Source organism: Miscanthus floridulus, chromosome 19, assembly GCF_019320115.1.
Source record: "Miscanthus floridulus cultivar M001 chromosome 19, ASM1932011v1, whole genome shotgun sequence".
NCBI classification, from domain to species: Eukaryota; Viridiplantae; Streptophyta; class Magnoliopsida; order Poales; family Poaceae; genus Miscanthus; species Miscanthus floridulus.
In genome coordinates, this window is record NC_089598.1 from 27,366,931 (window position 1) to 27,438,213 (window position 71,283).

Below are 71,283 nucleotides of genomic sequence, written 5' to 3' on the forward strand. Positions count from 1 at the left end.
TTCTTTTTTTTTTTTTTTTTTGAGGTCAACACCGGGGAGGATCGGAAGACCCTCACCTGAATTTTCATTCCACAAATGCCGGGAGACCCATCTGGTGGGGAGCTAAAGCGCCGCCAAGTTACATAGTATGTGCAGGGGGGAGGATAGATTACAGTGTGAAGATCCTATTCCAACTCCGTTCTAAAAAGCCGCCTCTGAATCTTGTGCAACAACCATACAAAGGAAGCAGCTAGCCATTGAACTGGTATCTTCGTTTAACCATATTATCATAGTGCAATTGAGTTCAGCACAAGGTGGAACGCAAGAATTTCATAGAAATCGTACTACAACTTCACAAAAATTGGTCCAAATCAAAATTTAGGAATAGATAAATTTCCCATGTTCCAAACTAAACCAATTTTTGAGTTTTCCCTTCAGTCTGGTCCAATAAACGAGGTCATCCAGACACCCAGACTGATTCATGGAAGGCTGGTCCGCTATCTCACTCTAGACATACTAGAGAAATATGTGCTACGGCCCCAAGATGAATCAGCCGTGTGTTTCCCGATGCCTCCTATTCCTACCCTGGCAATATGCACTAGACACTGCATCAAATCCTTCCTTTTTTTAATTTGAGAGAGTGACATTCTACAACACATTGGAATATGTGATATTTTTGTATCAGGTAGCTAGCTCCTCTTGGAGGGGGATCTCCCATATATACTCCTCCAACATTTAAGGGGACTAATAGCTGATATTTGAGTCGATGCTGAATTGCTGAAATAGAGCAAAGGCTGCAACTACGCCAGTGTTGACATGTTTCAATTACGCCCCCTGCTCGAAAAATCAATGGTATGCCTCCTAATATACACAACTACTGCAGTTGAGCCTCCCACGCAAATATCTGTTGTGATATACTGATATGTGGGATGGGAATAGGTTCATGTGCAAACTTTCGTCTTACAGAAGATTTAAGTTTCACCTTTAGTGAAACAGAACTTATTTCATTGCTATGCCAAACTTGAGTCCACTGCCTACCTATCACTACTACTAGAGATTATATAGCCGACCTTGTTATATATGCTTACAATTGCTCTTCATATTGAGGATCTGTTATAGGCATATACAACAATATCAGCTACACAAACTCTTAAATATTAACTCGTAGCGCGTACCACCTCTTACATGTTGAGAACGATAAATCGATTATTATTCAATAGCTTTGTCAGGATTCGATGTGAAATTTCTACTATATGTTAATGTCTTCGGATTACCAAGTAATTTCTAGGCACCACTTAGGACCAATTATGTCTGCTTGACTGTCTTGCTTATCGACCCGTTTAGGCGCTTACTGTTAAGATAATAGGCAATTTCCATGTCATTTTAATTCCATAAATTAACAGCATGATGATGACATATAAAGAATTATTAATCATTGAAATCATGATATCGATTATATTCATGGTAAAACTACATGCTGGATCATATATCATGTGAAACTTATGAAGATCATGAAACATAACAAAGAGAAACACATGGAATGATATATATTTCATATCTGCAACAAGCATAAAGCTACATACGAAACAACAGGACTGTAAACAGGAAACACATATGTAGAGCATATATCTAGCAGGAACAGACATAAGATATCTTATGAAATGACATGACTGAACATATGAAACAAACTGATGAACTACTGAAACATGTAGAACGTAAAACAGAGAGAAGATGAAACGATCATACCCTCCCATCCGCAATTCCGAAGTTCCAGCTTCCCTTGACATGCCGTAGGAGAAGAAGATGTTCCTTCCGTCAGCGAACGGGAAGAAGACGACGTATGGTGATGGCGGAGATGAGGAAAGCCATCAAGCAACTGAATCTTTTTTCCGGAATGCGAGTGTTCTCTCTTTAACTAGAGTTGGAAGACTTGCAGGAAAACGGAGAGGCATGTGCAGGGAAGACCGAGAGACCCCGGGAGATCAGGAGTCAGGCCGGCTTTTCAGTTGAAAAACTCCCGTGGTTAGTGGGTGCTAAAAGTTAACACGCCACGCCACGCCCCGAGCCCGAGCCTGAGCCCGAGCCCGGCCCGGCCGGCGGCGGCAGCGGCAGCGCGCGCGCATGTGGCACGCCTTTGTCCGTTTCTCAACTTCTCAAATTAAATGGATTAATTCAAATCATTTAAGTTGAGTCAACGTCCTTTTAACTTCCAATCCGGTACAAATAATAATACCCACAGTTACAAGCCATAGAGTTATTGATTTATTAAATATATAAATGGGCCTAGCCCATAATAAATCCAACAATCCCCACCAAACTCTAGGGTTTGTAACTGTATAGTTCCAGAATCACAATTCTTTGATATACCAATGTTTCGATGGAGACTATTAAGTTGAACATCCACCTAGAATAAGAGTTTCACTCAGTCACAACTGAACAATGGACTATGCCTTGAATTGACAGTTTTGTGTGAGGTGAGATTCACTCAAATCATTCGCTGGTACTAGGTTGCAACAAGCATCCCCGCTGTTTGAAGCATATAAGTCACACTTCTATGCCTTTCATGAGTGTTTAGGGATAACCCAGATCCCATAGACTGTGACCAGTAGTCTGACTCATATAGGTGTACTTCTCAAAAGATGTTCTGTAGGACAACATCTCATCTTTATAAGACTCTTGAAATACATTAAGGTAAATACCATCCTGCCTTACAGAAAGAAAGATATGCATCAGAGATAGGTTCGTAGGGAACTTTCCTCTCAATCTACTTATAGCTTGTTTCACCACTCTACTTCACGGGATCTCCGATCACATAGAGCAGGTTACCCCTACAGTAGACTTTCACGTGGGTCTCATACACATCTCTCTCGATGCACTTTCTATCACATTTCGTGACAGTCCCTTAGTAAATTGATCTACCAGATTATTCGACGTGTGAACATAGTCCAACGTTATAACTCCGGAGGTTTTCAACTTTCTGACAGTCTTTAATCTTCTTTTAACATGCCTTATGGACTTCATGTTATTCCTAGAACTATTGACCTTTGTGATCACAGTCTGGTTGTCACAGTTCATTGAGATAGCCGGTATCGGTTTTTCAACTACCGGTAAATCCAACAGAAATCACGAAGCCACTCGGCCTCAGCTCCAGCAGTGTCCAATGTAGTGAGTTCTGCTTCCATTATAGACTTCGTTAAGATAGTCTGCTTGCAAGACTTCCAGGAAACAGCGCCACCTCCAAGCAGAAACACATATCCGCTCGTGGCATAAAGCTCATCAGCATCAAAAATCCAGTTGGCATCACAATAGCCTTCCAGCACTTTTGGATGTCCAGTATAATGAATACCATAAGTCATAGTACCTTTTAGATAACACAACACTCTCTCAAGAGCACGCCAGTGATCATCTCCCGGGTTTGACACAAACTGGCTCAACTTGCTCACAGCATATGAGATATCAGGCCTTGTCGCACTCGCAAGGTACATGAGTGATCCAATGATCTGGGAGTATGTCAGTTGATCCCTTGCTATTCTTCGATTTTTCCTCAATAGCACGCTAGGATCATAAGGCGTGGGAGCAGGATCACAGTCACTAAAACCAAAGCGACTTAATACCTTTTCCACATAGTGGGATTGTAACAGAGTTACCCCACCATCACCTTCTCTAATAAGCTTGATGTTCAAAATAACATTAGTTTCTCCCAAATCTTTCATTTCAAAATTGCTCGACAGAAGTTTCTTTACTTCCTTAATCACATTGAGATTTGATCCAAAGATCAGGATGTCATCAACATATAGGCATAGCATAACAGCTTCACCCCCACCATATCGATAATACACACACATGTCAGCTTCATTCACAGAGAAACCATTAGATGTTAAAGTATTATCAAACCTTTCATGCCATTGCTTAGGTGCTTGTTTTAGGCCATATAATGATTTTAACAACCTACACACCTTGTTCTCTTGACCATCCGCAATGAACCCTTCTGGCTGATCCATATAGATCTCCTCTTCTAACTCTCCATTCAGGAAAGCTGTCTTAACATCCATCTGATGAATGATAAGACCATAAGAGGCAGCCATGGCAATTAAGGTGCGAATTGTAGTCAATCAAGCAACTGGTGAATAGGTGTCAAAGAAATCTTCACCCTCTTTTTGGGTATATCCTTTGGCCACAATCTTTGCCTTGTACCTCTCAATTGTACCATCAGGCCTAAGCTTTTTCTTGAAAATCCATTTGCAACCTATAGGTTGACACCTATAAGGACGGTCAACGACCTCCCAAGTTCCATTAGACATAATAGAATCCATCTCACTCCTTACTACTTCCTTCCACAAGTCAGTATTAGGAGAAGAATATGCCTCTCTAATGGTGGTTGGTATGTCTTCCACAAGGTACACTAAATAGTCATCACCAAAGAATTTTGCAACTCTCTGTCTCTTGCTCTTTCGAGTGACTATAGTGTCATCCTCCTCAGGGATGTGTACATGAGATTCTTCAGCATGATCTATTGGAATAGACAGTTCGTGTTCATGGGGAATTATAGTCTCATGACTTGTTTCACTAGGTGTATTCTTCATTGGGAATTCATTCTTAAAGAATATAGCGTCTCTAGATTCCATGATTGTATCAACATACATATCAGGAACTTCAGATTTTATAATTAAGAACCTATACCCAATGCTGTAAAAGGCATAGCCAAGGAAAATACAATCAACAGTTTTAGGCCCAAGTTTACACTTTTTGTTGATTGGCACATTTACTTTAGCCAAGCAACCCCAAGTGCGCAAATATGAGAGATTTAATCTTCTCTTTTCCCATTTCTCAAATGGTGTGATCTCTTTGTTCTTTGTTGGAACTTTGTTCAGGACATGACATGCTGTCAAAATCGCCTCACCCCACCATTCCTTGGATAATCCCGTTGTACTCAACATGGCATTCACTAACTCTTTTAGAGTGCGGTTTTTCCTTTCAGCAATCCCATTGGATTGTGGTGAGAATGGCGGTGTTCTGTCATGAACAATACCATGTTCCACACAGAAGTCATCGAACACATTAGAGATATTCTCCACCTCGATCGGACCTTAACCGCTTTATTTTCCTCTCAAGTTGGTTCTCAACTTCAGCTTTATAGGTCTTAAAATAATTAAACGCTTCATCTTTTGTTTTTAAGAGATACACATAGCAAAACCTGGTGGAGTCATCTATAAACGTGAGGAAGTATCTTTTACTGCCTTTAGTCAAAATTCCATTCATTTCGCACAAATCAGAATGGACAAGTTCTAGAGGTGCTAAATTCCTCGCCTCAGCAGCCTTGTGAGGCTTGCGGGGTTGTTTTGATTCAACACATACATGGCACTTAGACTTTTTGACCAAATTGAATTTAGGAATTAAATTTAGATTTGCTAACCGCATAAGACAGCCAAAACTTGCATGATAGAAACGTGAATGCCATAAATCCGACTCATCAGAAATATTAACATAATTCACCATTTTATTACACACATCATGCAGTGATAAGCGGAACAAGCCTCCGCAATCATATCCTTTACCAACAAAAGAACCATGTTTCGACACAACACATTTATTCAACTCTAGAACAATTTTGTAGCCATCTCGACATAGCATAGACGCACTAACAAGATTCTTCTTGATGGAGGGCACATGTTGCACGCTCTTCAATGGCACCGTTTTTCCCGAAGTAAACTTCAGAATGACTGTACCAACGCCAAGAACATGAGCACGCGACCCATTTCCCATCAACAAGGCGCCAGACCTCTCGACCTGGTAGGAAGAAAATAGAGAAACGTCAGCACACACATGAATATTTGCACCACTATCCATCCACCACTCAGGTGAATTATATACTGAAAGAATAAATGGTAAAGAATTACCATACCCAGTTGCTCCTTCTCCAGTATCAGTAGTGACAACATTTGCTGATTTCTTTTCCTGCTTGAACTTGCGCTCAGGACACTCACTTGCCCAGTGTTGTTCACTGCCACAAACAAAGCAGCCTCCATCTCTCTTGTTGTTGTTCTTCTTTTTAAACTGTGCTGTTTGAACAGGCTTAGTTGTGTTCTCTTGCTTGTTCTGGTTTTTCTTCTTTTTATACTTGCGGAATCCAGAGTTTCTCTTTTGTACCACATTAGCAGTAGAGGTCTCAACACTCTTTCCATTGTCTTTTGCTCTCGCTCTCTCCTCAACATCAAAAGTACCAATGAGCTCTTCAATATTGAACTCCTGTCCCTTATGTTTGAGTGAGGTAGCAAAGTCCTTCCAAGAAGGTGGTAACTTGGCGATTATACCGCCAGCCACAAACTTGTCAAGTAAAACACATGGAAAGAGCTCAAGTTCCTTAGCTAGTGCCTGAATCTTATGAGCCTGTTCCACTACAGATCGGTTCTCAACCATCTTGTAGTCATACAGCTGCTCCATGAGGTACAGCTCGCTACCAGCATCGGTAACTCCAAACTTTCCCACAAGTGCATCCCACAGCTCTTTCCATGTAGGAAGGATGATATAGCTTTTCTGGAATTTTGGATCAAGTGCACTAATCACTGCACCTCGAAAGAGGTTGTCATCAGCCTTAAACTTAGCCTCATCCTCAGGGGGCAAGTTAGCAGGTTTGCCCTCAGAGACATGATAACATGACATTGCAGTGAGCCACAATTCCATCTTAGCTTTCCAGATCAAGAAGTTTTTACCATCAAAAGGATCAGGCTTTAACACAGCAGCAAAACCTCTAACAGAAAAATGCCTAAATTTAGGTTTTTGGATTGTTAGGATAATAGGCAATTTCCATGTCATTTTAATTCCATAAATTAACAGCATGATGATGACATATAAAGAATTATTAATCATTGAAATCATGATATCGATTATATCCATGGTAAAACTACATGCTGGATCATATATCATGTGAAACTTATGAAGATCATGAAACATAACAAAGAGAAACACATGGAATGATATATATTTCATATCTGCAACAAGCATAAAGCTACATACGAAACAACAGGACTGTAAACAGGAAACACATATGTAGAGCATATATCTAGTAGGAACAGACATAAGATATCTTATGAAATGACATGACTGAACATATGAAACAAACTGATGAACTACTGAAACATGTAGAACGTAAAACAGAGAGAAGATGAAACGATCATACCCTCCCATCCGCAATTCCGAAGTTCCAGCTTCCCTTGACATGCCGTAGGAGAAGAAGATGTTCCTTCCGTCAGTGAACGGGAAGAAGACGACGTATGGTGATGGCGGAGATGAGGAAAGCCATCAAGCAACTGAATCTTTTTTCCGGAATGCGAGTGTTCTCTCTTTAACTGGAGTTGGAAGACTTGCAGGGAAAACGGAGAGGCACGCGCAGGGAAGACCGAGAGACCCCGGGAGATCACAAGTCAGGCCGGCTTTTCAGTTGAAAAACTCCCGTGGTTAGTGGGTGCTAAAAGTTAACACGCCACGCCCCCCCCCCCCCCCCCCCCCCCCGCCTGCCACGCCCCGAGCCCGGCCCGGCCTGCGGCGGCGGCGGCGCGCTCGCGCGTGTGGCACGCCTTTGTCCGTTTCTCAACTTCTCAAATTAAACGGATTAATTCCAATCATTTAAGTTGAGTCAACGTCCTTTTAACTTCCAATCCAGTACAAATAGTAATACCCACAGTTACAAGCCATAGAGTTATTGATTTATTAAATATATAAATGGGCCTAGCCCATAATAAATCCAACACTTACTCAATACTCCCTCCGTGTTGAAATATAAGAGATTCTGAATTTGTATCAAGTCAAACTATCCCAAGTTTGACTAAATTAATAGAAATAACAATAAAATTTATGATATCAAATTAGCATAATTAGATACATTATTAAATATATTTTCATGTTTTACCTCTTTGATGTGGTAGATATTAGTATCTTAACATTAACTTCAGATAACTTGATTTATGACAAACTCAGCATCTCTTTATTTTAGGTTGAAGGTAATAGTAAATAGTAAGGCAAGATTGCACAGTAGTAGTTTTGCCACATTTAGAGCTAGTAACCAATAAATAGTGCATCCTTAAATAGTAAAGAACATGAAAAGTAGTACCTCTACGTCCTAGCAGACCATCTTCTTTCTACAAAAATTCCTGAGTCGTCGTCCAAGTGAGTGTCATCAAAATGCCAAAAAGCCATAAGTGAATTATGAAGATGACACCAAGAAGTGACATGTCTATTGGTCTAAGGGAGGTACGGTACTAATATTCATTTGAGTCCAACTCTTCTAGAGGCTTCTGCGCCAGGTTTGAAGAGTAAAGGCTTGTTTGGAGAGGGGTGTTTTGGAATTTTTAGATTTAGTTCACATGTACACTAAATCATAAGGATTTAGAACCCACTTCAAACAGGACTGAGCACACTTGATCTGCACACAAGGAGGACAGCCTCTCCAAATGTCAAGGGCGTCGGGCCCTAGGGTAGCGGGACCTCGGCTACGGAGTTCGTAGCCGTCGGCCGTCTTCTCCGGCGAGGGTGAGTCCCCTGCCGCAGGCTTGAGAGATTTTCGGGAGAGAGATATATTCGGGAAATCTGATATTGCTCCCTCTTTCCTGAGTTCACGTACATGCATAAATAGCCTTGGAGGCTAACCGACTAGAAGCTAAATTCCCTAACCGACTTGGACTCTTCCTATTTTTAGCCAGAACCGGCTCAATCTTTCTATTCTTAGCCACGCGTCGTCCTTGCGGACTCCCCTACTCAGCCAGAGGCCGCAGCCTGGGCACCAGTGTCACCCGGCCGGACTCCCGCGCGCGCAGCGCGCTCTGCCGCGCGACGGACATCGCGGGCCCTATGGCGCCTCACGTACTGGCGCCCGTACATGACATCTCTCCCCCCTCAAGAGGCAGCTCGTCCTCGAGCTGGAATGTTGGAAACTTGGTGAGGAACGCATCAACATCTTCCCATGTCGCGGAGGCAGCCGTCTCACCTTTCCACTAGATCAAGACTTGGCGTACACCACGGGCCAAGCGGGTCCGGACAGCACGCGCAGGCTCTGGAGTCACGGCACCATGGTGGAGGAGCCATTGGTGGAGGCCCGTGAAACTTCTTGAGGACACCGACATGGAACACATCGTGAATGCGAGCTCCGGCCGGCAAGTCGAGGCGAACGGCGATGTTGTTGATGAGCTCGGTGATGCGATACGGCCCATAGTATCTGGGCTTCAGCTTGCCGGTGCTAGAGTCGGGCAGGGAGGCGACTGGGCGGTGTCGGAGGCGAAGAAGGACCCAATCGCCCACCGCGTAGGAGACATCGCGGTGCGTCCGGTCGTAGTGGTGCTTCTGGACCTGCTGCGCCTGTTCGAGGCGATTACGCACATCCGCCAAGAACTCCTCACGATCGGTGATGGTGTGGGCAACAGCCGCCACCCTGGTGTCCCCCGGCTCATAGGACCGGATCGACGGAGGGTCACGCCCGTAGACAACCTAGAACGGGGTGTCCTGGAGAGAGCTTTGGTAGGCGGTGTTGAAGACGTACTCCGCCCACGGAAGCCACTGAAGCCATTGGCGCGGCCAGTCGCTAGTGAGGCGGCGCAGGTACATGGTGATGACGCGGTTGGCCGCCTCGGACTGCCCGTCGGACTGTGGGTGGAACGCCGATGTCATGTGCAGCTTGGTGCCCATCAACCACATCAGCTCGAGCCAGAACTTGGAGGTGAAGACTGGGTCACGGTCGGACACAATGGACTGCGGCACCCCATGGAGATGGACGATGTCGACAAAGAAGGCCTGTGCCATGGACTCAGCCGAGTAGGGGTGGGATAGCGCGATGAAGTGGCCGTACTTGCTGAATCGATCCACCACGGTCAGGATGACCGACTTACCGCGAACTCGAGGAAGTGCTTCAATGAAATCAAGCACCACATCCGTCCAGACCCCCAGCAGCATAGGCAGAGGAAGCAGCAACCCCGCTGGGTGCAAATGCTCGGACTTATAGCGCTGACAAGTGGCGCACCCCCTGACAAAATCCTGCACAACTTGTTTCATATTAGGAAAATGGAAGTCCCGGCGTAGTCGATGCAGCGTGCGCTGTACTCCCTCATGGCCGTCAGCATGGATGGCCTCCAAGATCTCATGTAGCAATGGGGAGGCCGACGGAATGTACAAGCGGCCCGCGTACTGTAGCATGCCATCGACGATAGCCCAAGGGGCTGTGCGTATGCCCGCTAGCACGTCATCCCGGATGGCGATGATGGCCGGTTCCGCAAGCTGGGCATGGCAAAGATGGTCGACGAAGTCGAACCAGGGCGCTGAGAGAGCCAGAATGGCGCCCTCCTCCGGAGTGTCGTAGCGGGAGAGAGCGTCCGCCACCATGTTCGTCGTCCCGGGCTTATATTCGACGGTAAAGTCGAAGCCCAAGAGCTTGCCCACCCAATGGTGCTGCGGAATCGTCGCCAACCGCTGATCAAGCAGATACTTGAGGCTGTAGTGGTCCATCTTGACGAGGAAGGAGCGCCCATATAGGTACGGTCGCCAGTGCTGGACTGCATGGACAAGGCCGATGAGCTCACGCTCATAGGCGGCCAATGCACGGTGGCGAGGAGCGATGGCCCGGCTGAAGAATGCGATTGGGTGGCCGGCCTAGACCAGCACCGCCCCAAAGCCATGGGACAAGGCGTCGCACTCGACGACGAACAGCTTGGAGAAGTCTGGCATGGCGAGGACGGGAGCCGAGGTGACCGTGGCTTTGAGAGCTTCGAATGCCACGGTAGCTGCCTCGGTCCAGGCGAAACCGTCCTTTTTGAGGAGGGCGGTGAGTGGGGCGGCCACCGTGTCGTAGTTGTGGATGAACTTGTGGTAATAACCCACCAAGCCGAGGAACCCACGCACTGCATGCACCGAGCGTGGAGTGGGCCAGTCGCGGATGGCCTGCACCTTGGCCGGATCCATGGCGACCCCATCCTTGGAGATGGTGTGGCCGAGGTAGGAGACCGACGCCACGCCGAACGCACACTTTGTGCGGTTGAGGAAGAGCTGGTGGCGACGAAGCTCAGAGAGAACGGCGCGGAGGTGCCGAAGGTGGTCTGCCCATGTTGCACTATAGATCAAAATATCGTCAAAAAACACAAGGACGAAAAGGCGAAGCAACGGCCGCAGGACGTCATTCATCAATGCCTGAAATGTCGCCGGGGCGTTGCAAAGCCCAAATGGCATCACCAGGAATTCGTACAGCCCATCATGGGTGCGGAATGCCGTCATGTGCACGTCTTCGGGGCGCATCCGCACTTGATGGTACCCCGACCGCAAGTCGAGCTTGGAGAAGAAGTGGGCGTCGTGTAGCTCGTCGACGACAGGGATCGGGAACGCGTCCTTGATGGTGAGCGCGTTCAAGGCACGGTAGTCAACACAAAAGCGCCATGATCCATCTGGCTTCTTGACGAGGAGGACCGGTGAGGAGAACGCCAAATCGCTACGGCGGACGATGCCCTGCTCCAGCATCGACGCACATTGATGCTCCAACTCGTCTTTGTGCGCCGTAGGGTACCGATACGGCCGGACCACCACCGGTGTCGTGCCCGGCTTGAGGGTGATGCGGTGGTCGTGGGCGCGCCTCGGAGGGAGGCCCTGGGGCTTAGCGAAGACGGCCCCAAAAGCCCCTAGGAGCGCATCCAGCAGGGGCTCCCCAGCGGGCGTGGCGTCGTTGGCAATCGTGGGACTCGCCGTCATGGCGCCTAAGGACGGAGGCACGGGCGCCGGGACGCCAGACCAGCAGATGAAATGCCCCTGGTGCTAGAACTGCAGGGTGCGTGCCACGACGTCCCAAACGGCGGGGCCCAAGGTGGCGAGCCACTGTGTCTCGAGGATGAGGTCGAAGCCCGCCAATGGCATGACGTAAAGGTCGACATGGAATGTCACGCCGTCGATGGTGATGGAGGCGTCGCAGATGACCCCTGGGCAGGCGATCCGCTCGCCGTTAGCCACCCGAGCCGTGAGCCAGGGCTATGACCGAACGGATAGCCCGGAGCGGCGTGCTGCATCTTCGCCGATGAAGTTGTGGGTGGAGCCTATGTCGAGCAGCGCGACGAGAGTAGTGGCACCTACCACGGCATGGACTTGCATCGTGTCGTAGCCCGGTAAGCCTGCCACCGCATGTAGGGAGAAAACCAGGGCCTCCAGTGCCGGATCGGCGTCCTCCTTGTCGGCGTCGGAGAGCTCGACTCCCCCGATGAAGAAGAGGCACCGGCAGACGCGGTTGTGACCCCGAAAATACTTCTCGTCGCAGTTGAAACACAGCCCAAGGCGGCGTCGTTCATCCTGTTCTGCCACCGTGAGGCGTTTCACTGGGGCCCCTTCTGCGTGGCCCTGTGGTTGCGCAGTCTTGTCAGCAGGGGCGGGCAGGGCCGGCCGTGGGGCTGGTGCTGGCAGCAGGCCGCGCGAAGCAGCCCGGGCAGGGGCCGGTGCTAGCCTGTCGAGCTCCATCAACTCCACTTGACGTGCCAGGCTCATGGCGGCCGCGAGCGACTGTGGGTTATGAATCCGCACCGCGTGGCTCAGCGGCGGTAGGAGTCCTCCAGTGAAGAGTTGTACACGCTGGGCTTCATCCAGTGGACCGGCGCGTGGAAGAAGGTCCTAGAAGCGATTTTGGTACTCTTCAACGGAGCCCGTGCACTGCACTCAGAGAGCTCGAACAGCGGCGCTGAGCGCAGGGGCGGCCCAAAGCGCAGGTGGAGGAGGTCCTTGAAGCGGCTCCACTGGGGAGTGCCCTCGTCCGCCTGGACTTGGATGTACCACAATTGGGCGACGTCCTCCAGATTATACGAAGCCATCCAGACTTTCTCCTCCTCCATGATGCGTTGCTGATGGAAGTACGACTCGCATCGATTGACGAAGATCAGCGGATCGGTCTTGCCATCGTAGCGTGGAAAATCCAGCTTTTGAAATCGCGGCGGCCGGTCGTTGTGGTGCTGTCCATCACCGCCCGGTCCTGGACCCGACGACGAGGAGGACTTCTCCTTGTCCTTCTTCAGCGTCGCGACGTCAGCTTGCAGGGAGGTGATCGTGCTGGAGAGGCCCGCGATCAGCTTGGCGAGGTCGGCGTTGGATGGTTCCGCCATGAGGGTTGGCGGCGCAGCGGCTGGAGATGAGGTTGGCGCGGTGGCTGGTGGTGGTGTAGCGGGTGCAGATGGCGCAAGCGCAGCGGCTAGGGCTGGTGCGGCTGTAGGTGGATCAGCGGAGCGGGAAGAGGAGGATCGTGACCGTGATACCAGGTTGTCAAGGGCGTCGGGCCCTAGGGTAGCGGGACCTCGGCTACAGAGTTCGTAGCCGTCGACCGTCTTCTCCGGCGAGGGTGAGTCCCCTGCCGCAGGCTTGAGAGATTTTTGGGAGAGAGATATATTCGGGAAATCTGATATTGCTCCCTCTTTCCTGAGTTCACGTACATGCATAAATAGCCTTGGAGGCTAACCGACTAGAAGCTAAATTCCCTAACCGACTTGGACTCTTCCTATTTTTAGCCAGAACTGGCTCAATCTTTCTATTCTTAGCCACGCGTCGTCCTTGCGGACTCCCCTGCTCAGCCAGAGGCCGCAGCCTGGGCACCAGTGTCGCCCGGCCGGACTCCCGTGCGCGCAGCGCGCTCTGCCGCGCGACGGACGTCGCGGGCCCTATGGCGCCTCACGTACTGGCGCCCGTACATGACACCAAACCATGCAATGCTGCTTCAATGGGAACAAATGGCTAAACCCTTGTGAAACAGCTATATCCGGTGACAGCTATAGCAGGAAATTTAAAGCCCTAATTTTCCCTGAAGTGGGTTGGGTTCTCTGAAACTTTGAAGTGCTCTGCTGAGAAGCTCTCTTCCCTCTTATAAAGGATGAGTAGCATCTCTAGTTCAGTTTTGGTGCTCATATGGTGCAAAGGCTTATGGGTGTAGAACTGCAGTAAACATCAGGCCAACTTTGTCCTAAGAGAAAATTATCTATTTGGCACTGAAACAAATCAGTGTTTCGTATGTGGCACTCAAAAATTTAAACTTTCTTATCTGGCACCTAGTTGAAATTTGCTTTCGTAAATGACACTACCGTCCATTTAGGACAGTAACGGTGTCAAATGGCTGGCAAAATGACATGAATACCCTTGTTTGCAGCAGAAACTCATGGTGCCAAATAAGAAAAGAATAAATAAACAGGTTATCAAATAAAGAAATTATAAAAAGTTATTTGAATTGGTGACCTTACAATTTTTACGAATTGAAAATAAACCATTACTATTTAGGCCAATATAATTCCATTGATTTTTGAAATTTGTCTTTTTAAACTCTTTACAGACGTTATATAGAGTCCATCGGCAGGTCACTGTATTCTTGTATTGCGTAAACTGCCCTTCTACTTATTATCTGACATGTGGGCCCACATGACATCTTCCTTTCTTCCCCCACGGAGTCCCCTACGAAGTCGAAGCCCCGCGCACTGATGCCCGCCGCCACGAGTCCGCGGCCATGGAGCATAAACAAAGCTTGACAGCAATAGAAAAGAACATGAAGAACAGCAGCAGGGAGGTGCGGGTGTGCGTGACCGGAGGCGCCGGGTTCATCGGCTCAGGCGCCGGGTTCATCGGCTCCTGGCTCGTCAAGAAGCTCCTCAAGAAAGGCTACACCGTTCACGCCACGCTGCGGAACACCGGTGCGCGAGCTCCTTCTTTCCTTTCCTAGTTTTGGTCGGCGTCCCTCACTCTGATCCGATTGATTTGGTGACCGCACGCAGAGGACGAAGAGAAGACCGGGCTGCTGCGGCGGTTGGTCCCCGGCGCGGCGGATCGGCTGCGGATGTTCGAAGCCGACCTCTTCGACGCCGCCACCTTCGCGCCGGCCATCGCTGGGTGCCAGTTCGTCTTCCTCGTCGCCACGCCATACGGGCTCGAAGCCGCCGCCGGCTCCAAGGTGAAGTATACCACATCGCACTTCCGTTAGATCCCCTTCGTTCCAAACAAAATTTTCGACTTGGATCTGCAAAGGAATCAAAGGATCTTGATTTATCGTGGGTGCTGTGCGGCGGCTGGTAGTACAAGAGCACGGCGGAAGCTGCAATGGCCGCGGTGCGCGTGATCCTCCGGCAGTGCGAGGAATCCAAGACGGTGAAGCGCCGCACACACCCCCCCCCCCCCCCCCCCCCCCCACCCACCCCCACGGCTTGTCGAGCAGAGGCCGAGGGCGGCTTCCCGCGGGGTGGCCTGCTCGCGCTCCGGCCGTGGAGCTAGGGCAGCCTCACACAGTGGCACAACAGAGCCGAGGAAGAAGGTCGTGGGATCTAGGATTTTAGGGGCTCGGTCAAATTTCAGTCTCCTGTTGTATCTAATAGAGGGGTATGTTGGACATAGAGAGAAAAAACTGACACGGTCAAACCAGTCAACTAACAGATGACCAATGAAAATGGACGGCAGTGCTAAAGGAAATTTTAACTTGATGCTAAATAGAAAAGTTTAAATTTTCGAGTGCCAAATATAAAACACTGATATGTTTCAGTGCCAAATAGATAATTGTCTCTTGTCCTAAAGCTTGCCTGCCATGTTGCTAAGCTGACCTGAGTGCCTAATATGTAGGGATGAAGTTACGGCCTTACAGTATAGTGTTTCCGTAAGAAGAACCACATGAACCACTGAACAATCCAATGCTTGTGCAACTTTTATGTCTTGAAATTCATTTCTTAGAAAGTTATGTTTAATTTGGAAAACTTTCATAATGAAAACAGCATCTGGCTACGAGCCTGAAATATGTAGGTCATTTTAGGATCCGAATCAGTCAAACTTCTTTAACTTGTTATCAAAATATGGAAACTTAGGTAGACCAGCAACACATGGTTGATATTACCAGTAGCGGTGTAAACGGATTGGATACAAACAGATACCTATGAATATTACTGGTTGCTTGCTCAAGATAGGCTAAGGGGGTGTTTGGTTCGAGCTACTAAACGGTTTAGTCACTTTTAGTAACTCCAGAGTTACTAGAGAGAACTAAAGCTCTTTTAGTAGCTTTTAGTCATAGCGTTCGGTTAAAAAGTTACTAAAGTGACTAAAAGCTACAAAATTTATTAGCTACTAGACGAACCATAAGGCCAGTCTGCAACGTTTCATGCCCCTATTTTCAATACTAGTAGTCTTGGAAACTAGGACATGAAACAACCTCTCTCAATGCGATAGTTTCGTTTCACTGTTTCATAGACTTGTTGTAGCATGTACGGCTGCATGCTAGGGATCAACAAAAAAACGCACTCGCATAGTCCATCTCAGGCCAAATAAACTTGATCAACTATATGTAATATATTAATTAATTATAATACTCATGAACGCACTCCCATATATAAAAACGTTACACATATATAAATGCGATTACATATATTCTATCTCAAACTCCAGATATATTTCGACTGCGACCAAACTTATTCCAAATACTCCTATGTTCCACCAAATCCTTCTTAAGCCGAAAATGAGTACTCGTAATATCCTGCGAAGAAACAACTTTCAGTTGCCTTCTTGTACCTAGCGCCCGCGGACTAAATGTTGAGGTGGAGGAGAGAGGGAAGAAGAGAGAGGAGAAGCGGGTTGTAAGCTTACAGCCGGCTTGGGCAAAAGAACCAAGAAAATCTGTGAGAGAGACAAGTGGGCCATGTATTAACCGTAAAGAGCTAACTACTATATGAGTGGGCTAAGAGAAGGCTGCAAAGAACCTTACAGCCAGCAAGCCGGCTGTATTATTAGCCTTCTCTTACGAGTATGTGCTGCTGCCCCAGGAAGCATTGGGAGTGTGTTTTCCCATGCCTCCTATTCCTACTACCCGCCGGCAATATGCACTAGACACTCTACAACACATTGGTATATGTAATATTTTTGTATCAGAGGCAGCTCGCGCCTCTTGGGGTGTCTCCCATATATACTCCTCCAACATTTAAGTAAGAAGAAGTAATGGCTGATATCTGAAACGATGCTGAAATAGAGTAAAGGCTGCAACTACACTAGTGTTGATATGTTTCAACTTTATTACGCCGCCTGCTCGAAAAATCAATGGTTGCTTCCTTTCATCTGAACAGTTCTTTCTCCAATGCAATGCCTCCCACACAAATATTTGATGTGATACGTGGGAATCGGCACATGTACATACTTTTGTCTTACAGAAGATTTAAGTAATAACTTGGATTATCACTTTTCAGTTTCATCTTTGGTGAAAAAGGAACTTAGTTGATTGTGTTGTGTCGAACTTGAGGCCGGCCTACTTATTACTACTATTAGAGACCGTATAGCTGATCATGATATATATGCCTACAATTGCTCTTCATATTGAGGATCTGTTGTTGGCATATACAACAAGATCGGCTATACCGTTCGCGAAGAAAAAAAAAGGATAAGACATATACAAACAATCTCCTAACTACTACCTCGTAGCATACCACCTCTACATGTTTAGAGCACGATAAAGTGATTATTATTTAGTAGTTTTGTCAAGATTCGACGTGAAAATTTTTGCTATAGGTGTTGATGTCTTTTGATTACAAAGTAATTTCTAGGCACCGCTAGGAGCAATTCCACCAGATTCTCTTTTTCCTTTCCCTTAAAATCTGAGAAAACTAAATTCTCTTTTTTTTTCATACCTTTGTACGTGGGACCCACATGGCAGTGGCAGAAACCTCTCCTCTTTATCTTGTTTCTCTCCCTCTTCTCTCGAAGCGGCAGCGGGCTCAGGTGCTGCAGCGGGAGCGCCTGCTCGCCTGCCCGCACGGCACAGCGGGGTGGCTACTCACACATGGATGGCATGGCAGAGCGGCTGCTCGCTCGCTCGTATCGTATGATGCCTGTATGATGCGACAAAGCAGCGGGTCGTGCTCGCCTGACCCAGGGACGAGGACGATAGCCCAACGCGGCAACGGCCATCTCCCATGCGCATTTGGTGGACTGGCATGGAGGGGGAAAGGGAAATGGGGTTGAGTTGGTCTCTCCTTTCTTAGGTCCGGTTCGCTTTTCCAGGAATGACGCCAGGAAGAGTTCCTGACCGGAATTGCTATTCAATTTATATAAGCTTTCAGTTCCCGGAATGATTCCTGTCCTGATTTTGCCTTAACCAAATGGGGCCTTAAGGGATCGAGGGAGGGGTTTTCTCAGTCACGGTGATCACCAGAGGAGCGCTAAGACAAGGTTCCTTGCCTAATGTGGTCTACGACTGTTTTATTAAAATTTATCATAGACATCTTCGCATTCCGTTGCACAACTACCTTTAGGCAATGACCAAACTAATTAAGGCCTCGTTCGTTTGGAGTCATCCATGCCAGGAACAATTCCTGCTGAAGTCTGCTGCAGACAAATTAATTAACCATTCCTGGCCGGAACTAAGCTCCCTGAAAGTTAGCTACACCGGACAGTTCCGTCGAGCACACCCTACGGGAGAACTCGAATCAATCCGCATTTTACCTCCATAATCCGATAATGAGTACGTATTTACAATACTTAGTCCATTTCATACAACAAGAGCTCTTAGAAATTATTTATTACAATATCAGAGTTCAGAGTGCGATAATGAAACAGCAGAATAAAAATAAACATCTAGCAGAAATGATACAAGAATCTGTCTGTGTCCACCAGAAGAATTCTCCACACAAGAGCTACTCCTCAAGCTGCACCTGCAACAGGGGTAAAATAAACCCTGAGTACACAATGTACTCGTAAGACTTACCCAACTAGTGGGAATTGTAAGGAAAATAGACCCTATGCCCATTTACTTTAGATTTTGGTGTTTTATGACCAACACAACAAAATTGGACTAATGAATTTTAAAGTAATTATTTTGTAGTTCAATAGGGTGCAAGACGTGACTTTGACAAAAGCGACATGATGATCCCATGATCAACACCATAAGCAAAACCCTAAAAGCACAAGAGAAGACCCAAGATATCAAGCATAGTCCAAGCACAAAGATGGAAACCAAGCCGGACACAAGATTACGAAGAAACGAGCTCGGCAGAGGTGACCGGACGCGGCCCTTATAGGAACCGGATGCGTCCGATCAGTTGCTCGACAACAGCAGGCGTCAGCAGCTGTGATCGGACGCTGAGCGAAGCAGTGACAGGACGCACCGATGACACTGTTCTTCATCACGGCAATGTTTTCAGCGTGACTGGACACAGCGGCACTGGACGACCGAACGCACAAAGTACAGCGTCCGATCGAGTCTAGAGAGGTTCCAGAGCGGCGCCAGCGCGACCAAACATGTTTGATCGAGTGAGACCGGACTCGGCCTAGAGTTGGATCAACGAGCGCGCTCTAACGGTCGGGACGACCGGACGCGTCCGGTCAAGACAACAGCAGCGTCCGGTCAGTAGCAGAAAGCTAGGTTTCGCCCCCAATGGCTACTTTCTCGGTGGGGCTTATAAATAGACCCCCGACCGACCATTTGAGAAGTGGAGAGCTGAGGAAACATACCAAGGGTGTTGATATACCATTTTAGTGATCCTCCACTTACATAGTGCTTAGTGATTCATTAGGTGATTAGCGTAGGTGCTTTGTAAAGTGCTTAGGTTGATTAGACCACCGCTTATGTGCTTGCTCTAGGTTTAGGCCTAGTGTTTAGTGAGGTTTGCACATCTCTTACCACTCGGTGCGGGCGCACACCATTGTTGTACATCGGAGGGGTTTGTAGTCTTGCGAGATCACACCAACCGCGTTTGTGGTGTGGCCGCCACCGTGTACCGAAGGGAACAAGGCCCACAGCGGTTCGGCCGGAAGCTTGATAGTGAAGACAGCGGGAAGCGGTCCGGGAGAGGCTTACCGGAAGGCACACCGCAGACCCACTTGTGCGTGGGGAAGGCCCGGGGCTATCCATGGAGTTACCCGACCGAGAGCTTGGCCCTTGAGAGTGATTTCTTGCGTGGGGCTCCAACGAGGACTAGGGGGAAGCTTACGTGCTTCTCGATACCTCGGTAAAAATACCAGAGTCGTCGATGGTAGTTTTAAAAGCTCTAGTTTGGTTTTAGTGAATTGATGAAACCCCAAGTGCTAACCTAGTTTATCAAAGTAATCATGAGATAGGTAGCACATTCCAAGTGGTGAAGCAAATGATGATCATGACATGATGATGGTGATGCCATGGTGATGATCTAGTGTTTGGACTTGAAAAGAAGAAAGAGAAAAACAAAAGGCTCAAGGCAAAGGTATAAGTGGTAGGAGCCATTTTGTTTCGGTGATCAAGATACTTAGCGAGTGTGATCACATTTAGGTTCGATAGCCATACTATTAAGAGGGGTGAAACTCGTATCGAAATACGGTTATCAAAGTGCCACTAGATGCTCTAACTCATTGCATATGCATTTAGGATCTAGTGGAATGCTAACACCCTTGAAAATATTTGTGAAAATATTCTAACACACATGTGCACAAGGGGGTACACTTGGTGGTTGGCATATTTGAGCAAGGGTTAGAAACTTCACCGATCGAGTGTCCGCCCGTAGAGTGCAGATAGTCTGACGGTGCCACCAGCGCCCTATATAGAAAAGACAGGGTTTCACGGAGTGAACCGGACACTGGTCTCAATTGGACTGGAGCGTCCGGTCAGTGGAAGCAGTCAAGACGCTGGCGTCGGTCTTCGACCGGATGCTGGGTCACTTCGTGACTAGACGCTGGCTGGGTGCGTCTGGTCCCGCTGACGTGGCTGCGCACAGAGAGACATTGTGTGACCAGACGCTTGGTGAGTCCAATCGGGCATGATCGGACGCGTCCGGTCGCCTCTGGAACCTTTCTGGAAACGACCAGACGCTGGTGTTGGTGCATCCGGTCACATCGAGCAGCGCGTCCGGTCATCACTTGACCGTTGGGATTGGGCGCTCAGTATTTGAAGAGAGGGATAACATGGCAGCCATCCGTTGACCGAACACTGGTAGGGTGCGTCCGGTCGATCTAACTAGAGCATCCGGTCGCCCTGAGCAGTGCCCAGTGAAGGGGTACAATGGCTCTATTTCATGGGGGCTTCTATTTAAGCCCCATGGCTAGCTCTAGCTCACTCTCTTGGCCATTTACATTGACATAGCAACCTTGTGAACTTAGCCAAAGCCATCCTACTCATCTTCATCATTGATTCATTATCTTTGTGAGATTGGGAGTGAATCCAGGTGTATTGCTTGAGTGTTTGCATCTAGAGGCACTTGGTGTTCGTATTTCGCTACGAGATTCACTTGTTACTCTTGGTGGTTGCTGCCACCTAGATGGCTTGGAGCAGCGAGGATCATCGAGCGGAGGTTGGTGATTGTCTCTGGCTCTGATCGTGGTGATTGTGAGGGTTCTTGACCTTTCCTCGACGGAGAGCCAAAAGGTACTCTAGTGAATTACTCGTGGCTTGTGTGATCCTCATCTTGTGTTGGTTGTGCAGCACCCTATTGAGGGTTTGGCGTGTGATGCCAATTAGTGCGTGAACCTCCAAATGAGTGAATCGCCACAACGAGGACTAGCTTGCCGACAAGCACGTGAACCTCGGTGAAAAATCATTATGTCATCATTTGATTCCGAGGTTATTGGTCTTCATTGGTTTTCATTCTTGCGATTGATTGGTTCACTCCTCAACTCGGCGGTATGACCATCTTGCTCACTATCTTTACATTACCATAAACTAGTTATCAAGCTCTTTAGTGTAGCTAGTTGTGAGAGCTTGTTAGTTTGGTTAGTGTGGCTCTTTAGTTAGCCTTTAAGAGCACACTAACTTAGTGTAGTGACATAGCCATTGTGTGGTTAGAAACTATAGAAACTAAAATTGTGGTAGGTGGCTTGCATTTTTAGTAGGCTAGCGCAACACTTGCTTCGCCTCATAATTGTCTAACCGGTTTGTTAAGTGTTGTTGTAGAAATTTTTAATAGGCTATTCACCCCCCTCTAGCCATTAGGACCTTTTAAGTTTGCATATCTCTACCTTACTCTTTAGCTTCTGTATTTACATTGTAATCTTAGTTTGTGCTTTACTTTCCTAGCTTAGTGATAAGCTAGTTGATAGATTTGGAACCTAGGTTGCATAACTCCTTTTTCGATAGAGATAGCAACACACTAGCAAAACCATAGTTGCACATTTAGATTACTTTCTTGCATAGGTTTTGACTAGGTAGAAAAAGAGGCCATAGTTTAGAGTTAAAGTTTTAAGTTGCCTAATTCACACCCCCCTCTTAGGCGTCACGGTCCCCTTTCAATTGGTATCAGAGCCGATTGGCTCAATTTGGACCTTTGGCTTCACCACCGTTGAGCCGACTCTATTTAGAGTGGTTGGGATGGATACCTCTAGGCCTTCGCACTTTGACGGCACTAACTTCCCCTACTATAAAGCTAGAATGGCTTGTCACCTTGAGGCGGTAGATTTAGGTGTTTGGAGAGTCACTCGTGACGGGATGAAACTCATTAAGAATCCCGATAAACCCATAAAGAGTAAAGAAAAGAAATTCATTTCAATGCTAGAGCTAAAAATTGCTTGTTTGAATCTTTTAGCATGGATGTGTTTAACCAAGTATTCACTTTAAATACGGCACATAAAATTTGGTTAAAACTCCAAGAGATCCATGATGGCACAACTAATGTCCGTGAGCAAAAATATTGTCTAACGAAACAAAATTATGATTCCTTTAAAATGAATGATGATGAGCTTGTTTGTGACATGTATTCTCATTTGAATATAATTATCAGTGAGCTCTATTCAATAGGATTAACGAAGCTAGATGATGCGGACATCATGAGGAAGATCGTCTACGTGCTACCACAAAAGAAATATGCAAGCATCATCACCATCCTTCACAACATGGAGGACTTGAGCACCATGACCCCGGCCATAGCCATTGGCAAGATAGTGGCATTTGAAATGTCATGGAAGATGGGTCAAGAAGAAGCCTCATCATCAAGCAAAGGCAAAGCTCTCGCATATAGTGAGAAAAAGAAGATAAAGGGCAAACAAGTGGAGACAAGCTCAAGCTCAAGCTCCTCAAGTGAAGATGAAGAAGAAGATGAGGATGATGATGATGATGATGATGACGATGATGATGATGGTGAATCAAGTGATGATGATCAATCTTCCTCCTCCACCTCTGACCTTGATGAAGAATCAATCAAACTTATCAGCAAGGTGGAAAAGATGATCCAAAAACTCAATGTCAAGGGTTATCCAAATTCAAGATTTCATCTTCACCAATCAAAGAAATGAGCAAAGAAAGAAAAAATGATATGGATGTGACGAGTTGGGGCACTTTATGGAAGTCTATCCAAACAAGACTACACCTAGGACAAAAAAAAGGAGTACAAGGACAAAGCCCTCACATAATAAGGTCATGGAACAATTCTTCAAGTGAAGAAGAAGACCACCACAAGAGGCGCGGGCATAAGCACTCATCATCAAGCACCTCACGTGTGTGCCTTGTGTCACGAGGTAACAAAAAGCATATCCCTAGTGATAGTAACAACGATAGTGATAGTGATGATGAGCTACCTTCTTATGATGAAATTGTGCAACAAAATCTTAACTTTACTAAAGTTTGCACTAGTCAACAAAGGAAGCTTGAAAAAATAAAAGAAAAACTAGATAGCTCACAACAAGCTTATGCTACTTTGCTTGAACAATATGAAACTTTTGTCAATCTTAATATGGAGCTATCTACTAAAATTGAGCAACTTGAGACTAGTGCAAACACAAATAATTGCACAATCAATGATGAGCAACTTGTAAAGAAAAATGAAAAATTAAAGGAAAAGTTAGCTAGCTCACAAGATGATTATAAAAGTTTGCTCGCTAAAATGGAAACCATGTGCAAACATTGTGATGAGCTAACTAATAAAGTTGCTAATCTTGAAGCCATCGGTACAACCCCCACCGAGGCACCTAAAAGGAAAGGTTTAATTTTTGACATGCCTAAAAAGGATGCCTCTTCTTCTTGTAATGATTTATGTTTAGACTCACTCTTGTGCAACCCAGTTTGTGTTGAGAAAGTTGTTGTAGAAACATGCACACAAAAGGTCACAATGGAGAATGAGCAACTCAAGCAAGAAGTGGCTCACCTCACCAAGGACTTGACTCAAGTGAAAGGCAAGACGGAGCAAGCCCAACTTCATCAAGATAACACTGTCAAGGGAGTGAAGAAGCTTGATGAAGGACAAACTATGGTTTGCCACGTATGCCACAAGGAAGGTCACAAGTCCTATGAGTGCAAGGTGAAGAATGGGGGAGGAGCTAAGAAGAAAGAGAAAAACAAAAAGGAAACAAGCAATCTCTCCAACACCTACACCAACAAGGTGGACAAAAAGGCCTCCACACCTTATCTCTTGAAGAAGAAGAAAAATGACAAGGTGGTGGCCATCAAGGTGAACAAGCAAGCCAATAATGGAGCCAAACGCATTTGGGTGCCAAAGGAAATCATTTCCAATATGAAGAGCACCAAGAAGGTTTGGATCCCAAAAGGGAAGTGAAAAGTCCGTTGGACTTCGGAGAATTTGGAGACTTGGCAAAGTATGGGTGCATTTCATGGGGTGCATCATTATGGACAAGGTAATTGTCAAATGGGTTAGTGAATACTATGGACCCAAATTCTCCTTCCCATGTTAGAAAACTAGATTTAATTTCTTGCAATTTCAATTAGCATCTAGTTCCTTTTCATGCCTAGGTTTGTATTTGCATGTTTAATCTTTTGTCTTGCATACACTAGGTATATCTTATGGTAGGCTTGCTCGGTTTCACTCTTAACTCTTGGAGAAAACCTACATGGTTTAAATTGTTTAGGAACACGGCACATAGCTTGTTTTACAATTGTTCATCTAATATGTGCCAAAGTCCAAATTGTAGATAATTTCTCCCGAATATCACTTTCGAAAATAATTCTCATATTCATGTGATGTCATCTTTCAAGTGGTATTTTTTATTCTAAAATCAATGAGCATGTCTCCTACAAGTATTCCATACTTATGTGTACAAATTTAGTAGGAGGTTACTCTACAAGTTGGATGCTTTAAGACTAACACCTTTTCAAGCTTATCAAGTGTCTAGTAGTCTTATTGCAAGGAAAATAGAGTTCCCAGAGTTAAGCATCATACTTCAAATATCCACCACCTATTGCAAGTGGTATAAATCAAATTGATTTCCACATGTGGTATTTCTAAACTGATATCATCTTGTTGATTTCACTTTGGTATTCATATGCTTTCTCCAAGCATTACATAGATTAAACTCCCTTGAGAATTAATTTGTCAATTATGCATAAACTACATTCTCCATCATATGTATGCATATATTTAGGGGGAGCTTAGTCTATGTAATGTGAGAGCTAAATTTTGTGACCTATTCCACTCCACATACAAAGGGTCACATAGTTTGACCCTCCCTTATGCTACTAATATCTTCCTTTTCGGTGTTTCATTTCAAAGGGGGAGAATTTGTAGGACCAAAAGCAAGCCCGATCATAATAATTTACAAGTGGTAATGGTTCGAGAAAGGGAGGATAGTGGATTATGGAGTTAGAGGGAGGCTTAAATCCATAATGCCACATGGGGACATTTACAAGGGTAAGATAAGTTTCTAAAGATGTTTACATGTGGTATCTTTTAGCTTTACATGTGGTATCTTTTAGCATCATATAACCTTGCCCTTTACATTGCATCCTATCAAGTAAATAGTTTTTTTATTCCAATTTTTTATTATTTGCTTGCTTTGGTCGTGTTGTCATCAATCACCCAAAAGGGGGAGATTGTAAGGAAAATGGACCCTAGACCCATTTATTTTGGATTTTGGTGTTTGATGACCAACACAACCAAATTAGACTAATGAATTTGCAAGTAATTGTTTTGTAGTTCAATAGGGTGCAAGATGTGACTTGGACGAAGGCGACATGATGATCCCACGATCAACACCATAAGCAAGACCCTAGAAGCACAAGAGAAGACCCAAGATATCAAGCATAGTCCAAGCACGAAGATCGGAACTAAGCCGGACGCAAGATCGTGAAGAAATGAGCTTGGCAGAGGTGATCGGACGCGGCCCTTATAGGGACCGGACATGTCCGATTAGTTGCTCAGCAACAGAAGGCGTCAGTAGCTGTGACCGGACGCTGAGCGAAGCAGTGACCGGACGCACCAATGACATTGTTCTTCGTCACGACAATGTTTTCAGCGTGACCGGACGCAGCGGCACTGGACGACCGGACGCATAAAGTACAGCGTCCGATCGAGTCCAGAGAGGTTCCAGAGTGGCGCCAGCGTGACCGGACGCGTCCGATCGGGTGAGATCGGACTCAGCTCATAGTCCAATCAATGTGCGCGCTCTAACGGTCGGGACGACCGGACGCGTCTAGTCAGGACGACAGCAGCGTCCGGTCGGTAGCAGAAAGCTGGGTTTCACCCCCAACGGCTACTTTCTCGGTGGGGCTTATAAATAGACCCCCCCAACCGGCCATTTGAGAAGTGGAGAGCTAAGGAAACATACCAAGGGTGTTGATACACTATTTTAGTGATCTCCACTTGCATAGTGCTTAGTGATTCATTAGGTGATTATCATAGGTACTTTGTGAAGTGCTTAGGTTAATTAGATCACCGCTTATGCGCTTGCTCTAGGTTTAGGCCTAGTGTTTAGTGAGGTTTGCACACCTCTTACCACTCGGAGCTTGCACACACCATTGTTGTATATCGGAGGGGCTTGTAGTCTTGTGAGATCACACCAACCGCGTTTATGGTGTGGTAGCCATCGTGTACCGAAAGGAACAAGGCCCACGGCGGTTCGGCCGAAAGCTTGATAGTGAAGACGGCGGAGAGCGGACCGGGAGAGGCTTGCCAGAAGGCACACCGGAGACCCACTTGCATGTGAGGAAGGCCCGGGGCTATCCATAGAGTTATCTGACCGGGAGCTTGGCCCTTGCGAGGGATTCCTTACGAGGGGCTCCAACAAGAACTAGGGGAAAGCTTATGCGCTTCTCGATACCTCGGTAAAAATATCAGAGTCATCGACGGGAGTTTGCATATCTCTACCTTACTCTTTAGCTTCCGCATTTACATTGCAATCTTGGTTTGTGCTTTACTTTCCTAGCTTAGTGATAGGCTAGTTGATAGGTTTGGAACCTAGGTTGCATAACTCCTTTTTGCGGTAGAGATAGCAACACACTAGCAAAACCGTAGTTGCACATTTAGATTACTTTCTTGCATAGGTTTTGACTAGGTAGAAAAAGAGGCCATAGTTTATAGTTAGAGTTTTAAGTTGCCTAATTCACCCCCCTCCTCTTAGGCGTCACGGTCTCCTTTCAGGAATAGTTTCCCGACTCCAAGGAGTATGATAGGCAATATGGGTTTGATGTTTTCTTTTTATTTGTGAAAAGCATTACTAGGAGTACTTCCTTAAGATCAAGTTTTATTAGTAGTCATGATTACTTCATTAGCTAACCATTCTAAGTAAGCACATATTCTACTTTCAAGTAAGGGTTGAGCGATCAGAACTATTTTACCATCTTTCATCTTCTAGTTCTTACTACAGTGCTTGACCATAGCCAAGTTGTACCGTCTCACAAAAACGATGATTCATGAACCAATGTATTCTAGCTGGGTACCCCCAAAACACATGCCCCGTTTGTACCCTAGGCACAAACAAGACCAACCCATTCCACTCCTATCAAGGGGTCTAGATCCCCGTCCAAACTTGGACTCTAAGTCCCCACACTTGAGACCCGGTCTCAGTATGGTGCTTAGACCTCCACCTTTCCCTGTCTCCAATCAGTCGGTCCAGAAAGAGCCAGAACCCACGACAAGAGCGTAATGAAGCTTTCCGCTCCCATAAGCAAGTATGTGCTCAGGATAATAAGTCTGGGACCTGACTACTATCCACAGCAATGGATGGTCCTTAATCGACACGGACAAGGAAAATAGTGTAACCAAGCTAAGCCCCATGGCCGCGGGACACAACTCGTCACACCCACCAATACCCATACCATATCCCTGCCTGGTCTCCATTTTTTTCCTTTCATCATTTTATCGTGAGAGTAAATATAATAATCACTTATTATGAGTAACGGTAGGTTACTCACGCTACCAAAAACCTAAGCATAGCATCTACTCGAACCTGCACTAGTAAGACTCATAGGACAAATATATCTATGCATGTGGTTTTCATAAAAATTCTTGTAACATAAATGCACATCACATATATATATTCAGTTATTATTAAAAATAAGGGTTATGCACCGAGGCTTATCTTAGGTAGGCGCGGTGTCACCTGACTCAGTCGTCGATGGCTCTGGGACTTCCTCCCTCATGAGGATCTCCTCCTCGTACTCCTCGATGATCTCCTCGAACTCGCGATCGTCGGTGGTCACTATCTCCACCAACTCGTTCTCTATATGCATGCGATGATAATGCAACACTTAGCATTTAGGCAACAGCAACTCTTAAAATAAGAATACGCATATTAAACTACTAAGCTAGCTCTAATGACTAAGATACTAAGCTAACTATCATCTTCATCAAGCAAGGTGTTGGATTCAACTAACAAACCTTAGCTTGGCAAATTAAGGATATATCTTTATTTCTTCTAATGATTTAATGTATATTGAAAGTGAAACAAAGAGCATTTAACTACCCTAATGCTTAGTCTATCCTAAGGCTACAAAAATTACAGTGAGCACGTAATAATACCATGAAACTACTATAAAAATTTTAGGACCAAAGCTAGCATCAATTTACCATAAAAATTCCTACAATGATTAATTTAGTAATATGAAGCATTCTCAAATGATTTAATAGCTCCTGGTATCAAAATGTATATATATGAACTAAATACACCAACAGATAGAGCATAATTTTATGAATCTAACAAAATTTGTTTCAAAATTTTTGGACACCTACATGATTTTATATTAATTGTCAAAGATTAGCTCAGAAATTAAATTATAAAACTATTTCGAATTCCTTATGAAAAAATAAAAATGAATTCTCCCGTGCGGCCCACATGCGCGGCCCACGCAACGTAGCGCATGTGAGGCCAGCCTGCAGTGCGAGACGGCCCGCGGCAGAGGAATCCCGCGCGCGCTGGTGATTTTGCAAAAGCGACCTCGAACTTCTCCCAAATTACAACTAAGTACTAACACTATTTTCCCCTCTCAAACCTTTTTACTTAACCCCCTGGCTTTCCTGGAATTCCCCGCGCACACCCCCAACGACTAAACACACGGCGGCGCGGTGGCCGGTGACACAGCGTGGCTGCGCTGGCCACCTAGGACCTACATAGACCATCTAACGGGTCGGTCACCATATCTCACCCGAGCGGCTACGCTAAGCGGCGGTGTGGGGTGACATGACTTGCTAGGGAAGGCTGCAGTGGCGCGCGGCCATCCGCGACAGCGACGCCACTGTTTCGGTGAGCTGGGGTATCTACAGACCTAATTGGTTAGCGCGTGAGCATCAGGAGTCTACCCTGGATTAGGTCGAGGTGATGGTTGGGGCAGAGGATGATGGAGGAGGGCTAGCCATGTGCGGCCGAGCCATGCGACGGCGCACCGTGGCGGCACGGTCGTGTCAGCGACGACGGGGAGGCGGTAGCAGTTCCACTGGTGTGCGCAAGGTGGAGAGGGAGGCAAGGAAAAGCTAGTGGTGCGGACGAATTGGATCAGAAAGGATGGTAGGAGGGCTGCCCTCGACCTTGGCTGAGCGGGACCTTAATGGCACGGCGGCAGGGAAAAACTCCAAATTGGAGCTTGGTCGTGCTTGCTTCAAGGCTAGGTGGGGTCGGGGGGTCAGGTGGCTTAATGGAGAAGTCAGGGGCATGATGAATCGGGCAATGGTGACTCAACCATGCCGAATTAAGCGAGCGGGGTTGGTCGGTCGCGGTGGCAGAGAGAGAGGAGCAGGTCTAGCTCGGCTCGTCCTCGCCTTAGCGGCAAGCGGTCGGCCGGACCTGAGGCAGCGTCCGCGTACCCGCTACGCGACAACGCAGCCAGACCATGTGCGCGCGCGGAGGCAGGTGGGGGCACGGCATGCGCGGCCGCAGCGCCATTAAGGCGAGGCGACGGCGCGAGCCAGCCAGGACAGCCCACGTGCGCGCGAGGACAAGGCGAGCGGCAGCGCAGCACAACATCGTAGTGGCGTCGGTAGCGGCAACGCGAGGCAGGGCAGCAGTGCGGACGCGACGACGAGGTGATGGCACCGGCAGCAGCTCCTTCGCGGCGCGGGGCAGGGCAGGCGGCAGCAGCGGTGGCTCCGCGCGGCGTGGCCAGCGGCGGCCGGGCCACAGCCAGGCCAGAGGCAGCCACGGCCGACCACACGCGGCAACGCGCGCACGCTCGACCAGCGCGATGACGCCGAGCGCCCGAGCCTGGTGACCGCGTCCATTATGGTTGTGTATATCCTTCATGGATATAGAGGCCGGATTAATGAAAATCCATTATCTAAAAAAAAGACTAAGCTTTGCCCTTACAGTGTCGAGTGGTTGCACGATAAAATGAGTTGGGTAAGTTAAAACATCAACTCAGTCTTTAATTGAGACAAGGCAAATATCTTCCACTTTAAACCCAAATTCCAGCCACACCTCCCAAAACCTATATGTTCATTTAGCTTTCACCTAAAATCCACCGCTCACATTGAAAACCATTGCATTTGTAACACAAGTACTAGAAAAATAGTGAGTAGCATGCCCTAACAGTACTAATAATACGATAATTGCTTGATCAGAGCACATGTCTACTAAGTAATCCTTAGGTCATTAAGGCCATCAAGGTGGGTATCCAATCAGGTTTTAGCTAGTAAATAAAATACTTTCAACCTATAAAGCCTAAACGCAATATATTAAAAACAAACTCTAATGTTTGTATTTGAAAAATAGGATTTACAAGATCAAGCTGATTCAAGTGGACTTGTCTTCGTTGTCGTTCTCATGGAACTTTCGCCCAATGTTCGGGTTCTCCAGCTCCATCTGGCTTCCGTCGTCTAGTCCACAATAATTGTACTTAGTCTTAGATCATGTGGCACTTAGTGGAAGATGATGTGTGGAGATGATGTGGTATTTAGTGAGAATGATACGTGGATAACTTGTATGCAAAGATTGAAAATTAGTAGGGTTTATTTTTATAAGAGATGTATAGATATAGATCGGGGATATTTCCGTTGATGTTCCAAGGGGACGCATATTGAAATGGAATCCATGAAATAGCAACAAGATGCCTCCTATCAGATGATCTCCTGCTATCGATCAAAAACCAGAACGGCACGACTAGCGTCCGGATGTCCTGGACGGACGGGGCGTCCGGACGCCCGCTCCTGCAAGTCGTTTTCACGCCGTTTCACGTGCCCACGCGGGGCCGTGTCGACTCGAGCGTCAACACCATCAAGAAAGAGGGGGGAGCGGGCGGCGGATGCCTAGTCGGCGCCGGAGGAGAAAGAGACACCGATGCGAGGCAGAAAAAGCGAGGAGGGAGATGCAAACATCCGATCTACTTTTGAAACATCCAAATGCAACAATTGCAACATACATCGGAAGGTAGATGAAACACTTGAAATATGCATATGAAACGCTTGCTGCAACACCAGATCTATTTTTGAAATATCTAGATAAAACACTTACAACATACGTACGAAAACAACTTAAACACTTGGAACATATGCCTGAAACACTTGCAAAAATATATGCAACATCCAGATGAAACACTTGCAAACATATGTCTGAAATAAAACAGATGAAACATTCGGAACATACACCTGAAACAGACATGTATAGCCATTGCAACATGTGCAACATCCCAATCTACTTTTGCAACATCAAGATGAAACACTTACAACATCTAGATGAAACATCTGAAACACTTGAAACATACCTCTGCAACATGGGCTCTCAACGCAATGTCATCTTGTTGCTTGGACGAATGGAGGTTTGTCGTTGTTGAGCTCGACGGCGGCACATGGAGCTCGTCGTGCGCCAGCGGAGAGGTGAAAGGTCCTTGTTTGGTTTTGGTAATTGAGTGACAACTTAGGTGGACTAATTGTGTCTATGTGAGATACACAGATGATTAGTCCACAGGTACATGTGTGTGAGCAACATATGCCATGGAGGTGAAAATGGCTTGGAGATGTTGCAAAGCTCACACATGTGATGATGAAGGAGCTTAAATGCACATGAGACATGACATTGAGTCATGTGATCAAGGTGGAGAAGATCAAGACAAGACTTGGCTTGATGGACCGGTTGCAAGCGTGAAGGGCAAGTCGAAGGCTTTGGAGTGATGGACCGTGTGGCGGTGAAGCTTGAGCAAGACTTGGCGCCGATGGACGATGGCAACGGTGAAGAGCAAGTAGAGTCAAGATCGATGAACCAATATGATCATGTGATGATATGAAGTGGATCATATCATTGTTGATCGTGTTGGTGCATGTGTTGCATCAACATTGGAGGAGATGGAATGGAATGCGCAAGGCAAAGGTATAACCTAGGGCATTTCATTTCACCGGTCATAGGTGTGTAGAGAAGTTTATGACCGGGTTTAGGATAGATGGCCGTACTATCAAGAGGGGCAAACTTGTTTGCATATCGGTCATCTAGTGCCACTCGAGTGATCTAACTTTGCATTGTCGCTAGGATCGAGTGGCGTGACAAGTTGAGTGGCTAACATCCTTTGGGAAATGATTGTGAAAATGCTAACACACATACACATGGTGGTGTACACTTGGTGGTGTTGGCACATTTACAAAGGAGGTGGTGTTTGCAGGGTTGAGATGGGTTTGGGTCCCTCTCTCCCTCCCGCTGAGCTTGCTCGGCGGGATTCGGCGCTTTTGGGAAAATGGAATGCCTATTTTCTATTGCGCCGGATGCAAATTCTTGGTGGTTAGCTCATTGGAGCAAGGGTGAAGAAGTTAGAAGTGAAAACGAGTTGGTCGCGAAGATGCCAGCGTCGGTCAACTGACCGGACGCTGGATCTGAATGCACCGGACGCTGGAAGGCTACGTCCGGTCAGGCTGACGTACGGTGACGCAGTAGCTGGAGAGTGACCGGACGCTGGCTGCGTCCGATCGCGTTCGACCGGACGCGTTCGGTCATGCTCGGGAGCTTACTGGAAATGACCGAACGCTGGGGGTTCAGCGTCCGGTCAGTTGAGTGCTGCTGCGTCCGGTCAGGTCAAGTGACCGTTGGAACCGGGACACGTGGTCGTCTATGGGCGACCGGACGCTGAGGTCCAGCGTCCGGTCAACACGACCGGAGCGTCCGGTCGGCCCGACCGTTGCCCAGTGAAGGGGTAACGGCTAGTTTAGCCCTTGGGGCTATAAATAGAAGTGGCCCTCGGCCATGGCTGGTGTGGAGCACCTCAAGGGACTTAGTGTCCATGCTTGTGAGTGCTTGGGAGCCCTCCATCACACATATACTTGATAGTGATCATTCGATTGTGTGAGTGAGCAATTCTAGTGCGATTGCATCGTGAGGTTGCATCGAGTGGCACTAGGTGATCGAGTTGCAAGCCGGTGGTGCTTGTTACTCTTGGAGGTTGCCACCTTCTAGACGGCTTGGTGGTGGTCTCCGTCGAAGCGCGCAAGAAGCTTGTGCGGCGCTCCGGAGAAGTGCTTGTGAGGGGCATTGTGCTCGCCCCGCGGGAGCCACGAAGAGCAACTCTAGTAAAGCGTGTCATTGAGCTACCCTCACTCAAGGGGTAGGTTCTTGCGGCGCCCGACGTGCGGGCTTAGCGGGTGATGCTAATTAGCCGCCGAACCACCAAGTGAGCGGTCGACACAACGGGGACTAGCGTGTTGGCAAACACGTGAACCTCGGGAGAAAAATCATCGTGTCAACCTTATTCTTCCCGTTGGTTTGCATCCCCGTTACACAAGCTTGGAATTACTTTTATACATATTAAGCTTGTGTAGTTGCTCTTGTAATTAGATAGCTTGCGTAGCTTGCTAATTACCTTCTTGCTTGTGTAGCATAGAAGTAGCTCCCTTGCGTGGCTAATTTGGTTTTAGTAACCTTGTTAGTCACATTGCTTAGTTTGTGTAACTAAGTATTTGCGCTCTCTAATTAGGCATTGGTTGCCTTGTTATTGAGCATTGCTAGTGAGCTTAGTTAGCTTTGTGCTTTTGCTTACTAGCATATGTAGGAGCTCCCTTGTTGTTTAAAGTACTAGTGGCATAGGTTTGTGTAACCTTGCTCCTAGAATTGTTTAGGAGAGCTCTAGCTAGCCCGGCACCTTTGTTGCATAATTGTTATCTTTGCAAGGTGCTAGTGAACATATATAGTGGGGTATAGTCTTGGCTAGACCGATAGTTTTAATTCCGCATTTGTATCGGTTAGCCGACGCGATTAAGTTTTAGAAAAGACTATTCACCCCCCCTCTAGTCGCCATCTCGACCCTTCAAGAGGGCAACTCGCCAACGGGACGGCTTCACACGAAGCTCACCCCCCTTCGCTTGCTTGCTGGAGCAGCCGCGGCTCGCCAGATCGGTGGAGGCGACCACGGCGAGCAGGCAGCGCGGTGGAGCGTGGCCGCGGCGAGCATGGGCGCAGCGAGCACGGCCACGCGGTGGAGGCGGGCACGCACGACAGGGCAGCGCAGTGGACTGCGGCCGTGCGGTGGACTGCGGGCGCGCGCGACGGGGGCACCGCGGAGGAGTGTTGTCGCAGCGAGCATGGGTGTAGCGAGCACGGCGGCGCGGTGGAGGCGGGCGCGCGCAACGGGGCAGCGCGGTGGGAGCGGGCTTCGCGGTGGATGCGGACGATGGGGATTTTATTTATTTTTTGGCTAGGTGAGGACAAGATGGAGCAAAGGCGCGTTAGCAAGTGAGAAGAATCGGTCCTGACGACGGGTGGAATCATTATTGAAACCTGAATCATCCAAATGAGTGCATCGAATGAAAGCACAGCACACATCCTATGGCCCCGTTCGGCTTACCCAGAAGTCGGCTTGTTCTCTTTCTTTTTTCAACCGAAACCGTGTTTTTCTCTCACAACAATTCAGTCAGAACAGTGTTTTTCAGCCAGTTTCAACCAAAATTCAGCCAGCCATACGGGGCCTAGTACATGGAATCACAGCGGTAGTAGGGCACCAAGATCTAGTCGGATCCCTTGGCTACAGGCAACACAACCTACAGGTTTGCCTTGCTAACTGGCTTAGTGTTTGGTGGCTGGTGGGTAGGGATGAAAACGGATCGGATACAGACGGATATCACCGATATTACATTTGTTTTCATATTTCTGTCCGGATTCGGATTCGAATACGGATAGTGTCAACTATGTCGGATAGGATACGATTGGATATCGACATCATAAATATGCGATTTGAGTATTCGGATACGGATACGATATCGGATGTTGGATATCCGGACTCGGATACGGACAGATCTCAACCCCTCTAAACAGATTTGGTTTCGAATACGGTCGGAAAATATCTGTGCCGTTTTCATCGGAATGGGAAGAGAGAACCGTGCGTTCTGCAACCTGAGGAACGGACTGTCCTGAATCTGAAGGAACAGGCTCCCCCACGGTGTGCCTCATTAGTCACTACACAGTGCCCAACTGCTGTCAGTTACGTAGTCGGCTGCTCTGTTAATATAGTGTCCCCTCTTGGCCTCTTTATGCAGAGGAACGAGGAGCACCTCAGCTTCAATTCAAGACTGTAGACTGATGTCTAAAAACCATGTGAAGCTGTCATTGGTGTCTGACAACTGACATACTATAGGGATGTAACACAGCCCTGCAACTGCAATAACGAAGGACATAGTCCAGTCCACAGGGCAGTTGAAATTTTGTGCAGCTTTACTTAGAATGATTTTTTTTCACTTCTATTTAATCATATAAGTAGTCATGACTGGCACAGCAACCTTCGATAATAAGAATAGGCATCAGCCTACCACGTTAAACAGGTCATTAACATAACTGTCAGAACAGAACATCACCATCAGTCAGAAATGACGACTTGGTAAACAAAACATTGCATTGAACTTTGGAAGACAGGTGAACGAGCAGGCGTTTATTTGAAGCAAAAGGTGCAGCTAATTCCTATAATAGGAACCAGCCATTGCTGCCCAAAAACTCGCAAAAAGGAACCAAAGTGCTTGGAAACCAAGTACACATAACTCAAATACACGACTAACAATGCGAATTGCGGTGAACAATCAAAACGCAGCCGATGGTTCTACGGCTTGGGGTTCTTCTTTCCCACACTAGTCGTAGGACAATGGAACAGCACTTGCCTGGGTTCAAGAAAGAGATGCATTAGTAAATCCGCTTGTTTAAGACTTCTGAGAAATGAACACCGGATGTTACACATATTCTCTCTAGCAGACATCAAATAACTTACCAGGCTACGGTATTTCAGAGCATAGAACATCTCAAGGTAGCGGCGAGTCTCGCGCCTCTCCAGATTGCTCACATACTTCCAGAATCCGTATACACCAGTCAGGGTCATCAGCCTCTCAGAGTAGAGCTTCCAGGTGTACCTGAGCAATCCAAAGTTTATAGTATCAGGATTTACTCCTAACAAGAGAAGGTAACACTAATTTCTGAGTGTTCGTAACCAGAGAAGGCTACAAGGGTAACACTAATATCTAAGTGCTCAACTCTATAATATCTGATTACGAGAATTAATCAGATGCGGCATTTGGTCAACAAGAATTCTTCAGTGTATATCTATTTATATCATATATGGCAGAAGAGAGAATTTCATACTTCTCATAAATTCTCTGCAGTCCACCCTGTGAGATCTTGTCCCAGTAGCTTGGATCTGCCTTGCACTTCTCAAAGAAGTTGACCAAGATATCTGCAGCCTTGTCACTGTGGTAAGGATCAATGTGCAAACCAGACACCCCGTCCACAATGATTTCAGCAGGACCACCATGGCAGGTTGCAATTGTTGGCAAACCGCACGTCATGGACTCAATGACAGTCAGGCCGAATGCTTCATAGAATGCAGGCTACAAAAACAAAGCGAAAAAATAATTTAGTCCTGCATAGGCTCTATGACTGTCGTTATCTGAAAGTAGATTGCACTGTTGTTGGAACTTGGAAGTGATTTATTAGATTAAGTGCGTATACGTACCTGCACAAATGCTCCCTTCGTGTCACAAATGTAGCGGTACAACTCCGCATTGCGGATACGGTTCATCTGAGCTGAGATCCACCGGATATGGCCCTTCAAGTTGTACTCATCAATGAGACTGTACATCTTCTTGAACTCCGCCTGCTCCTCCCTGTCCTTCGATTCCTTGCCATGGTCACCAGCAACAATCACAAGGTTTGCCAATTCTCTCAGGCGTGCATTCTTACCATACATCTCAACCAAGCCTGTCATGTTCTTCACACGGTCAAGACGAGCCATTGAGAAGATGATAGGCTTGTTCTTGTCCTTCAACACAAACCTGGAAGCAATTAAATACCAGGTGTTTAGGTGGAAAACTTATTTATTGTAAATGGCACATATGTCACAAATGGACAGACATGCAGATGAGTGTTGGAATATTTACAAGCTGATTGACTACAAGAAGACATTCAATCAGTTCAGTACTCACTTGTGCTCATCATTCTCAACATCACTGTAGATGAGCTCCTCAATTTCAGGATGGAAGGCAGTGAGTCTCTTGTCAGTTTCAGTGTATGGGTAGTAAACACTCATGTCTGCTCCAGGAGAGACAATGTTGAATTTGGGATCAAAAACATCAATGCCATGGACAACACGGTAAAGTCCAGGAAGAGTGAACGCAATGTGGGACTCATACTGCCCCACAGTGTCCTTGCTGCAGAAACTAACAGAGAAAACATCAGATACTAGTTTAGTTACTACTACAATACAGGCGAGATTCTAAAGATAATATACAAAACTTACCTTCCCGCGATTTCTTGGAATGTACTGGTGATGATGAAATCAGTGTGATTCATGGCAATAAGGTCAGCTGTGAACTGGCATGAGAAGTGGTATTGGCTGTCAAATTTGTCCAAGTATATGTCTGAGTTGGGATATTTGGTTTTCTCCAAGGCATGGGCAATGGTACACTGCAAGTATGTACAGAACTATTAAGCATTTGGAGAACTTAATAATTTTATAAAGAACTCAATTACTCATGTACAGCCAAAGAGACCTGAGTAACTCCCAACTTGTGCGCGAGCAGAGTGGCGACTAGGTTGCCATCACTGTAGTTGCCAACAATAAGGTCAGGCTTGGCCTGCATTTCTAACATTATTTCACTGGCAACATCCTGTAGCACAGAATGCATAACTTCAGTATTACTCAAACAAGCTATGCTGTGTAGGACATTCAGTCAGATAATCTATATACCTCAGTGTATGTCTCCAGGTATGGCCAGACATCAAAACGAGAGATCCACTTGCGGAGAATACCATTCTCATTTCTGAATGGAATACGAATAATGTCTGTGTGCTCAGTTCCAATGACCTTCTCCAGCCGCTGACCGCACGTAGTCCCAACAGCATCAGGCAACAGCCTGGTAACCTGCACAAATAAGATTATGTAGGAACATTTAGTGAGTAAATCAAGACACGACAAAAAGGGTTCAGAAGGCGAAACATGGTCTCAAACATGAAACATACAATGAGGATCTTCGGGGTGATGTCAAGGCCTTGCTGCTTAATCCTAAGAAGCATCTCATTCTCCAAAGCACGGACTTGATCCAAAATGTACACAACCTGAAAAACGATTGCAAATGAGAAACCTAAAAGCTACAGTAGCTAAAAGAAAAATAATCACTAAGCTTCTGTACCTGACCACCAGTGTCAGGGTATCCAAGCACATTGGATTGGGCAAAGTAGCCATGAGGAGACAGGATAACAACATTGAACATCATTGGTATAGTTCCAAGGAACTTCTCCAAGTTGGCAGGATCAGGGGCCTCAAGAAGGTCAAGAAGCAAGTGGAGTGTGTCAAGTACGCGCTTTGCAGTGTCACCCCAACCCTTCTCCAAGCCAAGCTCTTGGAACCTAATGCACATCATGGTGGCATTACAAGCAGTTAATCCATTTGCTAGTTCAACCAAAGTTAAATGGAAAGGACAATTTATTGATCAATCACCTATGGTTGAACTCTGAGTAGGGAGTGTCTTGAGGGATACTCAGTAGATACTCTTCTGCCTTTCTAAGGGAGGACTGGAGCCCACGAAGGCTCTGAATTCTGTCATTCAACATCATCGTCTGTGACAGAAAAAAAAAAGGACTTACAAATGAGGGAGTTGGGTGGCATCATTAAATCCATTTTCAGGTTATGTAAAGTTCCTAAATAAAATTAAATAAATATCGTCATCATCCATTGTGAAGCATGCGCTGGGAAGATTCTGGACTGTAAGCTCACCGTGCCCTTGTAGTTATGGGCTTTGAGGAAATTCAGCAACGGGTACAGGCTCTCCTTGTCCTGGAACAACTTGGAAGACAGGTGTCGGTTAAGGAATTGCACTCCATTTCCAATGGACTTTGACATGGAAGGACGAGGGAACGAGGCATTGAAGGGCTCAAAATCAAGCTCAAGCACAAAGTTGCTGTTGGAACTGGTATAAGGAAAAGGAGGTATGAAATTAGTACATATACAAGTTTCTATAACTAGAATCTAGAGATTAGCCTATAAAACTACAAAGAATTCATCGAAGAACTTACTTTCCATCCACCAGCTGTTCCTTGAATGCCAAGTACTCAGAAACACTCAGCTCCTCCACAGCCAACTCACTTACATTCACTCGAATGTAATCCCAGACACCAGGCCTTGGCCTGATAGCAAGTGCAACCCATGGGGGCAGCACAATTGCTTCCTATATGCAGACAAGGGAAATTAGAATGAGTCCCTGATTTCAATTGGCAAGCACTAAGCAGGCATCTCAGCAGTGTTACCTGAGCAGCACGAAGAAAGTCTTCAAAGGGTGCATACTTCTCCTTGTCACTATCAAACAGGGCATCAAACTCAGTAAGCAGTTGATGGCGCTGAAGCATTCCCTTGCCCTGGTTAACATACCTGTAGAAGTGATATTTCACAAATAAAATGGATGTTACATCTCACATCATGTACCTTTTTCCCTGTTGTGATGGACATCTCATATCCTACTTAGATCTGAAGGATGTAAGTATTAAATGGCACTGTGCCAACTAAAGAAAAACAATCTGCCAAATGATGTACCACAAACTATACTGTCTTATCAACTAAATTGTATGTACTAATCAAACCAAAAGGCTACAAAAACTGAAGAACAGCAACACTATGCTTTACAATCAATAATCTCCTGATCATAAAATCATTATATATGACCAATACGAGTCGAGGATGAATATGTAACATCCTTGGCAATTAGCATGAATGATGGGGTGAACAAAAGAAACCAAGAAAGAAGTTGCATATGCTCGTGTTTACATTTGGATGTGATATTAAGATAGGGATGAAGAGAATACCAAATTAACAAATTTCAGTACAGGAAATGAAATGCAGGTTACATATTTTGGTATGCCCACCTGGAAAAGAGTGCAATCAGCTCATTGGGATGAGAGGAGAAGGTGGCACCAAGGCGTTCGCGGAGACTGTGGAGGCGAGTCAGCTTGGCAGCCATGGCTCAATGATACTCAATACTGCAATTCGAGCTATACAGTTAAGATTCAGCAGCACCACTTGTACAAGAACAAGAAATCAAGAGCTACCACTTAGAACTTAGAAGGCTGACTGAAAAAGTAGGTCATGCTAAAGCAACCTAAATTTGAAAAAAAAAAATGTAGTATGCAGCTATAATATTTGATTTATCTCAACAGAAACACTTAACAAGATAGAATAAAAAAAGGACAGACCCAGTGCCAAGCCTCTCACAGTCCTATAGCAAAATAGTCATGATAAAGCAGGCACTTATCCCCACCCAAACAAAAGCAAGTATTCAGTATTGATCCTCCACCAAACAAAAGCAAGTACTGATTCCGCACGAGCACTTAGTTATCTGATAATATTTTCAAAGCAGAAAGGAACCAACTTGATTGAGTTAATTTTCTGTCTTAAGAGTATTGATGCCATTCAGACCCTAAAACCGACTAAGCAGCAGCCAAAAACCGGTGAAAATAAGAGGATTTGGCTTCACAAATTCCTACAGTAAGGACATCAATCAAAAGGTGAAATATAGAAAAATCCAACAAGATGACTTTTCGTAGTAAATAAAAGAAACAAAAACAAAAAAAAAACTTTTTTCGCGCTAATAATCCACCAAAACGACAAATACATTCCTCGGAAAGAAAAAGAGGTGAGCACGGCACGCAATCACAGCAAGATCTCAAGCAAACTACAGAGCCTAGAACTTCTACAGTATCCATGTGTGAATCCAAGTTTACCACCACCACCAAGTACAATCCTAAGCTCAAAACCCCCAGAAAAGGACGGCGGAAAGCTCTGCGCCCAGTATCGGAACGGTTTAGATCAGAGAAATCTAAAAACCCAAGAACATGTCAGCAAAGCCCAGACAAGATTCAGCCATTCAGGCGGTGACGCACCCAACGAGTCACGGAAACGCACGAAAACCGGAAGAAATGGCGGGGCAAGGAGACAATTAAGGCGAGTGATTGCGCTCATCAAGACACGAATCTTTTCTACCGCCGCCCAGCAAAACCCCACCCAGGATTACCAGAGGACGAAGGTTTAGTACGGAGATAAACAGAAGAGCGAGCATACCCAAATGGTCAACAGGGAGCAGTCCAATGGAGGAGGGTTTGTCGGGGACGGAAGAGGAACCAATAAATAGAGGGGGCAGCTGCTGTAAGCCGAGGAAGGCTCCCAGCGCTGTGCGTGAGGTGCCGAGGCGGTGGTAGCTAGCAGTGGTGCAGATGGTAGGGCCCACCTTCAAGCTGACGAAGCTGGGAATTAAGCAATGGATAATGCCAAATTACTATACTTGAAAACCAGAATTTCCAAATACTGGTGGTGGTATCACCGATAAGCCCCGGCTGCTGTTAACTGATTTGTTGTGAGAGAGATAATATTTGTTGACTGAAAAAATATGGCTTATACATCCTGTTCGCTTGATTGTTTCTGTGTTTTATAAATCAGCTGATACTGTTTTATCATGAGAGAAAGATATTATATCATGACCGATAAATATAGCTGATACGATCAAGCAACAGGTATATGGGCGAGTGTCATGGACTCAATGGTGCAGCAAAACCGCAAAAGCATCCGATTAGCATATGCTGGCCTACCAGACCAAGGCCTTGTTTAGATCACCTTCAAATTTTAAGTTTTTTCACTTTCTTTACGTCACATCAATTTTTGAATGCATGCATAGAGTATTAAATGTAGGTAAAAAAAATAACTAATTGCACAGTTTGGTTGTAAATTACGAGACGAATCTTTTGAGCCTAGTTAGTCCATAATCAAACAAAGTTTATCAAATACAAACGAAACATGCTATAGTGTCCAGATTACATAAATTTGCAATCTAAACTAGGCCCAATGGCCGGTTTCGAAAAAGCTTGGACCTTTTTTATGCAGACTCGTACAGTGCTGGTCGGGGTGACCCGTGCAGGTGCAGTGAACGCAAGGAAAGACTGGCTGGGAGAGAGAGAAGAGCAAGAAACGAAAGGAACCCCTCAAGGGGGAAAAAAAGCTTCTTTCTACTGTGTTATTCTTTTGAGTTCCTAATTTCACCACCGAAATCTCGCGGCTGATTTGGTGAGCAGCAAAAAGCCGGTGATCCGGCACCCAAGATACGATTAGCATTGCAGTCATCATCAGACGCAAACGCAAATGAGATTGTCTGGATTAAAAAAAAAAAAGCAGCGAGATATTTTCCCCTCCCTAATGCCATTGGATGAGTAGGTTTGCCCTCCTTCTAGAAACGGCCTGTAAAACATGGATCTCTCAGAAAAGCCAGAGAAAGCCCGTGTGCAGAAACAACGGGGGGAAACACCAAGAACGTGCCGCAAACAAGTGGGCGAATTCTCTACGAAAAAAATCAGGCACAACCATCCATAAAAATGCATCCAAAAACCCTCCTCCAGAGCTGCGCCCAGTCAGCAGCGCAAGCGACAAGCGGCAACAAGAAAGTTGCCCAGCGCAGATTTCGTTTCAAGAACAGGAAGGCATCGGTTCTTGCGAAGATACATCGATGCAGCTGGTCCGGCGCCTGATGAGCTGATGAGATGAGCCGCCAGACGGCACTCGCATCGGGTGTGCCGTCCGCCGCGAGGTTTGGGGCTACGTTCCAAACAAGAACAGAGCTGCCTATACAAGAAGTGCCTATGCGGTGCGCCGGTGCTGACATGGAAAAGAAAAAATCAAGCGAGGTGGTGACGAGAAGCGGACTGAACAGAAAAAGGAGGCGCTTCTTCTTGCACGAAAAGAAAGAGGCAAACAAGACACAGGAGGACTACAGGAGCGCTCTTGTCATGTCACGGCTAGTCTCAACAGCATATGAGATCCAAACGCTTTACGGGGACGATAATGCTTGATTTGTGTGTACCATTAGAGATCGATCCCGTCACGTTGACAATTGCTTCTCTCAAAAACGTTTTCAACTTTTCGGCGACTATCTTCAGAATGCAAGAAGAATTAAAATGTGCACTGGGTATTAAATAAATTGAATGACGCAGCCACCTCTGCCACACCAGCAAAAAAAAACAGTAGTTTCCGCTAACAGACGTACCACCCCAACCAACGCATGAACAATTCTGGAACACAGTGACCGGCGTTGCATCGTAGAGGCAACACGGACGAGACGAGACGAGTCGATGCGTTACCTTCGCAAACGCTGGGACGGCAGAGCACAGGAATGGCGTCGACAGAACAGAACAGAGAACTGGAACAGATGCAGAGAACGCAATGCGGAGGCTGGGGGAGCAGGACGGGAGCAATTTATAGCTGCAGCCGGCAGGGAGGGATGCCGGATAAGTCTCTTCCTGTGCTTGTGAAACAAGCCATGACCCGTGATCTGAAAATCCGATCGCCACCTCCGGTTTCCTTTTCGGTTCAATGTGCCGAGTCAGTCTCTCCCACTTGCTTGACCCACGGCGAGAAAAGGAAAGGCAGGTGAATGAGATGGCATCTTGGCGGCATGTTCTCCCATTTCCTGCTCCGCCCGCCGCCGCCGCCGCCGGGCGGTTTCCAAGTCCGGTTCCGAAATCAGGCGATGGAGGTGCTGGTTTTGAACACCACGCCGTGATTGATGACCCTTTTTTTAATCTGCAAATGGGCGTGGTTTCCATTTGGGTCATCATCACAACATGGTAGTGTAGGTGAGGTCAGATCAGGTCAGGTCGTCGTTGGTCGCCGGAGAAACGAAAAGGAAGCTCCATTCTGCAGCGGGTGTTTCTGAAACGGAGTTTTTTTAGGGGTGTTTTTGCAGTTTGGAAGGTCGCTACGTGTAACTGATACGGAGTTTGTGTTAGTTTGGTTTTTAGTTATTTCCTTATCCTTACAATAAACTTAAGGTAGAGGACTTTTCATCCGGTTCGAAACATGCTAACTCCTATGCCCGCCCACACCCGTACAATGGGGCTCGTTACCCGGTGAGAGGGCCATTTTATCTAGTGCTTTGGGAATACGGGAACAGGCGGGGAGGTTTTTTCCACACGGTCAATCCAGAAATTCGTCTGGCCAAGGATTTGAACTCTAATCACGGAGGACGCCATCTGGAGGCTTAACCAACTAGTCTAGCAACCGTAGGCTATTTCCTTATAATTATGGCGCAACAAAGGAGATATCGACGTATGGCCATGCACACAGTTTACTGTCTTGTAAACACTTCCGACAACGGTGGGGGACATTCTTTCCTGTTATTGTTTGAGAGAAGGGGGTGCTAAAATTGCACATACAACATCATCACAACATTTAGGTACACATTTTCTTTGAAACATAGTAGAACCAAATACTTAATGCACTTACGCACACTTATATTTATGGACATATATGTGCACACAATCGTATCCTACGAACATATTCAAGAAATCATGCTAACAAATTTTGAGATTAATAAAGTCATATGATGTACTCCGTAAGTTATATGCGTGCATGTACAGTGGCTTCATTTAGGGGGTGTTTGGTTTCCATGGACTAAAGCATTTTGAATTAAAATCTGCACTTTAGTTGGACTAAACAGCCAAACACTTAGACTAAAAGTGGACTAAAGTCCTTTAGTCCTTCAGTCCACAAAACTAGATTAAAATGGACTAAAAGGTGTTGGGGACACTCATACTCCTCATTTATTGTCCTCTCTCTCCCAGGATAAAAGAGTGGGTAAAAGGGTCTTTCTTCCACATCATTTAATGACTTTAGTCCATTTTAGTTCAAAAAACCAAACACCACTTTAATCCACTTTTAGTTCATGAACTAAAGTGGACTAAAACTTTAGTCCATGGACTAGAGAACCAAACAGGCCCTTATACTATGATTTTCTTTTTAAAAGTTGAGATTCTAGTTTGCCTGTTTGTTTTAGCCATGTTTCTTAGGGCTTTACCAGTACACCATAATGGTGTACCACCCTAACTTTCATGTTCTTACCAAGCAAACATGTCGCAAGCAACAAGTAGCTATGCCTTCATCTGCCAAAAGAAGCAGGCACAAATTGAGTGGGTTGGTGCAAGGAAGCACCCTGTTTTACAGACTGGTGGTGGTGAGAGTGGGATAGGGAGTACATGGAAGATGGCTACCTGCACTGAGAGAATGTACTGACATTGTTGCCCTTAACTCACCACTGCTTACTTGGACAGAATATACTTTTTTTCTAAAGCTAAGGGCATCAGCAACTCAGGCGAGCCTTGTTAGCCTTAGAGCAAGTATTATAAGGCTGAGTCAGCCGGCTAAATAGAGGACACATCAGGAAAACAGATGATTTGGCGGAGAGAGAATAGGAGAGAGAGAATGGATCGGTGCTTATCTCTTCGCCCGGCTGAATCCCACCACACCATCCGTTCGCAGCCGGGTGCGGGCGCTTTGGTCGATGCTTCGCTCCCCACCTCCTTCCCTTCTCGATCTCGTGCGGCACCCCCGACCTTCCACTCGTCCGCGCCCTTCCCTGCTCGCCCGCGCGCCAAATCCCGCCGCAACTCCACCAGATTCGCGCCAAAATTATTTCCTCTCCTCCCGAATCAATGCCTTGCGCGCCAAATTGAAGGACAAAAGCCCCAAATCCTCGCAAAACTCTCGCTTCCCAAACCCTAACCAGCAACCCGCCGCCGGAGCCATTGCAAGATGGGTGGCAAATCGAAGAGGACGTCTGCACCAGCGCCTATGGAGATTCCACCGCAGCAGCCTCTTCCCATCCCGCCGCATGGACTCGGCACCTGGTTTCCAACACCACCTACGCAGTCCTCAATGTCCTCTGCACCATGGTGGCATGCCGGACATCAGCAACTAGGCTTGGCGGGTTCCATGCCTCAAGGCTCGTTGTCACACCCAATTTTAAGGATAAAATTGAATGCACTATCTCATTGTGCCTATGGATCAATCACACACATAAGCTGACAAATTACATAAAGTATCATCACGGTGTCTCTTACATCAAGAATCATAATATAACTTAGTCTTATACATCACAGCGGAAAATAAAAGGTAACTCTCTCACGTGGAACGCCATCACAGGGAAGGTCAACTGGTTGACCACAAGCCTAAAAATCATCAGGAAATTCTTCATACCCATTGTCATCTGTTACCCATCCGGGATTTTTATCCAAATAAAGAGAATAAACAAGCGTAAGTACATCCCGTACTTAACAAGTTAACATGGGGTTATGAAGCTCAAAAGGGTTGACACTGGTTTACTGCCGTTAGCATTTTTAGTAAATCAAGCTTTTAATATCAGGTGTTATCAAATTATGCTTAAGCTCCCATTTAATCCCATATGAACAGATATCAGGGTCAAGTGTATCATATAACATCATAGAACATCTTAAATGATCATCAACAAGTATCCAGTTATTCTGTGAGTTTTCCGGGCCGCTCATGACCGTGAGCACGGCTGTTATAACAGTTTGTTACCCTCTACAGAGGTGGTGCACATTCACCGCGAGTCGTGATTCCCGTATGCCCGGGTTAATTACTCCCATGTCACTACCAAGGTGAGCGGGCAGGGTACACTATGAAGCCATTTCATAGGTTTCTCTAACAAGTTAGGGTCGCTAGGTTTCCTCGGCAGGCAGATGTAGGAACCCCCTTTCCTATGGCACATATCCATCGTGGCTATACACATAGGAACAGAGGCAGCCCTATACCCAACATGGCAAGCCCCATTTGCGCCAAAAAGGTAACCTCTAACTAGCTAGAAAAGGTCCTATTACTGAGCTAAAGTCAGAGCCATATGACTCTCCCGGTTGCACTGTCAGTCCCAGCTTTTGCCGACAGATAAGTCCTTATGTAGGGCCGGGAGCAACATGATCAAAAGTCATTTGCAACTTCGCCCTATGGAACAGTTGTTATAACTCATGATATACTTTTAGTTCCATAGAATCATTCATCATCGTATAGATCATGTTCAGTTAGAGCACTAGCAATCTACCCATATGCAAATAATCCATAGGAGACAAGGAACAGGATAATCAATCACTAGGATGTCCTTACGGGTATCAAAATTCGACATATGCAAATGAGTAATTAATAATGGTGAATAGGACATCAAGGTAGGCCCATGCTATACTTGCCTTGGTTCACAAACTCTTGCTGGTCCTGCTGGTCATCGAAGAACTCTTGATCTCCAACGTTCTCCTCACCGTCTGAACGCGATCAACACGGCAATATACAACATTCCAAAAGCATTCATGCAAAGCAAACATTCCTATCATTAGAACAGTACACCAATAGTATAGAAAACAAGATAAAATGTTTGTGAAAATAATCTACGTCTCGCTACGATCACGTCAACGCGAAGTTCACGAAAAACGGAGCTAAAATGCGAAAGTTATGATTTAAACGGGATTTCCTATAGCAATATATTTAATTAAATCTAACCATGAAATTAAAAAGTTCCAAACTTGACTAACAGTGGTTCTAACATGTAGATTATGGAATTACGAAGCTAACGTGATTTGAACGGATCAATTCGGAGCTAAAACGACGATTTTATAAGCAAAACAGTTCAAATGGCATTACTGTAAATACTGAAAACGTATTTTAGACTAAAACAGTGAACTTTACGCTTTCAAAACGAGAATGCGTAATCGGGGAAATGCGCTTTGGACTGCGGGTTAGGACTTAGAAAAGTACAGGGTCTCTTAAGCAAATTGACCCACGAATGGGGTATTGGCCACTCAGAGCCGTTGATCAGACGATGGAGGGCTCGGATTATTCGGAGGAGAGAGAACAGGGGGGCTGGCCGAAACAGTGCAGCCGCGGCGGTTCTCCATTGCCGGCGGCGTGGAGCTCTCCGGCGAGCACGGTTAGGGGGCCACGGTCCATGGAAAACGTATCCGGTGGCACCGGGAAGAAGCGGTGGAGCAGGGGATCATGGCTAGGCCTAAAAGGTGGCCGGTGGGTGCTGCCGTGGCGGCGGTCGCCATGGACGGTGGCCGGAGATCCTCGGCGCATGCGGCTACGGCGCTAGAAGCCACCAAACGCCAAAGAAGAAGGTCGGGGAGAGAGAGGAGAGCATGGGGAGGCTCACAGCGGGGAACTCGGGGTCGGGGTCGGCTCGGGGAAGGCGGGTCACGGCGGACGGCGGACGGTGGTCGTCGGAGCTCCTCCGTGCGGCGGTTGCGGCCTCCGAGGCGTGAGCGCGAGCGAAAAATAGAGCGGGGAGCGGCAGCAGGGGGCGGCTCGGGCGTGGCTCCGTTTTAAAGAGGCCAGGCGCGGGGAGGGGCGCTCCCACGACGCGAGAAGACCGGGCACGGGCGGCGGTTGCTCTAGGCGCACGCGCGGGCGGTTGCGAGACGCGCGGAGGGAGGTGGGGGAGGAGCTGACAAGCGGGCCCGGTCGGTCAGCGGTCGGCGAGAGGGAGGCGCGGCAGTTGCTGCGATGCTGGGCCGGCGGCGGTGCTGGGCCGCGTAGAGCTGGGCTGGCACGGAGGCCAGGGGAAGGCTGGTTCGGCTGACGCGGCTACTCAGGCTGGGCCAAAAATCCAGGAAGAGAGGGAAGGAGAAAGAATTTTTCCTTTTTCTTTTTCCAAACAAATTTTCCAAAAGCATTTTAATTTCAATTTTCAATTCTCTTTGAAATTTTTGATCAATACCAAACATTCACAAATTAATATGCAGCAGCATGTATGCATCACTTGTAGCTAATCTTATATTTGATTTTAGTTTTATAAAAATTATTACTTTCCTATGTTTGAATGCTCACATAAATTGCTTAAATAAATCAATTTGACTATTTTTGAAAATGAAAATTTTCAGGGTGTTACACTCGTCGTGGATGCTGCCTCCCTCCGTATCTTCTCAGCATGTGGCTGAGAACGATGATGAATCTGAAATGCAGGCATGGTATGTATCCTCCATTACTCATGAATCTTTCTCAGTTACATTTAATCTCTTGCCATTGCTATGCCTAATGCACTATCCTTGGTTTACAAATTTACTGGTTTGAGCTCATATGCTATGTACTATAGTCATCTTGTATGTATTGGTATTTTTTTGTACTACATTTTTTTGGCAGAACTGGTAGTATGTATTAAGTTAAGTAATATGTTCACTGTAGTTGTGAAAACTGATAAGTCAATGGTGACGTGAGTGCTTAAAAGACTATTTTGATTTAATGCATTTTTATAGGGGACCAAATCTTTACCCTCCTGGTGGTTTCATGAGTTTTATGAATAGCACAGCAAGCCCTAGAGGCTTAGTGAGCAATGGGAGTAAATCGCAAGCAATCAATCTTGCTGATGATGAAGATGATGGCAAGTGTGGTAGGACTGAAAAACGCATGCTATGGACAAAAAAGGAGGATCTGAGATTGGTATGTTATTTTTTCTGTTAGTTCCATCCATGAGTTGCACTAAAAACATCCTGGTAATCATCTTTTGTTAATGTTGTAGGTTAGTGCTTGGTTAAAAAGTTCAAATGATCCTATCCAGTCCAACTACAGGAAAAATGATCAATATTGAAAAAGTGTTGCTGATATCTACAACAACACCACCCCAAAAGACCGAGCAAGGCAAGTCAAGCAAATTAAAGATCACTTTCTAAGAATTAAGAAAAGGGTTCAATGGTTTTGTGGTAGCTGGAAAGAGGCCAACGCTCTATGGGCTAGTGGTGAATCGGATGCAGATATTGAGGCTAAGGCAATGAAATCTTATGAAGAAGAGCACAAAAAAGATGGCCCATTTACGTTTAAGCATTGCTGGGAGGCTCTTCGAAAGGAACCAAAATGGGAAGCCTATTTGGAACGCCTAGAAGACCTCGAGCCAGACAAAAGAAAGTTCTGTGAAGAGGATGATGTGGGGAAATGTTTCTCTCTAGATGATGATGCTGATGAGCGGCCAATAGGAGGCAAGCAAGCTAAGGAGCAGCGCAAGAAGAAGAAGAAAAAGGGCCAGCCATGTATAATAGATCTTGAAGATGAGCTTAACAGCTTTTGGATGCTCAGAAAACAGCAAATGAAGGGCGCAAAGAGATGTTATAGACGCAAAGGCGTGTGTCTAGTGAGAATCTTGAAGCTCGGAAGCTTGCGCACCTTGCAGCAAAAGAGCACAAGGAGTCAGTCATGCTAGAAACATATCGAGCGCTATTGATGAAAGAGACAATAAGTATGCCTGAAGATGTGAGATCTGAGCATGTGTTGGCACTGAAGTGTTTGAGGGAGAAGCTATTTAACAAAAATGACTAAGGTACTAAAAATGTTTTGCCTGTCTTTAGTCCAGTGCTAAAAATTAGGACCTAATTACAATGCAGTCAATAGTCTACAACTACAATTAAATTGCAGCTAATTACAATGCAGTCAATAGTCCACAACTACAATTAAATTGCAGCTAATTACAATGCAATCAATAGTCCACAACTACAATTAAATTGCACCTAATTGCAATGCAGTGCCGAACACTCTCATCTAGGAAGCTCATCTATATAATCCTCCCAAACCCATCTCACTTCTACAACTCATCAGAACACTCTCATCTTCCTGCTAAGTCAAAACCATGTCGGATTCATCCTCATACTCAGATGATTCCGATGAGCTAGCCCCTACCAAAATCATTGAAGAGCATGTTGCTGAGCAGAGCGTCCTAGACTCCTTTGCTAGGAAGCTCGCAATGAAGTTCAAGGCTGCCTTCTCGGCTGGAGTACCTCAACGCCAATATGGTTCTAGAAAGAGCATCCGGATGGATCATGGTGGTGCTCACGAGCGTCTTGTAGAGGACTACTTTGCTACAGAACCACTCTACCCCGAGAGTATGTTCCATACTAGATTCCGTATGAATAGGCGTCTCTTCCTACGCATTGTGGATGCCCTTGGTCAGTGGTCTCCCTATTTTACTTATAGGGCAGATTGTGCTGGTCGAATAGGGCTATCACCACTGCAGAAGTGTACAACAGCCATGTGCATGCTGGCTTATGGCAGTCCCGCAGATGCTCTTGATGAGTACTTAAAGATTGGGAAGTCCACTGCATTAGTGTGCTTGGACAAGTTTGCACGAGGGGTGATTGAGGTGTTTGGTGGCGAGTACATGCGACGCCCCACATGTGAGGATGTTGAGCGTATACTACAGGTTAACGAGTCTTGTGGTTTCCCTAGAATGCTAGGTAGCATAGATTGCATGCACTGGCATTGGGAGAAGTGTCCCTTAGCATGGAGGGGGCAATTCACCCGTGGCGATTATGGAGTTCCAACTATAGTGCAAGAAGTTGTTGCTTCCCAGGACCTTCATATTTGGCATGCTTTCTTTAGAGTTGCTGGATCAAATAATGACCTAAATGTGCTCAACCAGTCCCCACTTTTTTTTGATGCCTTAAAAGGAGAGGCCCCTCAAGTTCAGTTTTCAGTCAATGGTAATGAATATAGCACTGGTTATTACCTTGCTGATGGTATATACCCAGAATGGGCAGCCTTCATGAAGAGTATAACACTTCCACAAACAGAGAAGCATAAGTTATTTGCTGAGCATCAAGAAGGGGCAAGGAAAGACGTGGAGCGTGCTTTTGGGGTACTGTGGTCCCGTTTTTCCATTGTTCGTAGGCCCGCACGTCTATGGAAGAGAAAGAGTGTTGAAAGGATCATGCTAGCTTGTGTGATCCTCCACAATATGATAGTGGAAGATGAAAGAGAGAATGCTAAGATTCATATTGACTTGAATGAGAATCCAAGTGCATCGTTTGCTCTACCTCCTGAAGTGAACACTAGTAGTAATCTACGCTTTGCTGATGTGATGCGTAGAAAAGATGATATCCGTAATCGTCCACAGCATACTCAGCTTAAAGATGATCTGATCGAGCACATTTGGCGTAGGTTTGGAAATAGCCATCATAACTAGTCATGGTAGAATTCTGAAATCTGCATGTTTCTATTATTTTTTTCCCTTCACTGTGAGAACTAACATGATGTCTTACATGTATCTTTTCAGGAATCAGGACTCGGCATGGCTTGCTGAATGCTGCAGATGCTACTTGCAGGTATCTAACTTTTTTCAAATAGAAACTTCTATATCTAATTTCCAGGGGTCATTTGTTCTAATTTTTGCACTATTATATGTTTGCAGTGTCATGTCTTTTGATGCAAATGGGTTGACTGCTCCTCCCTACTGAAGGCCAACTATCAACTCTGTCTTCATGAATAAATAATGGCATGTTGTTCTCAGAATATATTGTTTGGTAATGACATGGATAAACATATATGGTTTCTACATGATGAATTGAGCATGCATGTATGGCCACAAAGATGTAGGCCACATCAGATTGAATGCACATGGCAACATTAAATCTTCACTACAGCTAGTTAAACAGGCTCTTATTATACTAGCAGGCTGAATAGCCGGCTGTAAGTGACATGGCCTTTGCTTATAGCCTTCAGCCGGCTAAATCATTGTCCTTGCTCTTAGAGCATGGATAATAATTTCGCCAGCAGCCGGCGGTAAGACTAAGCCACGTCACTTAATCCAGTAACACGTATAGTGAGCGGGCTGTTAAGTTGGCTATATAGTAATATTTTAATATTTGATGCTTGAATGTGTATATTATCAATTGGGATTCATTGTAAACTTGAACGGGATGGCTTGCAGGCAGCTGTGCAGCCTTGCCGGTGTGGCCGGCGCACAGGATCATGAGGTGGTCCATGGCAGGATGAAGCGTCGGTTTTGCCGCCGGCACCAGGCTGGTTACGGGCTTTTTGGCCTCGTTTCTTGCGTTTCAGCCGGCGAAGAGCGAAGCGCCCGTCCAGCCCTCTCTCTCCTCTTCTCTCTCTGCCACATCAGATTTTTATGACGTGGATATCTTCTCAGCCAGCTGACTAGGCACTATAATACTTGCTCTTAGCCAAAAATTCCGGTACACGTAGACGATGGTGAGTCTGAGACACTAGTCTCCAAAGGCGCAAGGCGGGCATGCAGGTGAGTGGAGAATCTTTTTCACAGTCTTTTTCCATCACAACTTTCTTTATTCTGAACTTGTTGTGGTCCTAAATAAGTATTGGTGGCTCTCTTCGCCACAACGTGGACTTCAACAGCTGCTTCAACTTTTGTCAGACCGGGCATATGAGGCTTCTGCAGGCACTTCTGACGGTCTGCAAGACCACCAATCCTTATGACCTGGACATTCAATGATATGGCGATTGAGGCAGTACACCAACTTGAATCATTGGGGAAGGCCTAATGTTTACTGCTGCCTCTGTTGGGCGTGCCCTTAAAAGTTTTATAAGCTGGTGGGACGCAGCTTGTGTGAATCGTGGTGTGAAAAGGTGAACTCTAACAGTTTGCTTTTAAAAAGAGCTCTACTCGTTTTAGCTTTAACCATTCGAAGAAGAATCTCAATCTCGGTGAAAACAAACATGTTACTAGTGCATCTAGGATTCATACGCCGATGAGTCATCACAGCGAAAAATATTAAAATCCTTAATATTGAATAAAATTATTCTTCTTTGCCGTGTGCATCCATCCCATGATGCAAAGTCTAGAATGATTTTTTCCCTTTTGTCTAAAAAAGTGCCCTTCATTTCAGAGTCCAAAGAAAAGGTCAAAGTCGTAGTTGGGAAACACTAGAAAACAAGACTCTGACGACAGTGACCGATTTAGGCATCAATTTTCTTCTGCCAAAGGAAAACAGAATTCCAGAAGCCAAAATACCCAAAGGTGAACACGCATCAAGAGATGTTAACCCACATGGACAATGGAATCCAATTTTTTTTATATTATAAAAACAACATTTGAAATAAACTACTACTACCACAGAAGCAAAATGAAAATCTGGTTAGACAACTTTAAGATCCCAAAAAAGGACTAATTTTCTAATTCATGTTAAATATTTCCTCTGTTTTCAGTGATAAGCAACATGATAACTAGTGTATTGGTGGTTCACAAGATTGTGTGCATTTGTGCATTGTTCATAGGTGAGTCTACCTGCATGTATGTATATAAGTACTATGTAATTCGAAAAAGATTAAAAAACATCCCGATGGTACTTTTGCATGGACAATGACTTAGAGAGAGTATGTACATTCTACCTTCGTCCTGAAAAGAATACAATTATGGGTTACGTGCTACGAAAAGTGATTCATGTTTGACCAAGTTTTTAGCGAATAACATTCATATTTATGGTTTTAAATTAATTTATTATGAAAACACATTTCGTAATTAATCTAATGGTATGTATTTGGTATCAATAAACATGGATATTTTTTTGTCTATAACTGGTCAAATTTAAGGTACTAAAACGTGATATTGTGCTAGAATTGCATGCTTTTAGGGACGGATGTAGTATTTAGCAAAAGATAAACCAAACCTTTTGTGTTGTGAATTAATTCCAATCACATTAGCACAAACCTGACTTTTCATTAATACACGTCTGCTATACTTGCGTGGAATCAGGGAATGAAGCGACCACGAATAAACAAGAATGGCATCTAGATGCGTTTACTTTGGGTGGAAACTGATTCTTACGCGGCGAACAACAATTCGTAGTTGGTTTCTCTATTTGCTTCTGTCTATGTATATCCATTTCACAAGCATCGGTTGACATATATATTTTGCAATAGGATGCCAGTTTCGAAGTTGGAAACATCAACGTTTGTCTTACAAAAACAAGTGTCAAAATAGAAGGTGAGAGCTTGGAGGAAAAGAAAAAAGATCTATACTACCAATTACCACAAGAGTCTGATGAGATACAGTACAAGTTATAAATAGTCCCTAGAATCGCACCAAAAATGTTAAACGGCATAGCACTGAATAATTTTTTTTTCACTTAGACTATCCTATTTTATCTGCTCTGTGTTGGCAACACACACCATTATATTATCACCTGTGAACTTGATATCCGATCCATTTACATTTCCTTGGTCATTTTTACGATGGTTGGCAGGAAGCCAAAAGAACTAGAATTAATCTAGAACTGATTAATGCGTCTTTCGACGTACTCCTAGTCCATTTGCATATACGTGCCAGTCGCCAACAGAAGATCGCATTTGGCACACAATAAAAGCAACTTTTCAGTTTGTTCATGTGAGCCAAAAGGTGATCTAAAAGGTGACAAGCTAGCTAACCCATCAACCGCTACAATTGATTAACCAGCACTCAACCCTGCTCCTAAGCTAGCTAATCCTTATCCTTTCGCCGTGGCCCTATGACCCTATCACTGAATATATACTACCGGTCGGGCTCGGTGTGACGTCGCCAATTATGCAAGTGACCCACCTCGAGTTTGAAAATCCACTGCTAGCATGGATATTTCTTTGGCATGTCGCTTGCTAGGGCTAGAAGCCTAGAATGACTATCGACAGCAACAAACCAACGGGGTCTCACTTCATTCGTTCGGTCCGGCGAAAGCCGGGTCACTCGTCCCTCGTGATAATGAAGCCTCTCGCCGTTGCTTTGCGTTACTGGCCATCTGACACCGCGGTTTCCTTTTCCACAGACGGATGGATCTCATTGTATATACTCATCTATATGGACACGAGGCAAGATTTGGCTTCCAGAAAGCAACGTTGTCAACTTGGAACTTGTTCGAAATAAAGAAAGAGGCCAATTAGCATGACAGAGGCCAACACAAATTCCCAATGTGTTCGGCTTGCATTACATTAGCATGACAGAGGTGGATTACTGCCTCTTCGCATGTTGGCCAGTGCTCTGAACTGGGATCAGCGTGCGGCCGCTGTTTAGCGACAGAAACGCCTGATGAGTTAGGCAGGTCCAAACCAGGCGGAGACAAGCGTGCAGAAAAGCTCGATCGCATGGACGTAGAGGGCTGGAAAAGCCACCTGCATCGACCATGCCTCAGCTGTGCTCCTGACCACTGACCACAAGCACATGGTTATGAGAGCTTTTGAGTTCTGGGCAGCGTATCCAGATTTGCTTGCCCTGTTATCGTAAAGGTGTCTCTCGAGATAGTGGCCGGCCAGCAGACCAGCATTTTCCAACAAGCCATGCAAGTGTTCCTACGGCTGCAGAGCTGATTCACATAGCACAGAAAGGAATCACGCGAAGATTTTGCACACAATCGGATATTCTTAGCAAGTATTAAAGCAATCTGCAACGTGACAAACAGTCCAACGGACTTCTATTGGTAACACAGGGGTTTGGTACAATGGAAATTACACGACAATCTCCTGTTGCCACAAAAGATACATGTACATGATTTCAGAAGACCCCATACAAAGAGACCGAGGGAAAAATGGTGCTTTCATGCCCACCTCAACTCTCATGGAAGGAAAAGGGAAAGGTGGGAACACTTAGGGGATATATATATTTACACAATGGTGGAGATGGGGATGATGCCTGGACAATGGTACATCTTCAAAAGAATATACTACCTACCTTCTTTCTTTCCTTTTTTTAAGAAAAATAACAACGATGCACTATCTACCCGCCTGGTGAGCAAGCTTCAATAAATGAATAGAATGGTACACTTCCCTACACAAGTCTTCTAACAGTGTGTGTGACTCTAATATGCCCATCATCGTATTCGTATACCGCAAGGCGAATGCTGATGGTTGAGATTGATGGGCCTCCTTGCAATGGTTTTAAGAGTTGAGATGCTTTGGAATGAGGTTTGGGCCGCCATCATGTAGACTTTTCCCTTATTTTTGCAACCATCATGCGCCTTGAATTTACATGATAATCCATCTTGCAATATCAGTACCAAAATGCCTCTCCTTGATTAACCCACTGCACAAAATCCTTAGATAACCCCTGATCCTGGATCTCAGCAGCTTGATCATCCTGAAAGATCCAAATGAAATGATTGGTTTATTTGTTGGGTGAACCTCTATTATGAATGGTCAGCAATTGTAGTCTGCCAGTGATAGTCATACAAGCCAAAGTTCGAAACACACACACACACAAAAAGAGGGGGAGAGGGGGGTCTATTTCAAGAGAAAAAGTATGGGGGTTCTCAATTCCACGCAAACCAAAAGTGAAGACAGTCATGCTGATTTTAGCAACCTGTTAATGTTATGCTTACACTTAGTCAGCAGAACAAGTTATAGAGTTATATATTATATAAAAAAAATGGCATGCCAGAATGGAACCAGAACCAAGTAGTTGATAGTACAGGCTTATTCAGGAAATTAGGCCCAAGTGGCTTGTAAACCATAATTGCAGTAAAAAGGAATGGGCATGAAAGTCATAAAATATAACAGGCAAAATGGCAGGTCAGAGGAGAGCTCAAATATGGTGGCTATTCTCGGATTGGGTCCATGATGGTTAGGTAAAACAAAAGGTTTTGTAAACTGTGGTTAAAGTACGGAAACTGGGCATGAAGTAGAAGTCATAACAAAAAGTAGGATTGTTGATTGCACTAACCGTTGTCCCAGAGCTTACATCATGAACACCATTATCAGTTGAAATATTCACATCAGTAGTGCTTATGGCTTTTGACCTGTTTAAGCATAATGAACAGCATGAAAATTTATGAGGTTAGAAATATTCATCTATATCGATTATAAATGGGTGATATTCGCCAGCAGTTCCATGTACACTAGAATGGAGTATCAGAATACATGGCATTGGCAAGAGGCATTGGCAAGAACTGCTGTTTTTATTTTTCTAAACTTGGATAATCGTGCAAGTATTACAGAAATATCAGGTTTCATCTCCAGGTAAACAGTTGAGAGGTACCAATCTTTAGCAATCCTTGGAGCTTGACTGATTTGGAAATATCACTATGGTTGTGTGGTCAATGGTGCAATACCAACTTTGGTGTGATGTGGAGACTACTGGTCTTACAAAGCTTGCTGTGAACGCATCCAGTGTGTGGAGTTTTCTGCTGATATCAATCCTTTTCTGTAGTTCTGTGGAGCGATTGTAATCCATGTACATGCTTTCATGGTTGTTTGTGTGTGTTGGAGTGAATGTTCTTCTTGAACTATTTCCTAGTTAATGCAATGATGCTCAGGTCTCCTGATAATCCACTTAGACAAGCTATGCACAGAGTTTTCCTTTTTTTCTGAGAGGTGTCAAGGAGTTAATAAAAAATGAAACTAATTATTTCTCGCTGCCATTTCTGTGTATACCATACCATGCACAAAAAACAGGAGGCCTGATGCACTAAAGATACATGATAGACCAAAAAAGGGAAAGGACAGTATGAATAACCTTTCATTGTCTGAAGCCGAAAGCCAGTCAAGATCCAGGAAATTTGAATCACCAGAACCATTGCAGTAGTCTAGTTCGCAGCTTATATGCTTAATGTGAGACACTGTCGGAGTATACCTGAGTATTTTTCAAGAGAATGGAGAATTAACAACTTATGTGTAAGTGTCAGATACTAATTTCTCAAAAGTACACTTTAGGATAATGACTCTGCTATCAAAAGAAGAACAGAAAAGATGGGGTTACAGAATCCAGATAGCATAAGCCAAACCTCGACTTTGACATGAAATTGACGGAGGCTGAAGACATCCCATGCACTGAATCAGAACTCCAGTTTGGATGTTGTCCTTCATTTTTTGAACCAGTAAATGCTGGATTTAAAATTCCATTTGGGCCATTACTGGACATTGATGGTTTGCTTTTATTAAGAATGCTGCCATCTGATCTTGCCCTCTTCATCAATTTACTGACAAAAATGTATAATCTCAGATAATTAATAAGATAGATTGTGTAGATTTGCACAATACATGTGTCGATAAAATCTGGATTATTTCATGCTTAAAATAAGTGGTTGGGAAACACTACACAGCCTTGCTACCCCTACGAAGAATGTGAAAATAGATAAATAATTCAAGTGTCCTTGCTACCCTATGAAGGTTAAGTGAATAACACAACTTCTCCATCTAAACTTTCAAAGGACTGGTTAAACCAGAACAAATGGATCAGATATTGCTGCACAACTCTTTGGGCTCTCGCGTAAAGACTGCTAATCAATTTTTGGTTCCACTATCACTTGTATTGTGTAAATTTAACATGCTATTAATAAGAGAGACAATAAATATAGATACTTCATAGTCACGCCACCTTTAGTGATATTTCTGTTATTGCTCGAATTCATAGAGAAGAGCATATTATTTTATTAGGAGCATGTCATGTGTACATACTTAACCCTGTAAGTTCAAGCATAGCTATATATTGCTAGCTTACCTTGTCTCGTCATCAAGTACATGCTCATCACCAGATTCTGGCTCCCAAAGTGCAGGTTTTCCCACCTGCGGTTGGAAGTATCCTAAAAATCTGAAATTTAAATACATAGGAAAAATAAGTGACAGAAACTTAGTCCATACTCATAGTATTTTCCAATTGAAACTTCAAAAGATATAAGAAGATTGCTCATATCTTAATCACACATACAAGTTTATCGCTGCTTGTTTGTAGGCATCCATATAGGCATTACTATAGTACCGTTGCAGTGTCCTAAAGAACTCTTGAGATTGGATGGCAAACTTCAAGTGCCCTCTTTTTGCAGAGAATATCTACACATGAAACCACAAGGCAAGTTCATCAGAGAAGTGTGCAAGAATAATCCAACATGAAAAGAATGTTGAATGCCATGAAAGTTATTTGACTTGCCAAAGTCATCAGAGAAGTGTGCAAGAACAACCCAACATGAAAAGAATGTTGAATGCCATGAAAGTTATTTGACTTGCCAAAATGTCAACAAAAATATTATTCAATTAACTAGCCAGCAGTCACCTTATCAGTACAACTGTGTGAGAACTCAACAATTGAATAATCTTTTAGTTTGATTGACATATTGATGTAAGGTTACAATTAAGCTATCTTTCACTTTTGATTCATGTGTTGTAGTCCACTCTGCACAGTAGTTATACGTTATTAAGCTCCCCAGATCAGCAAGTAATGTAGAATCCACAGAATGAGCACATACTAATTCTGTTTCACTTCATAATTGAAGTGACAACTGACAAGTGCTAGTTTAGTCCACTGATCAATCTAGGTGGCACCCTGTCACCCTATTTAGACAGAGCAACAGCACACTTTCCCTTTAATTTACAGATCACAGATATCACATGTATATTCTATAGAGAAGAAAATCAATGAACCTCTCCTCATTCTGTAGGTGGAATGGAAACATCGTTACACTTGTTGAACCTCTCCTCATTCTGTAGTCTCAAAATAATAACTGAGCCTATATACTTGTTGAACTTTTTTAGAGCCATTAATCAGCACACTTGACTGATGATAGCCTATTTTAAAATTCCATATCATAATCTGTGGATATCAAGTACAAAATAGTTCTCAAATTTAACTTCCGTAACTCCAACTAGCTTCATGGTTTTATTTCACTTTTCAGAATAAATGCTAGTCTTTATGCCACTCGTCCTGGCATAATAAGTTCGATTTGAAACACAAACACTTGAAACAGACCAGAGGCAAAGCTAATCGAGGAAACTTGGACGAGTTCTGAAATAATGTAATAGCATATGCAATGCAACCATCCTTATTTCAACACACAAGCATATTGTGGAAGGAATAAAGAACCTACAGTTTTTCTGACAGAGAGAACAATAAAGCAACATTCAATGTAGTACCTTATTGTGCGCAGCAGAACCACCATACTGTAAAGCAAGTGTGTCACCCATCCGTTCATAAAAATGCATCAAATGTCGAGACAAAGGGGAGTCTAAATGAACTTCTGGAGATTCTACAGAACCAAGTTCATGTAACTGGTGTCCTAGAGCAGCTAAGCCATAGGCATATTGAGCAACATTTGTGCGGTCCAAACAATCTATACAGTTTGTACGTAGGACACCTTTTTGAAATTTTGGAGGCTTTATTTGGGTAGATCCATTGACCTCAGATTTATCTTCTGCAATTCCATTGCCAGGATCAGAACTGCCACAGGTATCTTCTTGGGAAATGTCATCAAGATCATCAACATAGTCTGCATTGCCGCAATTGTTGTTGACATCACACACGTGAGGACCAAAACCATTTTTCCTACATACAAAACATAAAACCGAAAATAAGAAAGCGTCAAGCCATTCAAGAATCAAGAGGTACATGAAAATAGGAATTCAAATTGAATAGCAGAGAAACCAGTATACTTACAATGTAGGGCTTAAGTTAAGGGAGTTCTCTGCCATTTGAGCTGGGGAAACTTGACAATAAAAGAATTCTGTCAAGTTCAGAGCTTCAAACGCCACTTTCAAAAGCACTTGAAGGGCATTTGTACTTTTGCTGAAATACATTTTTTCTTCAGTTATGTACACCAAAAGAATCGAACAGAACATAAGTTTGAGGCACATAACACAAGAATTAATACCTTTGAGAGTTCTTATGAAGATCCCAATGTAAAAATCTCAAATGGTCTTCGCCTGGTAGACCGGTATTAATAATCTTTATTGCTCTGTCAAATTCCCGACGAAGTATAATTTCTCGTGGTCTCTTCTCATGTGTCTTTGAAGAATAACACAAAGTAAATTGCAAATGTGTGATTCTTAAAGTATGACTTATATGAAAAAGATCCATCAGAAGCAATGGCAGCATCATAACAGTGTGCTCACCTTAATCAAGTTTAAGATGATGATAGGATTTCCATATCTCTTCCTAAGATTTTCAAAATGAAGCCTGGTAGCCTCATAATTTTTGTCCTTTTCATGCACTGCAAGAAAAAAAATACCAAATGTTTGAATAGTATTTTACGCATTGAATAAGGATTCCAATGCTTACATAATTTTTGTCCTTTTCATGCACTGCAAGAAAAAAACATCAAATGTTTTAATAGGCATTGAATAAGGATTTCAATGCTTACATATGATATCAGGCTTAAGAATCAGCTTTGATGTCTCCTGGGACCAGAATAGTGGAATTGAACCCCTGTTCTGCACAACAGAGCTTATTTTCCATGGTCCAAGCATGTCTTCGTAAACAATTTGCTCAGTCTCAACATCATTTGCTACTCTGCCCTCCTCATTCACACCCCTCTTTAGATACCTGTATGACAATATCAGAAAAAGAAAAATGCAGCATATCAATCCTAACCACACAAAAATTGATAGAAACGAGTATACATTACTAAGAGTTTGCAAAGTGTGAACCTGGTGCCAGCATAATGCCTCGAGCGTCTAGCAATGAGCGTCAGCATAATATCCTTCCCACATATCGCAAGTTTATCCTTGATATAAATGAAATAAGAATATTATTCTAAATCATTATATGAATAAACAGCAGTAGTGAATTCCAAGAGCAACAGAGGAGTTAGATGGCAAATTGGCAAGTAAGCTCAAGCTTCTAAGTATACTACAGAAAAGGATATTATGTTAGATTTTTTTTTCAGATTACAAAGAAAGAAGCAGCATAAGTAGTTACCTTTACATAGTGCAAAATAAATCAGGAACGTATTCATAACTTGCTAGTCCATTAATATTCGACAGTCTTATCATTTTCATAATATTTCATCATGATTTTACACATTATAAACTGAAAAACACAACTATTCCTATGACAAAAAGAAAAAGGAGAAAAGGATTCTTACTTGTCTAGCACAAGCGAATAGAACATAAATTTTAACTTAGTAAAGAGCAAAGCAGGCGAAGATAATGAACATGGTGTAAAAAGAAAGGAGTAGGAATGTAGGATACATCTTTTTGGATGCTATCTATCATACTTCACAAATCCTATTAAACGATATAACAGGATAAAAGGGTACAAGTTTCATATGTACCTGCTTAAAAAAACCATAGACTAATGCAACAGTCCAGAGTGTAGTTTTCAGAATGTAACGAATCCCTCGAGTTAGGAACTCATTCCAGACAAACATTGTGTCATATAGTTCCCACCCTTCTTGTGGATCACTAAAGTTCTTCTGGAGACTTCTCATTATTTGATATGAGTGGCTAAAAAAGAAGTCTTTTCTAAGATCAATTGTCTGCAAGAGCTTCTTGTACCTGCATGATTAGTGAAGCTTGGCTTATGATGAGCATACAGTGGTGCAACTGTTTGCCATGTAACAACACTAGCTATGCTCCTGAATCTTTCTAAGAAAAAAGACAGAATATTTTTTTTATTAAACAGTTAGAAAATATCCAATCTAACTATCAGTGTATGATAATATGAAGGATAGTATGTTAACAATATAAACATGGTGTGCAGTCATGCAGCACCTGTTCTCGTCCTTGGAGTTAATTAACTTTGGCCTCGTCTTGGAATTTGATAACTCAATCGTCGCAGTCTTAGTAACTTGGTACACCGGATGACCAAATATATCCCCAATCTTTCTCTGCTCAGTAATAATTAACATGTAATAGGGCCCAAGGAACTTAATGAAACCTGTAAAGAAAACATATTGTTGATGCATATTTACAGGGAATATCTTACCGACATTGCATCAAATTATGATCAGAGTAAGATGGGATAGCTTACCAATGATTCCAAAACAGTTGGTGACAAATTTGACTCCACCAGTAGACCTGTGTTCTTCATCTAGATTTTTTAGAAGATCAAGGTAGTCACTCTGTGAGTGTACAGTAGAATCCTCATCTACATTGAGCTCTGATGGTTCCATTCTATCAATCTTGAGTAATCTCCATATTGTCTTGTTAGTGTTAGTTCCAAGAATATAAAATTTCTGCCAAAAACATCAATCATTAAATTATGATAAAAACAAATAATCATAGGAACTAGGTACTCAATGTCACTTTCACCCTTCAGTAAATGTCGATTGCTACAATTAAGGATCAAGATTCAGGTGGCACCAATAGCCACAAATAATTCAGGTGGTGCGATATGTATTGGGTTGTTCACCATTAAAACCATCATGAGCAGGTTACACGAACCAGACCCACTATTTCTCACCTATCCTAGCAAAAAATAAACATCGAAGTCAAGCTCGCTCACTGCCTTCCTCTGTTCTAAATTTTCCATTTTCCATCTTCCACAAATATATAATTTCACTCATAGCCCATCATTGTCCCAAAAACCTCAGTTTAAGAAAAGCTCCAATCTATTCAAGTAGCCTTTCATGTCGGCAATATCCTGTCAGATCCTCTTCGATGTGACAACAGAAATTCGCACCAACTTCTTTTCGTATTTGCTTTATCGCAATCAACAGACTGTTGCATGAACAAAAGGTTCTCAAATTCTCTACATTCTCACAGATGGAACGGTCAAAGGACGCCATTCTCCATTTTTTTCACTTTTTAAGACTTACAAAAATTCCCATATCCGACATGCATATACCAATCCAACTTCTAAATTCTAGTCCGCAAACACAAGCAAGACATGAAAAACAGTAAGGCTTCGCCTTTGCACGTGAGTTTGCAAACACATTTTCTATAAGGCTTCTATGTACAGAATGCACCCGGATAGAGATAGCTTCATCAATTACCAGCAAAACAAGAAATGTTTCGCCAAGATAAAATCAACCAAACACTGTGTAACCAATCATCCAAAAAATAGTGGGATGAAGCACAGGCTAGTTTTAACTTGATGTCACCCTGGTTTTAACTGATAACTTGAATGAGCGCACAAAGGTTTTCTTTTCGTGATCAAAATCCCAACAAATGAACATGAGCAGGGCTTGTAAAGCACACCTATTTCCTAACCAAAACTATATAGAAAAAAGCATAGTAACTAACAAAATAAAGCAGGATTCAATATCTCACGCATAGAACACAACAATACTAGAAACTAAGAGCTCCTGAAATCTAATTCTGATATTCACTTTGTACACAGACATATTCAAATCGCATGCATGCGGTTGTCATGAATGGAAAAGGATTCCTAATTCCTAAATCCCCGACGCTGCATGGAATGATCCAAGCACGTAGACCGCATGCTCTGTCCCGAGCTAAACTTGACGCCTAGAGCTCAACCGTCTCCGTAGCTATACAACCTTGACCGAATCACAGAGCAGCAGCAGGAGCGGCATCATGAACAACATAATTTTATACCCAGCAACAAGAGACAAACAGCAACACCCGCTCGACGGAGCGGCGCATTGTGATCCAGGGGGGCGAGTAGCTCACCGACTCGGCCTCGTAGAGCTCGAAGCTCTGTAGGCAGCTGTCCGGCTCCGGCACCGCCGCCGCCGCCGCCGCCATGGCCGGCAGAATCCCCGGCGCCGGCTGGCTCAATCTCGCATCCGCCACAGCGGCAGATCACAGCCCCGCAGCCGCCACCGCCACCGCCGCCCGCCGGAACCCTAAGTCCGCGCCGCCCGGCTGCTTGAGGTAGAGCATTCCCCGCGCGAACCACGGCCGCGGCGCCGCCCGCGAATCAGAGCCCGGACCGGCCCAAGGCTCGCGGCGAACGGTCGCGAATCCGGGGGCGGGATTCGGGGAGCGAGCTCGGGCGCCGATCGCGAGCGGCGGAAATGGGAAAATTCCTGGGGGAGGAGAAGGAGGAGGCCGCTGGCGAGGCCGTGAATGATGAGGGAGATTGGTTGATTTCGCTTTCTTTTTTTCCCCCCCGTGTGTTGCGAAATCCGTGAGGCGTGGAGGCTGTCCGCTGTCCTGGGGAGGAGGAGGTGGTGGAGGTCGGGCGGAGGAGCGAGGAGGGCGAGCTGGCCTCAGGGAGAGGGAATATATATTGGGATCTGTTTTGCTTGTTTTTTTAGTACCTTCCGTCGTAGTTTTTGTTTGCAATTTGTGTTCTTGCAGGTATTTATGTCCGTTTTTTCTGTTTGAATTTCTACTTGCACAGTGCTCCTGCGCCACCATACTGCCGCGTCCAGTTTTTTTTCCTTCTTCTTCATTGAATTTTCTCAGTTCTTCCGTGTTTATGTGTTGTGTGTGAACAAAATGATGGCGGATGGGTGGTTGAGGCGACACGACAGTTGATCACTGTAGCAATTATATCGTCTAAAATTGACAGGGTATAGGTTCCCATTTCTGCATCTACAGTTTTGCTTATGCTGGGGCAATAACGTTTCATGATTTTGATATGTTATTATTAGTATCTGTTCCTGAAACACTGACTTTTTTAGTTGAAACTTACTCGCTTTGTCAAAACTGCGATCGTTGGATAAACAAATGGCTAAAATTAGTTGTCACACATTCCGTGGTCGCCATGAGTAGTATATGTGTAATTAAATAATTAATAAAAAAATACTGCTACTCTCTGCATTGTTAGCTCCTGATGCTGGTGGTGCCGAGCATATTCTAGAATCTCCAGGTGGTCATTTGGGGCCTGTTTGATACGAACCTGGATGCAAGATGCCTGGCTAGGAGCTCGCCTAGAAACTGCTTGTGCAGTGTTTGGATGAAGCTCTGAGAGCTTGACTGACCCAGGTAGCCGTGCGCACGCCCAAGCGATGGAAAACGTCCGCCTGGCTCACGCTCCGTAGTTTGCCCAGACGCAATAAAGTATTCTATTCTTAATTGACGTTAATGGTCACTTGATTAAGTCCATAAGACCATGATTACAACAGATTTTTCTTCTCCTTTTTCCATGTAAACGCTAACACAGTTTGTATTCTGAAGCTTTCTACTCTTTAATTAAATACATATAGAGATCTTTCATTAGAAAAAAATTAATTTAAATTAATTTTTTAGCAAAGAAGAGATAATTAACCTAAGTTGTTATTCTAGTAAACACACCGTAGTAGTGTTCATTAATCATATACAAACAATAAAAAAGTAAAATTTCACTCGCATAAGTATTCTTAAGCACAGGCATCCAACCAAACAGACTTTCTCTCACAATACCTCACCAGACAAAACTCATCGACTTTTCAGACAACTTCCAAACAGTACTTTTTGCCGGGCAAGTCACCCATGTCTCTATCCAAACAGGCCCTTGATGCCGGGAAACCCGCCTGCTAACGCTGCCGCTGCCTCCGCCACCCGCTGCTCTGCGCCACACGTCCGAACCAGCCAGCCGGCGAAACGAAACCCGTCGCTGCCGCCGGTCCCGGCTACGGCTAGAGCTACCACCCACCCAGGCAGGTTCCTCCGAGCCGTGAGGCAACGCTCAAGAGGGAGCGTATGGGGCACAGCATGCACACTACTGACCGAATCGAATATCGGCTGCCAGTAGCGCTTGTTTGTACGCCACAGCGCGAGTAGACTTCCGCCGCACCCGAGACCGCCTACCTACACAGCCACAGAGACAAAGGCAGGAACCAGGATGCACGCGACCGTCGCCGGCGACCAGCCCGCGAACCAGTCGGTCCTGCTGAACGATTCCGTCCGACGAGGCGAAGGCGAATTCTGCTGCGCCGAGGGGCGATCTCGAGGGAAAAAGGGTGGGGTTTCCGGTCGTCATCGTGCCGCGTGCGCATATGCGCGCGCGAACCCGACGAGGGGGTCGGGTACTCGGGTCGGTTATCTCGGCGGGGCGCGGCAGGTGCGGCGAGTTGACTGCGACTGCGAGAGGCCGGAGCGACGTGGAGCGGCTGGACTGGGCCTCGGCTCCGGCCCTCCCAGAGGCGAGGGCCCCGATGATTGGGGGACAGGGGCGGAAAGGGCTGTGCCGCCGATGCGCCTGCGCGCTTCTGGGCGACGTCGTTTTTCTTTGGAGCCTTCCTACCGTCGCTGCCACGTCCTGGCGTCCACGCCAAAACCGACAACAGTAGCGGCAGCACGCGGGCGCTCGGACGCAAATGCCCTCGTCTGCTACGGTGCTAGTACTCCTCGTCTGCGTGGTTCAGATTCTGATGACCTTTTTCTGTCAGACGCAGCAGCCGATGTGCAGAGCTCTGCTCGGGCATTTCTGGAGCATATTTTCGGTTCTCTTTTTCCTGTGTGTGATCGTTGAGCGCGATGGAGGTCAAGGCCTGAGCATGTGCATTGATACGGCGGCGGCAGATTGACGTTCGTATGCGTCGTGGAGTTGCCTGCCAAGCGTACCAACAGCTGTGCCAGTATGCCAGCGCACTGTTAACAACGACGTGTGTCCACAAGGCCACGTTCCTAAGTGCTTGTTTAGTTCCCAAATTTTTTCCCAAAAGATGCTACAGTAGTCATCACATCGAATCTTACGATACGTGCATAGAGCATTTAAATATAGACGAAAAAAACTAATTGCACAATTTGGTTGAAAATTGCGAGACGAACGTTTTGAGCCTAATTAGTCCATGATTGAACAATAATTACCAAATAAGAACGAAAATACTACCGTGCCAAATTTCTAAAATTCGCAAACTAAACGCAGCCTAAATCCTATCCTAGCTCCCGATCCCTGTGGCGGGCAAAAGAAATTGTGGCAGCATGCACCTTGGCTTGGCTGGGGTATCATCATACAATTAAAGACGTTATCTTTATACATATACTAGGTAGCGTGCCGGTGCGTTGCTACGGAACAGTTAAACTTTTATACTAAAAATACATGGATCGTATGATAAGATAATAATAATATAAAATTAAATACCAACATTAAAGTGATATTTAATCCAAAAGATAAAGTTCGTGAAATTAACACAGTCACGGAGCGCGGCGTCGTAAGCTCACAAACTCTACCGTATAGACTTTTATGTGATGCGACTAAGATAATATTTTATATCGGCAGAAGAAAATCTCCGATATGGGATTAGAATTTTTTTGCAACAGGATTATAATTTTTTCAATGTATGTTTTGGAGCGCTCGAAGCATAGTAGAAATACCAGAATAACTTTTTTTGACGGGTAGAAGTACAAGATTGAGAAGCAAATTGCCAAGCTTGTTTGGCTAATCTATGAGCATGTTGTTTCAATATTCATCAATAAATCGTGGAAAGACAAGACCAATTAATAAAAATGTACAAGTGGAAAGTATGTCAGATTTCAAAAAAAAAGTGCCACCAGAATCAGCACAAGAAACACACATAAATGAAAATGCACAAACACATGAGTGATATACATCCATATGACAGTTGATCACAGTGTCCAACTTTAAGGCGATAAGCGCTTGCAACGGGCAAATATGATTTTTAGGGACCCAATACGTTAACATCATATATACGACTCCTTTGCCTGGTGATACCTGAATCCTTCTCGCACAAAGCTGAAGTAAAATTATATATCTGCTACTGAGTCACTTGACAGACGAACAACCTCCAATTATAGTTTCGTTTCATTACTATAACCTTTACTTCTAATGGAATGTACTTTGGGCGATCCAGCGGCAACCGACCACACCCACTTCTTGCCTTGTAAAGCAAAGCCCTATTTGAGCAAATCTTTTTCTTCACACAATGGAGGAGCAAGCTGTCCAACATCATAGATCATTACTATCTTACCATCATTCAGAAACATCACTGAGATGGATATGGTCTGGCTTGATAGCTAATCTGCACAAACCAGAAATTATATAGCCAACAATATTGAAGACAATGTAGTGTAACTGATATGAAAAAAGCAAATTCTGAAAATTAAAGATACGATTCGGTGGTCAACTGATCATCATAAAAAATGACAGTGGTGGCTTGGTTTCAAGCTGTGACACCTTGGAGGTTTTTTCTGTAGTCTCCTTTTATTTGAACTATACCTAAGTGACATGTTCTAAAATCATGACAGCACAAAAGTAGCCATATATATTTTAAACAATAGCACGGGCACATTTTGATTAGAGCAGGCTCCTTAAGTAAGCTAAATTGCACAAAGTATCTAACTGGAACAACTATTCTGTATGCTTCAAGGAATAATATAGCCATAAGTAATTTTTTAAAAAAAAACTCCCTCTAAAACAATGTCCTTCCCTCCCCTCTGATCCGGCTCTCCCCTCTCCATTTCAAAAATTAAGAACGATAAAAATGGAAGCAGATAGATAAAGTGGCTAATTTAAGATAAGTAATGTGGGGGTATGGCCCCCAAGACATGGGCCGCACCATCGGAGGTGGCCCGGCCCACAAGATCAAGGCGTGCACGGCGCTGCTCGGCGTGCACCGCAAGACATTGTATAGTACCAAATATGATGCTTTACTTATAACCCTGTCCCTCCATACTATATAAGGGGAGGCATGGGTCCCCTAGCGGATAGGCTACATCAAGCTACTTGGTCGTCCAGATCAATACAATACACCAAAGACACAGGACGTAGGGTATTACGTCGATCAGACGGCCCGAACCTGTCTAAATCGCTGTCTCTGCGCCTTGTGTCACCATTCGGTTCCTGATTACGCGTACCCCCACCGACAAATCTACCATCGCGGGATATCCCTCGGTGGACTGCCGAGCATATTCTATCGACAGTTGGCGCGCCAGGTAGGGGGTGTGCGCTTGATCCATGGTGAGCCAGATGGACCTCAAATCAACAGCGCATTCTCGTCATCAATCTTGTGAAGATCCATGCCAGTCCACGACGACGATTCATCGCTGGCTACATCAACCCCCGCGACAGCAAATACGATCTCGGAAACACCTCCGAGGTCGCTTTCATCAACAACTCACCGCCCGCTAGGTGCTCGCCGTCAACGCCGAACAGACAATGCCATACGCCGTCGACCAGACGCTCCGTCCAAAGCTAAGTCACGCTTTAATATTCTTCTAAATATTCTCCAATCTCCGTATATCGCTGAAAGGATCAAGATGCCCAAGAGGGGGATGAATTGGGCTAATTCTAAATTCTCTTGCAATAATCAAATCCTACGGATAGCCCAATTAACCCCTTGTGCCTAGAAAAGTGTTTATATCAAACTAATGCACAACAACCTCGCAACCTAACTTCCAAACTTACTCTAGCAAGCAATCTTATGGATGTAAAAACAAGTATTGAATTGCTCAAAGTAAATGCTCAAAGTAAGTGCTCAAAGTAAATAGAGAGAGAAAGGAACGCGACGATGTTTTGCCGAGGTATCGGAGAGTCGCCACTCCCCACTAGTCCTCGTTGGAGCACCCGCGCAAGGGTGTAGCTCCCCCTTGATCCACGCAAGGATCAAGTGCTCTCTACGGGTTGATTCTTCGACACTCTGTCGCGGCGAATCACCCAAAGCCGCTCACAACTT

The 71,283-nt window shown here is 45.0% G+C and overlaps 4 protein-coding genes and 1 pseudogene across 5 annotated transcripts; 3 read left to right on the forward strand and 2 right to left on the reverse strand.

The window, feature by feature from the left end:
* Positions 1-14,160: 14,160 nt before the first annotated feature.
* On the forward strand, positions 14,161-30,915 carry LOC136525778 (NADPH HC-toxin reductase 1-like). Its single transcript, XM_066518650.1, has 3 exons — positions 14,161-14,651; positions 14,733-14,908; positions 30,808-30,915. The coding sequence occupies exons 1-3, from the start codon at positions 14,468-14,470 to the stop codon at positions 30,913-30,915; spliced, it is 468 nt and encodes a 155-aa protein (XP_066374747.1). The 5' UTR covers positions 14,161-14,467.
* A 4,960-nt stretch (positions 30,916-35,875) lies between these two features.
* On the reverse strand, positions 35,876-41,670 carry LOC136526967 (sucrose synthase 1-like). The gene is made up of 16 exons (XM_066519542.1): positions 41,591-41,670; positions 40,399-40,512; positions 39,787-39,907; positions 39,556-39,707; positions 39,257-39,449; positions 38,981-39,099; positions 38,673-38,889; positions 38,503-38,598; positions 38,231-38,404; positions 38,034-38,150; positions 37,781-37,947; positions 37,467-37,691; positions 36,998-37,316; positions 36,628-36,872; positions 36,260-36,398; positions 35,876-36,152 (listed from the first exon to the last, which is right to left on the reverse strand). Exons 2-16 carry the CDS (start codon positions 40,491-40,493, stop codon positions 36,123-36,125), a joined length of 2,409 nt encoding a protein of 802 aa, XP_066375639.1. The 5' UTR covers positions 40,494-40,512; positions 41,591-41,670; the 3' UTR covers positions 35,876-36,122.
* Positions 41,671-45,421: 3,751 nt separating this feature from the next.
* Positions 45,422-50,543, forward strand: LOC136525780 (glutathione S-transferase T3-like; annotated as a pseudogene).
* Positions 50,544-51,080: 537 nt separating this feature from the next.
* On the forward strand, positions 51,081-52,298 carry LOC136527212 (uncharacterized). Its single transcript, XM_066519842.1, has one exon. The coding sequence runs from the start codon at positions 51,081-51,083 to the stop codon at positions 52,296-52,298; it is 1,218 nt and encodes a 405-aa protein (XP_066375939.1).
* Positions 52,299-56,504: 4,206 nt separating this feature from the next.
* Positions 56,505-65,944, reverse strand: LOC136527002 (phosphoinositide phosphatase SAC2-like). Of its 2 annotated transcripts, XM_066519594.1 has the most exons (16): positions 65,390-65,944; positions 63,786-63,990; positions 63,527-63,692; positions 63,088-63,310; positions 62,462-62,538; positions 62,176-62,357; positions 61,928-62,025; positions 61,687-61,820; positions 61,473-61,601; positions 60,953-61,361; positions 59,754-59,875; positions 59,547-59,636; positions 58,831-59,025; positions 58,563-58,679; positions 57,771-57,846; positions 56,505-57,188 (listed from the first exon to the last, which is right to left on the reverse strand). In XM_066519594.1, exons 1-16 carry the CDS (start codon positions 65,462-65,464, stop codon positions 57,102-57,104), a joined length of 2,385 nt encoding a protein of 794 aa, XP_066375691.1. In that variant the 5' UTR covers positions 65,465-65,944; the 3' UTR covers positions 56,505-57,101. The 2 variants fall into 2 exon arrangements, with proteins under 2 accessions (XP_066375691.1, XP_066375692.1); XM_066519595.1 differs by lacking the exons at positions 56,505-57,188; positions 57,771-57,846 and adding an exon at positions 57,869-58,413.
* Between the last annotated feature and the right edge of the window lie 5,339 nt (positions 65,945-71,283).

Excerpts from the sequence above, each read along its gene's own strand:
- LOC136525778 (XM_066518650.1), top strand. The coding sequence starts at position 14,468 with ATGGAGCATAAACAAAGCTTGACAGCAATAGAAAAGAACATGAAGAAC. Across the intron at positions 14,652-14,732 it reads CGCCACGCTGCGGAACACCG|AGGACGAAGAGAAGACCGGG; the intron begins GTGCGCGAGCTC and ends GACCGCACGCAG. Across the intron at positions 14,909-30,807 it reads AAGCCGCCGCCGGCTCCAAG|GATTTACAAGATCAAGCTGA; the intron begins GTGAAGTATACC and ends TTTGAAAAATAG.
- LOC136526967 (XM_066519542.1), bottom strand. The coding sequence starts at position 40,493 with ATGGCTGCCAAGCTGACTCGCCTCCACAGTCTCCGCGAACGCCTTGGT. Across the intron at positions 39,908-40,398 it reads CTGATTGCACTCTTTTCCAG|GTATGTTAACCAGGGCAAGG; the intron begins GTGGGCATACCA and ends TCACTTCTACAG. Across the intron at positions 38,890-38,980 it reads TACTCAGAGTTCAACCATAG|GTTCCAAGAGCTTGGCTTGG; the intron begins GTGATTGATCAA and ends GATGTGCATTAG.
- LOC136527212 (XM_066519842.1), top strand. The coding sequence starts at position 51,081 with ATGAAGTTCAAGGCTGCCTTCTCGGCTGGAGTACCTCAACGCCAATAT.
- LOC136527002 (XM_066519594.1), bottom strand. The coding sequence starts at position 65,464 with ATGGCGGCGGCGGCGGCGGCGGTGCCGGAGCCGGACAGCTGCCTACAG. Across the intron at positions 59,637-59,753 it reads AAACAAGCAGCGATAAACTT|ATTTTTAGGATACTTCCAAC; the intron begins GTATGTGTGATT and ends TTTAAATTTCAG. Across the intron at positions 58,680-58,830 it reads AATTTCATGTCAAAGTCGAG|GTATACTCCGACAGTGTCTC; the intron begins GTTTGGCTTATG and ends AAAAATACTCAG.